Here is a 70659-nt window from a genome sequence, read left to right as displayed (position 1 = left end):
TGTGGCTTTGCACTGCAAGACTTTCAGATCCAAAGCCAGAAGATCAAATGTTCAATGATCAAAAGTCAAATGTTTCCAAGTCACATGATGACTGAGCTGATAAGAAGTATTGAATTTCTGGAATGCAGGCATTTTGGAGGAAAATGTATCACTTTTCAGTGGCTATTGGAGCAGATGAACTTCTCTATACAAGTCATACATATTCAACCTGACAAAGGTAAGCTTAGCAGCTTCTGGCTAATCATCTGTAGGAAAAACAATACACAAGCAGGGCTTCTGATGCATCAATAATGAATCTCTGTAAAAAAATCCTCATTCCCTAACTACACCAAAGAGAAAACCTAAAAGGTTTGATTACACCCCAGAAGCTCCAGCTGGTCCTGTTCCTCTGAGCCAGGTCACTCAGGGCCCAGCACCACAGAGCAGATGCTGCCCATAGCAATTTTGGCTGCAGCTCTCTAAAGCCAGGAGCACATTCCAAACAGCAGCACCAGTACAGACAAGTGAGCCAAGACATTTGTAGTGCATTTTTGAAGACCAATGAGGAGCAAACCAGGGACCTCCAAATCACTGCCAAAGATTGTATGTAAACAGCATGGAGGTGTTTTTTTTTTTCTTTTTAATGCTAAAACCAAGGACTGAATTTATTTTTATACAGTATCTATTTTTACTTTCATACCATTGTTTCCTCTTGCTAGAGGTCATGCTCCTTCCTTCCTTCCTTCCTTCCTTCCTTCCTTCCTTCCTTCCTTCCTTCCTTCCTTCCTTCCTTCCTTCCTTCCTTCCTTCCTTCCTTCCTTCCTTCCTTCCTTCCTTCCTTCCTTCCTTCCTTCCTTCCTTCCTTCCTTCCTTCCTTCCTTCCTTCCTTCCTTCCTTCCTTCCTTCCTTCCTTCCTTCCTTCCTTCCTTCCTTCCTTCCTTCCTTCCTTCCTTCCTTCCTTCCTTCCTTCCTTCCTTCCTTCCTTCCTTCCTTCCTTCCTTCCCTAGAAAGCAAGTCAGCCCCTCATCCTGCTGCATCAAGTGGTTGTACCTGCTATGGCAAAACTGTCAAACAAAACTGTAGCTTAGAAATACTAAAGAAATATTTTTACCTTAATTTGACCTTTTAATTCAGAAAATAAAGCAATGGTATATTTAATATTTCAGTGGGATATATTACTGGATTTAATCTGCTCCTCTCTCACCATCAGGGGAACATGGAGTTACTAAATAACAAGTTCCCTAAGTAGATTGGAACGAAATCTTGTCTAAGTACAGCATGTTCCCTGTTACAGAAATTAAAACAGCTACATGATCCATGTGAGACCATTATTCTGGCAATAGATGCATCCTCCCTTCCTGTATTTTCTCCTCCTTTGGGTTTATATGAGAAGAATTCCACATTCCCTCATAAACATCGTGTCTATTGATGCTTCCCTCGCCCTCATAAACTCTGCACTGGTATTTGCTTAGCAATTCCCTGGCACTACTACCAGTTTCCATAGCAAAGGATGTTAAATGAGACTGTAATCACAAACTCAAGGAACTGCTGAGGACTGAAAGTCAACCAAACCACACATGAAACAGCACAAAAATGCAAAATATCCTTGGAATACCCCTACTGGGAACTCCCTGAGAGATAGTGGGAAAACATTCCCTTTAGAAATCCTGTCCTTAGTAGAGCATCCAGAGCTAAAAATGCCAGATCTGATGTCCAAAACTGAATTGTCACGGGTAGGACAGGGAACAGATCACAGCCAAATCTGCCCCTTCTGCCCTAAAATGGCTGGGGATGGAGCAGCACAGACAAGGCCAAAGAAGGCCAAGCTGCTCCTGCACAGGGCTGGCAGTGGTGTCTGCTCCAGAGGCCACCTAGGCAGCTGCCCTGTGCCAACAAGTGAGCAAAGGATGGACTTCCACAGCCCAAAAACTGCTGCCAGCGACCCCCTTGCACTGAAGGCTGTCCATTGATGCCCCTAGCAGCCCAAATTTGCCCTTCTCGCCTAGGGTACAATCAGGGGGACAGAAATTCACCCTGCAAAGATTGCTCCTTGTTCCTGTTGTCTGTCACTATCTCTGAGCAGGAAAAGCATTACCTCATTCAGGATAAGCATGGATACTGATTCATTAATTTGACTCTTTTTAGTGCTAATGGTACATTTAGGTGCCTGAATCAAGCCAAGTGCTGTGGATTTTTACATTAGACTCTTAATTTGACTCTTTTTAGTGCTAATAGTACATTTAGGTGCCCCTGAATCATGTCAAGTGCAGTGGATTTTTACATTAGCACCAATAACAATTACCCATCCAGTTGCCAAGGTGAAGGATTAATCTGAATTTTCCCCTTGAAAACACTTTTTTTTTGTGTTCTGTGAGCCTTTACAATTACAGATAAGGTTCAATCTGACCAAACCATGACTAGAATACAGCTGCCATCTTGTAACATAGGCAGCCTCTGTAGTGCTCCAATTTCCTCCTCAAAGGCCTAGTGTGCTTTACACTAAATTATTCCACTTCCCCTGCTCCCCACCACCCCACAAAATAATTGAGATATTGTTTACATGTTCTCTTGCTCATTTAGCTTTTAGGTTGTACGTGCTGTTTTCTTTCAATATTTCTCAAGACAGTAATTTGTACTTCCCTGCCAAGAAATAACTGATCACTGATTCATCATAACTAATGCCAGAGGCTAACAATCTGAATATTTTTAAAAACACATTTGAATACATTTTTTGAGTAGTCCTTAAATACTGTTCTACATGCCTCTAGAGATGGCATTCCATTTCTGGAGGTAATACAGCTTCTCAGTTACTGCAGCCTTGAGCAGCTGTAGTACTTACTGTCACACCTCTGCACAAGCTTAAAGCAAGTACATCTGCATAAGTTCTGGGCAGAATTAGGTAAAGACAGAGAGAATATGGGTTTTAATCAACACTTGGGCTTTCACAATGATTTTTAACTAGCACAGAAAATCAGGCTCCCTAGCCACAAGGTTCTTCAGGTCCATCCTCCCCCTGCCCCCCATGACAACATTAGAAGTGGGCAAATGTCTGTCTGCTTGTATCTTTAGTGGATCCCCTGCTTCAAGAAGTGCTTTCACACCACAGAACTGTCCTTGCAGCTGCCCTGTGTCTGGAGAAAGGCCAGAGGGGTCACTTAGTGGTGGAACAGCATGAGAGCTGCCCGGGAGCCAGCTGGTCACCTGCTGCCATTTGGAGTTTCCTTCCTCCCACTGCATGGTCAGACCTGCAGTTACAAAGCCACAGGCTCTGCCCTGAATCTTCCCACAGAAAATGCCAACAGGGAGATTGTCATCCCATGAGCATTTGGCTGCAAGGGACCTTTGGAAGTCACTCTGGATCCCATCCTCCTGGGTGACTGCCAATGCTAAATCAGGTCTGCTGTGGCTTTGGCCAGCAGAAATTTGAACCCCCTTCAAAGGTGGAGGTTCTCCCAATCCCTCTGGTGATCTGCTCCAGGGCTGCACAGTTTCCCCATGATGAAGTTTTTCCCAAGCCACAATTTATAGATTTTTGCCTCTTGTTACACCATCTCCCACCACCAAGGAGAGTTTGACTCTGCCATCTTTTCAGCTGCCCTTCAAGAGACTGGTGGCTACTGTCACATATACCTCCTGGTCATGCCAGTACTTTATTGCTGACACTAAAGATGTGACACTTCACAAAGGAGTCACCAAGAGGATCCTGCTGGAGGGTTGTGAGCACTCTTGGCACCTCTCAGCCAAAGTCGCCAGTATTTGCAAACAAGCCACGTAACATCCACACCAGTGGGTGTGTTACACAATCATGTGCCTTGAGTCAGAGTGCCAAGGGCAAGATTCTGTGCCAGGAATCTCTAAGCAGCTGCTCCTTCAGTCCCCCTGCATCCCTCGTGGAGGGGAGGGATAGGAAATGCATTGCCTTGAGCTCAGAGGTTCATCAAGCACCACCATGTAAACAAAAAATACAAAATGCATAACAAAGACAAGAAGACTCGCTGAAGGATGTTTATTTCCAGGACAAGGCCCAGCCATATTCATAGAAAACTTGTGCAAGGACATGCCAAAGGAGATTGCTGTGGAGCTAAGTCCAAACAAGCATCACAGCCAGTGTTCAGGAGGTGCCCATGTGGGCATAATCACTCAGTGCTGTCCAATTTTAGTGACAGAGCTCCATTCAAGTACATTCTACGTTCAGTACAGAGGAGGAAAGGGAACCTCAGCTATATTTAAAATAAGAACAAAATAGATCACTGAAGGTGGGCAGCCCAGCTTCCCAACAAGCCAGCACCTAAGTCCTTTAGGCTCTTGTTTGAAAGCCATTGGTCCCTTATTTAGAACAAAATCACAGCAGCAAGAAGCTAAAGCTTCCCCCAGGCCAAAGCTGCACATGAACACTGATCAATTCCTAGTGACAGCTGTACCTGGCTCTCCCTTCTCTTGTATGTACAAACTGCCTCCCCAACCCAAATCAGACACTGGAGGCAGGGCACAGTTCATTAATCCTTTCCAGCCCTGATCTTCCTTGAATGCCTTATTTACTTGTTCCTGCAGAAAAATGGGAGAATAGGTATTTGGTGAGTCCTTGACAAAAAGAGGTTTTAATAGGATTCAGAAAGGTTTAAAGATATTCCCCATGCAGGACTGGATTGCATTTTATGGAGAAGTCAGATCCCAAGGGTGTGCATTTGTCTCAGGCTTCCAACAAAACATTACATTGTGATTTGCAGAGGGTGAATTTTATGGCATTTTAGTGAATTGACCTAGAAAAGGCTGTGAGGCTCCACTTATCTCTGGATACCTAAACAGGGATGTAATGCTCAGCTGTCAGATAAGAGTTTGCTTCAGTGATTCATTGATTTGCAGTGACTTACACAGAGCTGCTTGCTTTGTGAATCAACATTTCACAATATTTGGGTGCAGAACCTAGCTCCCAACCACCCTGATGAAGTCATTTATGGATAGGAAGAGATCCTTACAAGACTGGAGTTTACTTGATACACTAATTTAAAAATAGTTTCTTTCTGTGACCTTCTATCTGCAGTAATCCTAATTGCACTTAGCCAGCTGAGAGGATGATGTCACAATGCTGACAAATGGGCAAAGGATGGATGGTTTGACTGCACTGCTGTGATCCTGGTAAATTAATTTCAAGTCCTTGTGCTTTGTATTCCTGCTTGTGAAAGTGGAAGGAACTAAAACCTCATTTCTTCCCCAATGTGGTTATGCTGGCTGTTCAGATGATAACTTTTCAAGAGAGGACAATGCAAAGCAAAGCCATGAAGAATACTAAAGCAATAATCAATGTCATGCATTTTTTGGCATCGGTTTGCAAAAGTGATTTGGTGGTTGTAAGTTGCTGTGGGCCCATGGCAAGAATTGCAGAGAACTCTGGTTTTCAGAAATGAGGCAAAATCTGCTTTTATAGGAAGAATTTACAGATGATCAGTAAGTGAAATCATCTTTTACTTCCCAAAGAAACTGAAAGATTAAATAAAATCCTGAAGTGCCTTATTTTCAGTTATGGGAAAATAAATCAAAATGAGATTTATTAATCTGAGACATTTAGGATTAAAACAAATTTGTGAAGACAAAAGGAAGAAACACAGAGATAGTTTTAGTTTGGTTAAAACAGCAGAGTTTGCGTTACCCATCACATGCCCTGAGCTGAGCTCAGCAATAAACCAGGGGCTTGGTTTGAGAAAGAGGGACCTTTTCCTTTTCCAACTCAGGTGTGTTAATAAAGAAGAATATGTGTTTGCCTTGGGAATTACTTATTTCTGCCACGCTCACTAAATTCATTTAGGTTGCCAGTTGAAGTCTGTGGATCACATGGGAAGACTCATTACTTGTCCAGTAAGAAGGATATGAAAAGATCCATAACTGATTGATGTCAGCTTCCTCCCAATTTCCACTTCAGCAACACTTTAAACTAGGTCAGAGCATTAATTAATTTTTGTATGAAATCTCTCCTCAGCCCACCCAGCCTCCCATTGGCTAGTTAATTAAAATCAGCACCATTATTTGGCTGCTACTTTGCAACAAGAAAAAGAAAAAGCTAGTAATTATCCACTGGGGCAATAATTAATTAGGTTACTATGTGTTAATGCTCAGCAGCTCTCTTGTAGCTGGAAGGCAGAGTCCTTTCTGTCCTGCCTGGGTTTCTGGAAGGTAACTGGGTCACAGGAACATGTGCCTTGGCTTCAGCCTTCGCTGTACTTCCTTTTGACAAATCTTTGTTGAAGATAATCTCCTTAAAATAGAGGCTGTTTCTTCCTGCCTTCTTGTTGGAAAGCAGCTCCCTGAGCACCTTACAAGGACCTTGGAAAAGTTGGACTTCATGCTGGCAATGAGCTGGGCTTTCCATTCCTGAAGCAGCCTCCAGAGAGCCAGGCAGGGTTTCTCATGAGGCTTTGCTGGCCACCCACTGCAGGTTCCTGCACAGGTGTGCCCCAGATGCTGATTGCTCCCAGGAATTTTCACATCCAGGTAACACCCACAATCACACCTGGTCTGTGTGGAGTGGTAAACAACTGTGCAACAATGTTTAGGCAAGGATCTGATTCCTGTTTTGGGATAGGTCTGTGCTGCTCAACTGGCAAAGAAGTCCTGATGCTCACCAGCTCTTTAAAAGAGAATCCAACGCCAATAAAACGTCACTTATATCCCGACTGGTGAATTTATACTATAAAAATGCAATTTCATGCTTTGGATGTATGAGGAAGAGGTGAAGAGATCAAACAAGATAATTGCCAAGGTAGTAAAATCAGAAAGACCATGGCAAACAGACAGACTGAACTAGGGATTAAAAGGATAGAGGTTCTCCCCTAGTTGGCCAGCAGAACAATTTCCCTGCAACAGAAGGAACTTGCCTGTGTTGCACCAGAAAACTCCTGGTGTTTGAAGCTGTGCATTTTGTGCTGACAATACAGTTTTTAAAATGACAATACAGGTTTTAGTCCTAAAGCCAAGCACCATTTTCTCAGTTATTCACATTACACCAGCAGTATCCATAGGGATATGCCATCGTGCAGCACCTCTGGGACCAAGTGCCACAAACTTGCAAGCAAATCCTTTATTTTTTGTCTTTGCAAAACCTTTCCCCTCTCATAACTGAATCCCTAATGCCAACATTCTTTCTCCCTTCTCTGGAGGGAAAATTGTTGGCAGATTTTTTCAAGCCAGCCTTCATACCCCATGGCTCCTTTGCTATCTCTAAGATACTGCTGTTGTTAGAAGTGCCAGACACGGTGCAGTATTTTGTCTGGGAAAATAATAGAGTCATGCTATTCTTTGCAATCTGAGTATGATAAAAGTTAAATTAGCCTTCTTCCAAACCCTCAGCTTTCATGAACTCTTCATCTGTCTTCCAATTTTGTCTTCCAGATTTTATCTGTATCTATCTAAAGTTTATGTGCAGTTTGTGCAAGATGCAATCACACCATGAGATAAAGAAGACACAATGATTACATACTTCAGAAGGGAAAAGCACAGCTGTAAAACACTGATTTATCCTAGAATTTGTTCTCTTAACTCAACAGTTGAAAGGTAATGTCTGATGTAAACAATGACAATTACTTCCTCTTGCCTTTTGAATTCTGGCAATTGCAGTAAAAGAGGCTTTTTACTGCTCATAAAGTAGTAGTAGTTTACTGTTTATAAGGCAGCTGTGCACACTGAGATATAAAGCAGCCAAACATCAGAAAATAGAGTTAAGGTCTCAAACATTCTGAATTTGAAGGGTTACACACTCATACTGGCCCTGTAGGCTTTGCTGACCTGCAATGAGGACTGGCTCCGTTCCTTCCCTCACACCAGTCTCTACAATGCTCCCAGCCCTTGCCCTCCTTTAGAGAGGCATTCAGTGGAGAAGTCACCGAGTCATTGATGGATACACATGCTGGATCAGGCCTTTAGCAAATAAAAAATCACTTCTTGGACTGGGGACAACTGAGTGGAGTGTAGGGGACTTATGGACATGCTTTCCAGCTAATACTTTATTCCCATGGATAATCTTCCATTGTGCAAACAGTCCCACTGAACACAGGGATTACAGTTAAGGACAGCAGGATGAAATGCTCAGATGCAGAGTAAACAAAGTATGACATTAAAGCTATTAATGTGTGCTAATAGGCAGCTAATGAAGTCAGGATGGCCATGAGTCCTTCCTGAGCTTATCAGCAAAACTGTTCTCAGTGCAAAGCCAGAGTGCCATTTTTAAATATAGCTACTGTCCATACGCTGAGGCTGTGACCTCTCTGTGACTGGGCAGCTAGAGGTGACAATGTCACCCTGGGCCTGAAGTTTCAACAGGAGCTCGGTGTTTTCTGTTAAAGTCACTCTCCCTATCCTCTCAGCTAGCAATAATTTTGCTTTATGTCTTTATCACATTTAATTTCTTTTGCCCTGTACCCTGAGAAAAGTCAAGGTTTACTTATCTAGGCAGTGTGTTTATGTTGTCCTATTTTCCAATACTTTCTGAATCCATACACTGATTTTGGACTATATTGACAAAGGGGCAAGGCCATGGGAAAATACATCATGAGGCCATCCCATGGCCTTTGCAAGCCAGACTCCCAGCACCTGAAAGGATGCAGGACCTGCTGTCTATCTTTATTCCTATTTTCATTCTACTGTGTTACAATATCTGTTTTATTATGCCACTTGTTCTTAGGGTTTTCTTACTGAGATCTGGAAAAACCATGCACCATCTTGCCCACTTACCTTCCCAGGGGTGCAGAGCAGGATCTTGGTCACGTTGGACAGAGGGTGCACAGGCAGGACAGGAGAGGCAGAGCTCATGTGCCACTTCTGAGAGAAAACCTGCTGAACAAAATTAGTATTTAAAACACAGAAGTGGGAAGGAGATGCTGACAAAATGTTTTCTACTCCAGAATCTCTAATATTTAATTTTAAAACATTTTGTGAAAGGTGCTGCAACTCAGTTGATAAATATAAAAACCATCTCTGAGTGGTGAAGGAGTTTTATGCATCAGTTGGAAAAACAAGATATCTTTGTTTTATTTCTACAGTAGTTTGAAAAACACTTTTCTTGTTGAAACAAAAAGGATTTTCCGAATACTTATTTTTGTAGAAACATCTGCTGTGGGGGAAGTTATTTGAGCAAAAAAACATACCTCTTTATTTATACTAGAAAGTTCTAAAAGTCTGGAGCATGTTGCAAAACAAAGTAAAGAGAAATAAACAGGAAATAAGGGACAGAGTAGTCACAACATTTTAAGGTCAGTTCCCATTGCTTTGGATTTAAGTTGTACTCTTTCCCAATGTGTATTTTTTTCAAGGAATTTTCTCTCTGTTTGCCTTTTTATTTTTTTTTTTACTCCTTTTCCTTTCCTGCTGTAATTGATTTATTCCCTTTGGTCCTCTAGAGGGTTTGAAAACAAATAAACTTCATTTCTACTTCACAGTGGGTGTGACAATGCCTATGCACAAGTCACAAACTGCTTCACAATATGTCAAACCCTGGTTCCTTCACTGCCTTTTCAATCACTTTGATTTGATTCAGCCTGATCTTTGGTGTGCTTCAGGATCCTTTGCAGAAGATCCATTGGATAAAGGAATTGGAAAGATCACCAAACAGTTTGTTGAGACCAGGCAATCTCCTGCCTCAGAATCAGCCTGCTCCATTCAAAATCCTCCCAGTAATTCCATCCCTGGGATTTTGCAGGGATGGAAACCTCTTACACCCATTCTCTAGAAGAGTCCTCATTTCAGGCAGCATCTAAGAATTTCCACAGATTTTGACTGCATGCACACAGTCCTGAGATCTGCTAAAAAAGAGGTTTCTGCTCTTGGATGCTCAGTATTCATTAATCTGAAAGACATTATTGTGGCCTTTCAGTACTTGAAGGAGGCTTGTAAGAAACATGGAGAGAGATCTTTTACCAGGGCCTGAAATAACAGGGCACAGGGTGATGGTTTTCAGCTGAAGGAGGGTGGGCTTAGATTGGACATCAAGAATTAGTGAGGCACTGGAGCAAGCTGCCCAGAAAAACTGTAGGTGCCCTGTCCCTGGAAGGGCTCAAGGCCAAATTGGATGCAGCTCTGAGAACCCTGATCTAGTGCAAGGTGCCCCTGCCTGTGGCAGGATGACATGGTCTTCAAAGGCCCTTTCTAACACAAACCATTCTGTGTTCTTTAAAGCTTCCTTTCAACCCAAATAATTCTGTGATTCTAGTTCCAGTGAACAAGGGTGAATATTCAGTCTCCAAAAAACATCCTTTGAGTTTCTTATCCTTTTACACCTGTTCTGATCCCACAGGATACTGGAAATCTGGTTTAATAATGTTAAAAACTGGTTCAGTTCTTGGGGGCTGTAACTATCTGTGGATCAATACTTTGAAGGAAAACAGCAGAAATAATTACAGCTGCATCTTGTTCTAGAGGAGAGCAAGAAAACATCACAGGCATGCCATTAACACAGACAATTTCAGTGCTCATTTTACTCCTCAATGCTACCCATTCATTTGTACTTTAGAAATGTGGAAGTTCCATATAGTGCCTAACTGGTCATAGTTCAATACTATCAGAATTTAAAGACAGATATTATTTCACCTTGGGAGTAGGTGGGTGCTGTTTCTGGGGCAGCCTCTCCCTGTAACACAGTCTGAGCCCAAGGCAATTGCTAACAAAATTAGTGAGTGCCTCAGACCATCTCCCTGCAAACCAGAGAAGTTTATTTGACAGCCTAGAGAACTGCAAGGTGTAACAAAAAGATACTTTCTGCCACCTCAAAACTGTGCCCCCTTTCCTGCCAGTAGCACCCCAGGGAGCCTGCTGTGTTCCGTGCTGCTCTGGGTTCAGGATGACCCTGAACAGCCTGGGACTGCAGCACTGCTCCTCCTCTCCTCTCCAGCAGCCTTCCCCAGGGACTCTTTTAATCATTATTTCACCCCACTCCTCAGCAGGGTCAGGTCCCTGGAGGAAGAGCTGCAATACAGCACGGAGGTTTTGCTCATCTGCAGTTTTTCCAGCAAAAAGCAGTTTCCCTGGATTGTGAGCAGCAGCTGAGCTCTGCAGCTGCAATCTCACTGGCAGAGCTGCCAGCAGCACCAGGACAGAGGCTCACACACTTCAGTTAATCAGTCATTTATCTGTCTGGGGCATGTCTGTGCTTTATCTGTGCTGCCCATGCACACAGGCTTGGGACCAGGCCAGTACTCCAGCACACTTGGATGCCTTTTGCTCCCATGGCTGAGAGCAGCTGGGCAGGATTTTCAGTGCTTTTCTGTGGGGCTTTCTTTTTCCACATAAAAGAGTGTTCACATCAACCAACAGGATGGCTTTGAGTTCTCACTACCTCACACCAGCTACAGCCTAGACTTTGCAGCTCTTACAGCTCTTATTTTGCTGCCTTTGGTCCTGATACTCTTTTTTTTTTTTTAAGTGAGAATGTCCATTGAACACTCCAATAGATTTTGCAGTGCTCCAAGAGTTTATCTATACTTGTCTGCAGTGAACCTGATAAACCAGCTTTTGCTGTCACACAAATGCAATGCATTGTTCAGCTGCACAATGTGTCTTTTATCACTGATCTTGCATTTTAAGGCTTTGACTAAAAGGTAAATGGCAAACCTGTGAACAGCTTCACATGGAGAACTATCAGACTCAGCAAAGGATGCTGACATCTTTAAAGTTACATATACCTGTATCTATCCTCAGAAGCTTGAAAATGAGAGTTCTTTCTTCTTCCCAGCAAGGAGAATCAGAGTCAGAATTACTTGAAAAGTTGTCTTAGCTTGTTTCTTATTAACCCTATTAATTTTTTTAAAAAAATTAGTTTTTTGGTATTTCCAAAGCTGTGGGCAGAATAGGAATGCTTTGTTTACAAGAGTTACTGGCTAAGCACAACAGAAAGAGCTAAGAATACAGAGTTAGTGTAAAGTAAGTGACATGTTCTCACATTTCCCCTCACAAGTCCACTTTGAGGTGGCTCACCCTCTGTTTTAAACATAAATTGTTAAATCTGCTTGAGCTGCTCTTTGTCACAATGAGCAGTTCCCTAAAAGCTAAGGACAGCTCAGCTTCTGCCTGCTGGTGTCCCCACTTAAACCAAGACAGCTCCAACATTCATCCAGCCTGAATTGGAATTCAGCCCACTGACTCAACATAGAACTAACCTCACTAAAAACCAACCAAATAACAACAAAACAAAACAGAACCCTAAGCAAAACCCCCACTTTCTGACTGAGAACTGTCCTAGTTCAGTGAAAGGTTTCACAAGGGCCAGAGAGAGGACAAAGGGCAGGTAGGGGTGCAGGAGGAGGGGTAGCAGAGCCAAAATGCTGCAGCCAGATGTTAGGCTGGCTTAAAGCAGGGAGAGCCTCAACTTCTCCTCAGGCTGACCTTTGCTCCCAGGAAAGAAACAAACTCTCTCTGATGTGTCTGCAGTCCCAGGCACAACAGCACAGTAAACTTTGGGTGCTGCAGTAAACATGGGAATTGTTACTATTTAATAACCATAAAAAGGAAGATGATATTTCATTCCACTTTTAAGGACTTTCATGTCTGACTGAAACTTAAACCACATTTCTCTGTCATTAGGAGTATGTGTGGCAGATGGAAGAGAACTGCAAGTGATGGAGGACAGGAAAAGCTAACATTTCCCCCCAGTTAGATTTGTCCCATTTACTTTCTCCATATTGGTATATTCAGTAGAGGCACACTTCAAGAAATGTTGAGTCTGAAAGTACAACAGACAATAAATAGCAAATTTCAGGCTCCTTTGGGCCCTTTGGTGTTCACACAGGTCACTGAGAACACGATTTTCCTTCTCCCCTGCAAAACAAGCACCACCACACCACAAACCCCACACTGCAGCGACTCCTTACCTGCAGAATTCAAAGGAAGCACTTATATCACTACCACTGTTATCTGGCAGAGCATAAAGGTCAGCCTCACATTTCATTTAAAACACAAACATGACCTTTGGAATGGGATTTTAAATGACAGCAGAGTCAAGCCTTCCTGCTGTCATAGGAAGCTCTGTCTCTCCTTATCTTAAAGTGTTCCTCCCTGTTTGAGAGATAAAAAAAAAGGAATAAACAAAGCAGTATCTGTGTCATGTTCCATAACTGCTCTTCATTTTCTGACCATTTTCATTGTTTCTTACACAGTGAAATGGGAAAACCAGCACAGAGCACAAATCCAGAGATAACAAGATGGAGAAAGTAACACAAGAAGATTTTGTGCAAGAACACAAGAGAATGGCTTGGCACATAGAGCTAGGAGTTCACAGAAACCACATATACATTCATTTCAAAGGAATGTAAATATTTGTACTAGTATTAAGTTATGGATATAACCTCAGTTTTATGCTGATATACAAAAAACCTGAGTATAAAACTTATTCTAGTTGTATTAAAACCTAAAAGGTTTCCCATTTGCAATTGACTTTGTCAGTTTAAATGTGGTTCTGTGACTGAGTGGTACTTGAATCTTTCAGGTGTTTCACAAACAAACCTACCACCACAAAACCAAACAAAAACAAACTCACCACCACCAAAACCAAACAAAACCAAGCCCAAAAAAAAATCCAACATCAAATAAAAAAATTCACAAAACCAACCCCCCCAAATTATATATGTTTCATTTCAGAAACTATAAACCAGCTCAGATCAAGAAGCAAATCATGCTGGAACTCTCAAAACTAAACCATAGCATGTCTCATTTCAACTCAAAATTTAATGCCTGCAATATTCTATTGGCACTTGGGGTTTTGTGGGTTTTTTTTTTGTTTTTTTTTTTTTTTTTTAATTTTAACTTTTTGTTGTAACATTGTCTATCACCAATGCCAAATTATACATAATAATTAACAGTGTTTGAAAGTGACTGAATTTTTGATAAAAGAAAGTGAAACTCTTTTTTTCTTGTTATAAATTTATTTATTGTTAATAATAGACATAAGAGGATTTCATTTTATAACTATGATACTTTATACTTGATACTTTGTTACTTGATATTTAGTGATTCTCTCATAGCCCACCTTGCAAAGCTCTAGAGAACATGACAAAAGCATTCATTCTCACTGAAGGATGTCTTAGCCTTCCTTTCCACAAAAAAATTGGGACTGGGAGGATGAGAGGAAGGGTAGAGAAGAATCAAAATTGGGGGAAAAACCCCTAAGCAATCCAAAAATCAATGTCCCAGTCATAGAATGGTTTTGGCCATGAGGGACAAGGCATCCACAGCTTCCTCCAGCATCCAGTGTCTTGCTAACCTCCAGGTAAAGAATTCCTTCCTAACATTTGTCTGAATCTCCTCTCTTTCAGTTTCAAACCATTCCACCATCACAAAATGCTCTTGTGAAAATCCCTCTCCAGCCACCTTTGTAGCCTCTTTTGAGGCTCTGAAGTCCATAAAGGGCTGAATGGGACTCCTTGGAACCTTCTTTTCTCCAGGCTGAGAAACTCCATCTCCCTTACCCTGTCTCCATCCTAGCAGAGAAGGTGCTCCAGCCTTGTGAGCACCTTCAGAGCCTGCTCTGGACTTGTTCCAGGGGAGCCCAGAGCTGGCCACAGCACTGCAGGTGGGGTCACCAGAGCAGAGCCACCTCCCTCAGCCTGCTGGCCTCCCTGCTTTTGATGACAAACTGCAGACTTGTCCACAGAGAAAAACACATTATTCTGTACTACAGTAAACATTACAGAAAAAAAGCCATTGTGCAATGGGAAATTTTTCTTACAATCCTTTCTCATCATTCTCCATGAGACTGAGAAGCTTTTGCCATGCTGACAGCATGGCTCTTTCTTGCTATTATTTCATATCCCTTAGCATCACTTTTCTTTAATGCCCACAAACTGTCCAGATTTCCCATTAGGCAGTGATACAGCAATATTCTCAGTGCCAGAGAAAAGGTCAGAAGTGTATTTTCAGCCATAAGTGGTTCTACAAAAGATCAAAGAACATTAATTTGACACTGCATGCCTAATGCTGTGCCTTCATTTGCACAGTTTTAGCAGCTATTTTTATTCCCAATTACCCACCAGACCCAGAACAAGTGCAGAAAGATCAAGTGCAGTAAAATGAGGAGTGAATTCATCTGTACATGCAGCTTTCATCAGCTGTGAGCACTGGTGTCAGTAAAACCAGACCACTGGAACTCACTGCAGGCTGTGACAGAGGAAGCACAGCTGTAATTTGATGTTCACAATCTTTACAGCTACTCGTAGCACCAATGAAGCTTGATTATAGGCTGAATCCATAATTCTGGCAGCTGAAGGAAATATTCCATTGGCTACAGAAAAGGACATAAACCTTTGAAGGCCTTCCCTAGTGCCTTTTTAGTGTGGGTTTGCCAGTGTATTGTAAACCTATTTCCTGCACTTGGGCAAGTATTATTGTTGTTATTTACAAAAATCATTGCAGTCCTACTGGGCTCCACATCCCAGCCAGTGCAGCCTCAAGGCTGCTTTGATTTTCTACCTACAGCACACAACACCTCCAAGCAACTTCATTCCACATTGTCATGGCAGGGAACGAGACACAGCGAGAGGGCAGAGTCCCCATGGAGCTTCAGCATCTTCCTTTGGCTCTTCCACTTCTGCTCAGGGACTTCAGCACTACACTGACACTGCCAGAACAAAGACAGAATATTTTACCCTCTGGTTAAGTATTAGCAATTCTCATTCACCTTGTTTAATTTTTATCCAATAAGAAAATATGTTTTCCAACAGGTGCACATATAGCTTAAATAGAGTTGGTGCTTGGGCACTGGAAACACATCTTGTAACTTTGTCTTTTTTGGAGCTCTTTTGCAAACAGCACCTCAATTCAATTTATATTCAACTCAATTTATATTTTATAATATAAAACCCTATTTCTCTTGTTTTGTTTCCTTTTTTTTTTTCCTGTATAAAAAAGGAAAGCAGATCATCAACCTTAACTTTTTTTAACAGACACTTAAGGAGAGCTCTATAAATTGACCCACATGCTCTAATTCCTGCACAGTTTTATTTTCTCTTAAAGGCTAGCTGAGACTTGTCTGCTGCAGCATGGCCAAGTAGGAGTTTATCTGACTCAACCATATTGAAGCAACTCCTTAGGGTGGGAAAAAAAAAGTGTGCTGGCAAGTTTAATTAAATGTAGACTTTTCTTAAGTCAACATAAACCAGTATTTTCCATTCCACCCTTTTCCTACTTGCTCCACACTGATGCACATCTTTAATAAAATGAACACATGAGTATTTCTTGAATCTATTAAGGGTCTAAATTATAATTTTTAGCTACAGTGAATTATGGAATGAAATGCAATATTAGTTTGACAAAATAAAGTCCTTTTTTTAAAGTTGACACTAAGGCTGAATGAAACAAAGTGTTACATTTCTAACGAAATTGTTTTTTAACAAAAAATTAATGGTACAATTTTATAATATTTCTGGCATGACATCAAATTTTTGAAAAGTTTAACACACCAAACCATGCTTGAAAGTGTTCAACTCTATCCCTGCTTTATAGCAAATTCATTGAATTAATAAATCTTAAAAACAGGGAAGAGAAAACAAGTAGACAACTGTTTTTCTAAATACTGTTTTCTCTAAAGTTTCTTTATCCTCTTTCTTCCCTCAGTAGTGAATACACCTGGAGAAGTGATGGCTCCTAACGTTCTCTTAAATACCGAGGGTTTGTAATTAGAGTAGCTCACATCTGTGTTTAACAAGGAAATCCTTTCCACCAACCTTCACTCCTCCTTTCCCAGAGGAATTCCTCTTATCTTTTTCACTTAAGAATGAGCTGCTTTCAGCTATAATTTCTTTTTGTTGCATGCTTCCCCCTACCTTTCTTTCCATGAAGCTTGAAACACTAGCAGAGACCTCAGCAGTTTAAATGCATTACACACTTTTCTGATATTAACATTAGTTTTGCCTACAACACCCAGTGGAACATCACAAATTTCTTATAAACACAGCTAGATCTGCAGGGCAGGAACAAATGGAAAATAGCCCTCTATTTAAATGGCAGATTGAGGGATGGCATTGAGTAGTTGTCCCATTCCTGTAACAGCACTAACTCCCAACAGAGGATAATTGGCTTCTCTGCCTACAAAAGCAGCTCTCCAAAATGCAGTTTATTCCATGCAAGAGGTTCCAGCAGTCCAGGGTGGTGGGTGACAGAGCTGCGCCTACAGCTGTCAGCTCCAGCTGCAGGCAGGCCTGGAGACCCTTGGTTTTGGTTACAATGCATTGTATACTTTTCTTTGCCAAGCATCTTAATACAGTAGAGACAATCTATACCTTAACATTATCTATAGCCTATCACAGCTACTATAATTACCATATTCATGTTACTATTCTCCAATCACTAAAAGCTAGTACATTACAGTTTAAGCTAGAAGTTGTTATTCAGTTTTCTTGCAGTGGAAAATTCTGAGACCTTTTTTTCTACTTGCCACATTGGCAGGCTTGTTTGCCTGTGCTCTTTCTGCTTGGTAAAAACATCTTCTTGTTTGAGGTAAGCTTATTCTTTCCTCTAAGCCATAAAACCCACTTCTAACATACCCTTTGCCTCCTTGGTTATCCAGTAAGACTGGCTCAACAATTCTTTTCTTCTATATCAAAACTTGCTTCCATCTCTATTCCTTCATCAAACTCTACATTTAAAAATCTTTTTGCTAAGCATACATATCTGTGAGACTTTTTTGTCAAATTTTCATCCTTCCCAACACATGTCCTTGGTACCATAGGCTTACAGCCAGCTTCAACCATGGTAAACCTTTAGGAAGCAGAACTCCCTATACTTAGGGCAACGCTTACCCAGGCTGGGTACAGAGGATACAGACTGAGGTGGGGGTGACCACAGAGGGAGTGTGGGTGGCAGCAGAAGCCTGACTCGCCTCAGCAAAGGCACTCCCCTGCCATCACAGCCACTGTCCCAGGGCCACTCTCCTGCCCTCACCTCCACTGTCCCCCAGGGCCACTGTCCTGCCCTCAGCCCCACTGTTCCCCAGGGCCACTGTCCCGCCCTCACGGCCCCCCGCGCTCCCTCAGCGCCGAGGCTTTCAAGGGAAAGGCGCGCGCCCCTCCCGCCCCGCCCGCCCGGCCCTGATTGGCTGCGGCGGCGGGAGGGGCGGGGCCACACCGCAGAGCGACGCGTCAGCCGGGCGGGTCACGTGGCCGAGCCCTCCCGGTGCGCTCGGGGGCCGCAGGATCCGGCTGCCGGCCCCGCCGCCCCCTGCCCTGCCCTGCCATCCCATCCCTTCCCTGCGCTGTCAGCGGCCCCGCCAGCACTAACAGGAGTCCGGCCAGCGCTGTTCGCAGCCCCGCACGGAGGGGTGGGCAGCCGGCTGCCGCGCTCGGCCAGGTCAGTGCATGCCGCCGGCCGAGGGGGCGCGGGGCCAGCGGGAGTGCTGTACGGGGGTGTGGTGGCGACGGCGGCGAAGGGCGGTCGGTGCGCCCTCCTTGGTAGGTCTTGGTGGCTGGAGGAGGTCGGGTCCCGCTGCGGTGTTGGGAGAGCGCTGGGACAGCGGCGCCGCGCTCTCAGAGGAAGGTACCGGGGGAATGGCGCGGGGAAGCGGCGGTGCTTGGCCCTCGGAAGAGGCGGGTAGGGCAGAGCTTCCCCGCCGTGCGCAGGCGGCCACAAGCCGCCCCCGAACCCCCCGTGCCTCTCGGAGCCCCCCTGCGCCTGCCCCCGCTCCGCGCACTCCCCACGCCTCCCTCGGCCCCGCCCCGGGCCCGCGGCTGTCGAGGAACGGGCCCGCCCCCGGCGCTTCCCGCGCTCCCATTGGCGGCGGTGGGGCGGGCGGGGCCGCGGTCACGTGTTGGCGGGGGGCAGCTGGAACCGGTTGGGGCCGCGCCGCCCCCTCCCCACCCCCGTCAGCGGCCCCGGGCGGCGGCCCCGGTAGGAGGGGCGGGGAGCCCGGGCTTTGCTGTCTGCAGCCCCGCACAAAGCGAGCGGGGACTGGGAACGCCGCGCCGCTCCACCAGGTTAGTCGGCGCTGCCGGCCGCGTGTAGCGGTGGGACCGCGCGGTGGCGGAGGGGGCGGTCGGCGCGGCTGAGCGGGGTCTGTGAGAGCCTGTGCGGAGAGGGCGCTGAGGGAGCGCTGTGTTACCTAAGAGGACGTGCGGGAGGAGCGCCTCGTCCGGTACCGGGACGTCTCCTCGGGTTCCTGAGAGGCGGGAAGAGCGCGGCTCCGTGTGCCCGGGGGCGGCCGCGGCGCTGCCCGGCCCGGGGCTGCGTGCCGTGCCGGGAGGGCTGCGGGCGCATGGCGCTGATCCGCCGGGCCCTGGCTGACACCCGATGGGCGGCGGGCCGGGCAGCGCGGGGCCTGCGGCTCTGTTTGTTTACGTCGCCGCCTAAAGCCCTGGCCTGGGGCGGTCCCGCCGCTGCCGCATTATGCAAGCGGCCGGGCCGGGGACGTGGCGCGCCGCCTCCCGGCCGGGCTGGCCCCGCGGGCGGTGCCGTGCGGGGCGCCCGGAGCCCGCGGTCCGTGTCCGGGCTGGGCTCGCTGCGGCGCCGCTGGGCTCTGCCGGGAGTGGGGTGTGCGCTGCGCTGCTCTTTGTCTCGCTCTGCGCTAGAGGAACACAGCGGTGCTGCTGCCGGCTCCAGGTTTGATGTTATTGATCGCTGGTGAGGCAGCTCTAGATGAAGCTTAATTTTAAAAATTAATCTGTTATCTGCACCCTAACCAAGCACGGATTCTTTTTTCCATTTTTCTCTTTTTGCTTTTTCCTTTAAGTTAATAGCTTGTCTTGTTAGTATTAGTGTTTTAATTTGTCAGAGCACGCAGTGTTAGATGGAGGTTAACCTCCAACATACTTTAAATGTTAATGGTAGGGTGAAATGGTGTATAAGTGGAATTATTTTTATTATATATGTTTTCATTCTAGCACTGCTTCCTGTAAAATAACTGTATAAGATGTTAAAAAAATAGGAGATTACCATTGATTTTGAATAGACACTGGTAGCCTAAGCTGTCATGTAATTAGTCTTTCAGTAAAGCATGTAGCCTCTCAACAGAATGGATCCAGGCTTTGGAAACCTGTTAAAAAAGTGGTTTGTTGAGAGCTCTGGGGAGCATTATACATGTTATTTGTCCAAGTCATTCCTAAGTGAGGAATGTTAGTGTGATCACAGGAAGCTAAATTGCTCCCTGCCTAAGATCTTGTCAGCCCTGTGTTAATAATAAGCAGCAGTTCACAAAAGAGGAATCAGACTGATGCTGTTCTGTCTCGCTTACAAACGTGCCCCAGCTGTTTCCTGTGTGCTTCAAGAACTTCACCAAACTGCTGTGGCATAGCTGAGGCCGAAGGGTCTGTCACATGGACAGGTATTTGCCAAATGCTGAAACAATTAACTTGTTGTTACTTAAAACAAAGCAGATACCTTGTGGGTGGGCAGAGGGAACCACGGCTGATGTGGTTCCCTCACATGGGGAGCTAAATTGATACTGAAAATACAATCCTCAAAATATTTTTCTCACTTGCTGTGTATTCGTGTGATGCAATTTCAGAGGTTCACTTGGGCTTTCTAAATGTCAGCATTTGGCTGTTGGTAAAATTTCAGCCTTTGCATCAGAGCAGCATGTCCGAATCCTCTGTGCAAGTTTGTTTGCTGTCCAGTGTTAGCGCTGCAATGCAGAAGGAGAGACCTGCTGAGTTTGTCCTTGCTCCTGCAGTCAAGGTGCAGTGGGGGGAGAGGAGGGGGCAGAAGAACCCTCTTGTTTGGTTGAACATGAAGGGGTTGATGCTGTAATGCTGTTTCTAAAAATTCTCTCCCAGTTGTTAAAGGGAAGGCCCTGACAAATATATCCTCTGACGCTGTTCTAAAACCCAGGTGTCGTCAGCTACTGTTACATAATTTTCTTGCATGTCTAATTTGTTGCTTTAGATGGATTCTGTAATATCTGATACCTCATTAGGACCAACCACAGGCAACAAAATCTGTTCATCATAGTACAAGGTTACCCAGATACCACTTGGTATCTTTGGAATATCACAGTGTGTGTCTTAGGCTCGTGTCCCTTTGTTCAGCACGGCAGTAGATCTGATGGGTGGCGGATTTTTTATTGCTGTGTGTAGCACATCTTTTGGGAAGGTAAAATCTGAGCGCAGTACGTTCTCCCACAGGGCTGGGCTGTGTTCAGGCTCATGGTTCATGAGGGAGGCTGTAATGGGTGCTCTGTGTCAGCCCCAGTGCTGCCTGTGTGTTCTCCCAGCTGTCAGATGACTTGGCTGGGGCTGTGGAACCTTTCCCCTGCTTCATTGTGGAGTTGGACTCTCCTGGGTGTTGATACAGCTCATGAGTCTCTTCCCTTAAGGTGGAAAGTGTCAGCTCAAAATGACAAAAATAAAACGAAAAATACTCCAGCCTTCTAGTCCTTGCTGATTTTATCTTTATGTGCAATAAATGGAGAGATATTTTGAAATGATTGAGCCTGTTTACATTTAGGATTGTGCACTTGCAGGCCTGTGCAGCAGGATGTGTGATGAAATGTGTGCTAGCATTATGAAAGAGCCTGTTTGTGCACAGGAGGTGCTCGTGGGTTGGCCTTGGCTGCGTGCCAGTTGCCCACCTGGCAGCTCTGTCACCCCTCTCCTCAGGGGAAAAAAGGTGGGAAAAGCCTCAGGGGTCAAGGTAGAGGCAATTTAATGCAGCAAAAATAATTTCTGCAGAAGCAAGGGGAAACAGAACACTTAATTCTCTGTTTCACCATTAGGGAAGCAGGGCTTCTATATGGATAGGAGCTGCTCTGGAACACAAAGGTCTTAAATGACAAACATCCTCCTTTCTTATAGCTTTTTTTTTTTTTTTTTCCTTCTTTTTTTTTCTTAATGTATCAATCTCTGAGTCGATGTCATGTGACCAGGAATGTCCCTTTGGCCAGTTTGGTCACCTGTCCTGGCTGTGTCTCCTCCCAGGACGTTCCCCACCGCAGCCTCCTGTGATAGTGGGGAATGTTGGAGAGGCAGCGCTGATGCTGTGTGAGCTCAGCTGAAACTCTGGGTGTTATCCACACCTTTCTAGCTGCCAGAACAAAGCACAGCTCTGTCAGGGCTGTTGTAGGGAAAATGAACTCCCTCTCAGCCAGACCAGTTCAATGGGCTTTGGTTTTCTGCAGCTAAATAAGCAAATTTGGTAATAGAGCAGGCAGAAGTAATCTGACACTAAATATCAGATGTTTGAAAGTGCATTCCAGGAATTTTGTGGCACCTGTGTTCTTAGTTGTCTTATTACCTGTGAAAAATCCCATTAAGTATCTATAAAATTTATTAGTTTAAAAAAAAAAACCCAGCCATTAAAATGATACTTTGTGAGCTGTATTTTTTCATCTCATTGGAAAAATCTGTGCTGCATATTATCCAGTCAGTTTAAATATAATGTTACCCAAGAGAGTTTTGGGTTGATACCTTTCCATCAGAATTTTTTACTTTTAGCTTATTGGAATGAGATTGGTGGCTTTTTGTGGGGAGAGAAGGGTTGAAATGTGACACTGGTGTGAGTCTGATACTTTTTTGCTTTCTTACCAGCGTGTTGCCAAAGTCTGATTATCCATAATGGATGTGCTAAGTGTAACCAGCCATTCTGCAGTCCTTACAGTCGGTTTAGAGTTGATAAAATCAGCTTTTCATTCAGGTCTGTCAGGGTAGTTGCTTGAAGCGTTCCCTGCCTAATTTTGAAAGCTCTTTGTCCATGCACCAAAGTTCAAGGCCTTCAGGCTAGTTAGTCTCCACAGTTTAAAAAAATATCCCATTGTACTTCAAGCCTGCCCTTGGACCACCAGAATCAAAGCCTCAATACCTGTTCAAGTTGCTATTAAAAATATTGGTTGTAATGAGTAGAGAGCAGCTAACCTGGCTGCATGTCTGCTGTGAATTTTGATGACTCTGGAATTTGTTCAGTGTTTGTCAGATAGACTGTTATATTCCAGGATTGCCCCAGATTACCTGGTGTGTATTTAGCTAATCCTGAAAAAACATATAAGATGTGGTACAGCAAGCAGCCAGCACCTTTTCAATCATATTGGAAAGGTTAGGGAAGTTAAGGGTGAGGCAGAATAATCCACTAAAGCTGAAGGCTTGTGAAGGGTTTTATTATATCACCAGACCTGTAAGCTGGAAGGTTCAAATTAACTTCAAGATTTGAATTAATAAATCAAGTCCCTGTCCTGGTATATTTCTAACTAGAACCAAAAAATATTTTGGTCTTCCCCATCCAGGATGACATTTATTACCTTGTTTTAGAGGAAATCTATGATACTTTGTGACACTTTAACAGTTGATTGTATTATGTTATCTTTTATTTCTTACCTGCATTTTCTAGAAGTTCTCTTTTAGAATCAGGAAGAGGAGAGTTTGGATTTCTTATTCTTTTCTTCCTATTAATGTTTCCTGTTGGGCTTGTTTTGTTTGTTTGGTTTTGTTTATTTGTTTTTTTAGTGAGGTGCTGATAAGTCTCTGCCAGTGTGATTTGTCTTTCCCATGAGGAGAACTGAGATTCAGGTGTTCACTGCTTTCTTGCACGTGGTTGTAGTCTGTAAAGGCTGACCAAAGGAAGAGGAGCAATTGTTTGCACCCAGGTTAGCATCTGAATGCCTGTAGCTGCAGCAAATGTGAATTCAGCTTTATTCCTTTTGGACTCAGAGGTTGTTTAAAAAGGGTTGTTGCACAAGGATTTCTAGTTTATAAATCAGCTCAATTGGTTTTATAATATTTGCTGATTAGGAAATACTTACCATTTTTAATGTAGCTCTTCTAATTTGCTTCAGTTCCCCTAAGCAGTTATGATGTGACCCCTCTGAGCTGAAAATTCTTTGCATTCACCTAAAAGCCCATCATGACAGGAGTGGGGAGCAAAAGAGGATTTTGTTAATTCTTTGCCAGCTTCTTTGGTTAAGCAGTGCTGAAAATCTGAAGGAAGGAACATCCTGTTTCAAGGATGCCTGACGCTTAGAGGTCAAAAGATTTGATTGTTAAAGCTTTTCATTCCACTTTGGGAATTAAATTATTATCTCTTTTCAGGAACCATCAGTAACTAGACAGCTAAACTTAGCTTATTTGGCTTTTTCCCTCCCCCTGCAGTAAAATGTTTTTGTATCATGTCTTGAAAGCACAGACTCCTTTTATAAGTGCATTATAATATACCTCAGAGGTTTGATTCCTTAGCAAAAAGCAGAGCTTGTTTTTTCCTTGCTGTGTGTTTGCATTCAGTGCAAGAAAAGATGTTTTTTTCAGAATGAGAGATGGTACTTTGACCCTAAATCTAAGAGCAATACCTGTACCTGCAGTTCTGCTAGAAAAAAAACATGCTCTTGCTTGGAGAAGTGGAATTTTTCTTTTCTTCATATGCATCCCTTGGGTAGGCTGAGTAGGTTTTTGAGATAAAATGCATTTTGGGTAGAATTTTGGCAATTTTACAAAGTCAGTTTATCAAAACCTCCTCACAACTGGCTACTCCTATATAGAAAAATAAAGTTATTTTACTAGGCAGTTTACAAAAGCCCACACTTGTCTGGAAAGTAGGTACATAGAATTTTGGCAAGATTGGCTATAAAAGCTTTATAGACTTAGGAGGATTTTGGATGATTCTCTAGGAACAGTCAGGTAGTTAGTTAATTTGCAGTAGGACACATGCTGGGTTTTGTGAAGTTTAAATTGCAGTCGTTGCATTGGCTCTGGAAACAGCTTTTTTGGGTTTTGTTTTGCTTTGTCCAAAAACACATTCTTACTTTGGGGAACTGGGTGCACATATCCACTTTCACTTTCCTGCTTGACTTTTGCAAGGCATTTTTGCCTCCTCCATTTCCCCTTTGGCTCCTCTGCCCTTTGAGTTAAAGGCTGTCCAAACAGGCATTTGGGGAGCACAGCCAAGCCCCTGGCTACTTGGTGTCATCATAAATGCACACAAGTAATTTATATTCTCTGCATTACACTGAGGTTTTTTTGTCACATTAGACCAGCTTTGTGAGTCCAGTCTTAGTTTCAGCACTGAAGCGTGCTGTGCTTCTCTGTCTATAAATAACTGCTAAAAACAAGTGCTAGAATGTGTCACTTAACATACACAGGTGAGAAAGTTCCTAAGGGGCATGCCCTTCATGGAATTCCTGTTTATCAGCTGTGCTTATTTCCAGCTTCAGGAGTCTGGGATTTTATCATTTGAGAAAGATAAAGTTTGTGAAAGGCAGATGCAGAATTGACCAGAAACCTTTATATGTCTACTGTTTTTTTTTTGCTCTCATTGTATTACTGAAAAGTCATCTTCCTTGACATGGAGAGGGAAAATAAAGGAGGAGAAAAAGGAATGTAAAGGCAGCTGTAGTTATAGTAGGAATAGAGGAGAAGGAGGAGAAAATCCAGAAGAAACAGTTCTGAAGGCTCAATACCTGCAATAACATTCTAAATGCCCACAAAGAATGAGGTTTGATGATGAGCTTCTTTTTCCTGTTTGGTATCTGCCTTTTGCTTTCAAGGCATATTTAGCTGTCCTGTGCCCTTTGAAGGCAAGGGTTTCCCCTTGTAGTAGTAGAGCTAATGAAAGGCAAATTTTTGTTCAATGTTGTTAGTTCTTTCTGATGTTGTTATTAAAAGATTGCTGACCAAGATTGTACTGAAATAAAGTGCTATTTGTCCTGTTCAAAAATAGCAATAGTAACAATCTACTTCCTTAGTTAAAAAAAACCTCAACCAAACAAAACACATGCAGAACAAAAAGCCCTTCACTGTGATGTAGATAACTGGATTAATTGAAAGCATTGCAAAATTCATTCTGCACATAATAATTACAGTTATTTTGTAGCTCATGTCCAGATGGATATACTTGGGGGATGACAGTCTAGCAACATCCATATGTGGACTTTACTATGACTGCTGCTTTTGTAAATAATATAAAAGGATGTGATATATCAATATTGTTTCTGCTGTAATGGTGAAAATGGGCTTCTGCCAGTTCTTTTCCAGTCAAGGTGTTGTGCATTGGAGGAGAAAATTGAGGCAGAGTCAGTCTTCAGCTGCAGTCCTGGCTAAAGGCAGTCTCATCCTGCTGGGCTGCTTTGAAGGCTGCTTGGTGCTTCCAGTTGCTCCTGGTGCTTCCAGTGAAAGCCTGGAAGTGGGGGAACAGAGTCTGCAGGCATGCACAAGTGACAGCAGGGAGCTCTCATCTCTTATGGGTTGTTCCCCTTTCCCTTCAGGGTGGTTGTGCTTCTCTGTGCAAACTTCCTTGTGCTTTGTAGAGCATGCTGAAGAGTAGCACTGATGAGACAGAAGTTACTGTTTGCCAGGGGTCCTGATCTTAAATCCCTCAAAACCTTCCAGTGGCCTCCTTGGAAGCAAAATTAGAGAGTTTAGAAAAAATCTCTGCTGAAGACTGATAAATGCTGCAGCATACTGGTACTTGCATATGGTATTTGATTTAGTGGTCTTTTTCTTATGCCAGTGTTGCGGCTGGATGTTGTTTTCTGGGTCTGCAGCTGCTTTTAAAGAGCTTTCTACTTCTACTGCTCACTCAGGCAGTAATATCACAAGCGGCTTGCTTCCCTGTAGGTGGTGGGATTTCTGTTTCCTCTTACTTAGAGCAGCACCAAATGAAGTGATTGTTCCTCAAATTAGTTCTCTTTCTTCCCACTCTAGGAGATTTCAACGATCCCAAGACAAAAGTTCTGCAGAAATGAGCTCTTGTCAAGTCACTTTTGAAATAAGGGGACCATCAGCACCAGGTACTCAAATCATACTTTCTCCTTTCTGTATGGTTGGTGTAGGAGACAACTTAAAAGAGGAGTGTTCAAAGGCTGCCTTGTCTGTTTTCCTCAGAGATAAAAGAACACATTAGATCAAATATCAAGATGATAAATCATTGTAAAATATATTAAGACATTTTACCAATGAATTTGAAAATGAGAGTTGGGAAATAAATTTTACCTCTTTCTCCAAACAAAAATTTCATATTGTGCTGGGGATTTTGATGCTAACTGAGATGGTTATGATTGGTTTAAAATATTTTCTCTTTAGTACCTTTTTATTCCATGGAAACAAGCATTTGTATTCTGACTTATGATACTTAGGCATGCACTGATGTGTTTGTTCTGTTTTTTTATTCTCTCTGCATCCCTGTTGAAAGTTCTCACAAGATGTGACCTCTATCAGAAGTTACAGACAGAAAGAATATGCAGCTTAATTCAGTATTCTGTCTATGCAAAGAAAAAAAAGTGTAAAATAACTTCTGTTACCCAAATGAGGAACACAAGGTATCACATCAGGTAGAACATAACAATCTGGTATTGGTTAATTGTGCATATTATATTGACCTTCATCTTCAGGAACTTGGAAGGAAGGAAGGTTTAACCACAGTTTTTAACTGAGGTCCACAAAACTGCTCCCAGCCATGTTCCTTCCCAGCTTCTTTCCCAGCCCCCTCTCTGGTGTGGAGAGAACAGAAGAGGCCTTGATGCTGTGAGCACTGCCCAGAAGTAACTGAAATATCCCTCTATTATCAGCACTGCTTCCAGGACAAATTCAAAACACAGCCCCTGCTAGCTGTTGTGAAGAAAATTAACTCTACCCCAGCCAAAACCAGCACAGAAGTTCACCAAAAAAGTAATGGATTGCTGCCTTACAGAAGCAGATGAATGTGGGAGCAGATTGGCAAAATTCCTGTGCCAGGCCAATACCAGATGGCAGAAGTGTCTCCTGTAGTTGTAGGGGAAGAAAATGATAAAACATTGTACAGGTTTTGATATCTGCCCTGTGTTAGATCTCTCCTGTGTTTCTCCCTCATGATTTGGCGTTTGGGAACTGAAAACTGCTACTCAGTGTCAACATAAAGCTGTTAGTGAGGAGTAGAGTTTTCTGTAGTATTCTGGAGAAAATTTTAGAACTTGAGAGTAAATTGACCTTAGCTCAAGACCTGTGTGGCTGTACCATGGAGTATTGCAAGCTGTGCTCTCTTTGTCCTGCTCACACTGTTGCTTCCACAGCTGTGGTGGCACTGTCACTAGCAAAGCTGACTTTGGATGTGTAACTTCTTCCTGTGCTAATAATATCTGCAATGAAAAGTAGGATTAGTGAGAACCAGGTCCTGCCTCAATGGCTGCTCACAAAGAATTATCTGAAAATACAGCATAAAGAGATGGCACAAAAGGGTGCTTCTGCTTATGACAACATTGATATTGTTGGGGTTTTTGTTATTATTGTTGGATGAGCGAGGCTGTTAGTAAGCTTTGAGTTGGGACACAAAGCGTAGATTAACCTTCTTTGCTGAAGGAGCTCTGCCAGGAGCAGCCTTGAATTCCATGACAAGGAGAGGGGAGAAGCTGAGAGCCCCTGAGCTTGAATTGCAAACCCAACCCAAACCCCCTGAGTTCAGAATTGCCTATGGGGAGGCAGTTTGCCCTGCATTTCACTTTGGCTTTACTGGGATAATTAAGGCAGTGTTTTACAAATCCTAATTCGGCCTCAGTGCAGTTCCTGAAGGGAGTTTAGGGTGGCTGCACATCCTATTCAAGCATTGCCTTTCGTGTGTGGTGCCTTACTGAGTGAGAGGTGGGCACTGGATGTTCACATTTTGTTTAAAATGGGAGCCCAGAGAACTCTCCCAGCTGGCACCTGTTAAGAGAATACAATTATATGGCACTTCAAGGTTGGCTGTGTGGACATGAAGGTGTGTTAAGTACCGCTGTTTTAAAGGGATGTTAAAAGAATTTTAGCTTCTTTTTAATATTTCTACCCAGAAACTACCTGTGTGATGTTCAGGTGGTCTTCCCTCCCCACTTTATCTCCTCCCTCACATGCCTCAGGATAGGGTGGAAAAGGGAAAGGTGACATAGGTAATTGCATACTAAATATACTCATAGTGTAGATTTTTACCTACATTTGTGTGCTTACAGTGAGCATCCAGAAAGCTCAGGCTTCTTTTTTTTTTTTAATTAATTGCAGCAAAAGATTTTAAAAAACGCAACTGTTGAAGTTCAAGGTGTTATGTAAAATTATTTCAGTAAGCTGCTTTCAGAGAAATGTTGTCCTGTAGATTTTTTCCAACCCCTGGGTCTGCAGAGGTTTCTTTCATAAGCAGGCCTGTGGTATCCCTTAGTAGTTTAACTGGAGAAAAGGGACACAATTTTAGAGACAAAAGGGCATCCTCAAAACTGTAACTGTGTACTTCGAAGTGTCAGCTGTGATTTGTGGCTTAGGAGGAGGTAATGTACACTTGCTGCACATAGCTGGTGTACTTTGTATCTTGGGATTATTGTGTCCCCCACACTGCTCATATTGAGAACAGGGAATAAGTCAGTGATGCTTGTATCATTCTTTTGTGGTGCCTAACTGTACTTTAAAACTCCATATTTTCTCATTCTGCAACAGCTTTTTATTATGTCTAAAAATCTTGTTGAAACCCTGTGAGAGCAAAATTCTAATTTGTTCTTTCCATTAGTATTTATCCTTGCTGTTCTTACAGTCAGATACATACAGGTTTTATATTAAAAACAAGGGTAAGTTGCAGTGGTCACTTGGGATATCCCAAAATTAAATATACTGTTGTGACCTTTTGGGTTCTGTATGTATGTATGCATTAAGAGAAGTGTGACAATTTCATGTGGATTTTTTGTCTAACAATGTTATGTTTTGATACCCAGTAAAAACTGAAAGCATAGCGGCAAAATTAACTTTATTACTTTTGGGAATCAAATTAATTTGGGATGTTGCCTTGGGAATAATGCTAGCAACCTCCTGTTTGTCTGTGCTTTCTAAGTTTTTGGTATGAATTTGAGGGAATATGGACATACATTAAAAAATACAGAATATTTAGGGAAATAACAGTGTTATCTTGAGATTAAACATTTTCCTGGGAAATTTGCCTGCTGCATTCCCAGAGATGTTTTGAACATTGTTCCTTAAGAATGGTTTGGAAGCCAACCCTTTTAAGGGCTGGAGTTGTCATTAGTCCCTCTCTCAGGTCTTTGGGATGGTGAAGGAAATGCTGTTGTAGTTTTGGGTGATTCCCAAGGATTCCTTTGAAGGATTCCTTTCTGGACAGGATGGATTTTAAATGAGTGATTCTGGTGTATATATTTAAAATACTTGAAAGTTTGACTGTGGCTGTACTTTCTAATGCCATCTAGCCTGAAGTAATGATGATTGTGGTTATTTTTCTGTTTGGATTTTTTAGGAGAGGTTTTTGCAATATGTGGGAGTTGCAGTGCTTTGGGAAATTGGAATCCCCAGCTTGCAGTGGTCCTCCAGATTACGGATGAGTAAGTTGGTCTTGATTTTTGGTTTTTCTGGGGGGATTTTTTTCTTCTGTTTTGAATTTTATTTACTTATTCCATTTGAAGTAGCTGGAGTTCTGGAGCAACAAATTTATTCTGTCTTTGAGTTTGTAAACTCCTGAGCTGCATATACTGGTAGTAGAACTTAAGAATTTCCTGTGTTGCCCCTGAACACTTTGGACACCTAGGAATTTAAGGAAATATAAAACTTGGGTGTGCTTTTCTAGTTACAGATGATGCTTCTGTTGTTGTGGTTGGCATTTCAGTAGTTTAGCTTTAGATACTTGGAGTATGAAACTGCTTTAGGGCAATTCTCAATCCCATGGCTGTGCAGCAAGTTGTAGGAGATCTATAGGATAAAAGGAAAGTAAAGACTATAAAAAAGTTATTATTGTGCTAGAAGGTGATAGGGAGGAGATTATTTAAACTGAGAGTTGCATTGAAATTCTTAAGGGGGAGGGGATGTATGAGTGTACACAAAAAAAGCTTAAATGCAGTAAAAAAATTCAGTATTTTTTTAAAATGGTGCCAGCTTATGGCAGCTTTGTGGTGAAGGAAAATAAGGTTTGCAGGCTGTGTCTGTAATTCTGTCAGTGACTGGCTGTGTGATCTTGGATGAGTCTGAATCACTTCACCATGTTTTCCCCATCTCTTCAATGGGGATGAGAATTCTTGCTCTCTTAGAGCATTTCAGATCTGTCAATCAAAAAGTTCAGTGTCATTTCTAAGTACATCTTGTGTTCTGTGCATGTTGGCTAAGCTACTTTGTAATAACTTTCCTTGCAACAATACACTAGACTTTATTTTAGGATATTACTTAGACATGTGTCTGAGGTGGCTGTTAGGCTGTATTTTGAAACTTATTTTTTTGGTTGGCTGTTTTCTTTTTTCTTCACAGTATGTTTGAGAGAAGATGGAGAACTACTGTAGAGCTTCCTAGAGGAGTTCCTGTTCAGTATCGGTATTTTAAAGGATACTTTCTAGAACCTAAGGTATGTACAACCTTGTCTACTTTAAGTTGGCTCATCCTTAGGAGAAATTCCCATACTTGAAATAAAAAGAGGATTTCCTGAGTTAAACATGAGATTTTTTTAGAAATAAGTCTTGAATTGCTACATGTGAAACACTAAAACATGTGTGGAAATACAGTTCACTTCTGGCAATACATGACCATATGCTCTTAACTGTAATTATATTCTCTTCTTTCTTTTATCAGTGTTAGTGTTCTAGAAATATCAGTGGTAAAGAAATCCTTGACATTGTTATAGAGCTTAAATAATATGGTGAAGTTCTCATAGTTAGAATATAGTTGCATATGGACTTCAGCAGGGCATGGATCTCAAGTGATCCATGGAAGGAATGTGATAGTCATATCTCATATCTATCCTGTATGATAGCATGGAAGGAAGTGATAATAGGAGAAAAATGATCAGTGTAGGAGGTGCATTAAAATTTTAAAAGTTTTTGATATCACTGCAATAATTAACATAAGTTAATCTCTTGAAGTGAAAAGGTGAAACAAGGGATGAGGCATCCCATTGTTTTCTGTATGTTTGTATGTAGGTATTTGCACGACTTGGAGGGGGAAAAAAGAGCCAAGAGACACAGACAGATGTGTTTTTACAGGTATTGATGTCAAAGTTGCATATGACTTAAAGTTATATAAATTAGAGTTTAATGTTTGTAAACATTGCAGTAGGGCAGGGGGAAGTTCTTCAGATGGGAAGAGGCTGCATCCAGGAAAAAGCTGGGCTAAGTTGGGAAAATAAGCAGCTACTCTTGTACTGTTTTTCAGAATAACAAGTAATAACCTTAAGAAATGTAATGCTGCCTTTGCTGTCTTTCTTATTCTATTAATATCCTGTAGCTATTCACCCTGGGCTTTAGTTCCTCATTGAAACTGGGATTATGAAGGCTGTAGCTAAATATGCAAAGGAGTTACAGAACCATCTCATCAATACCTTTTAAAAATTTCAAATTACTGTCAAGAGCATGTAAGTTTTTGTCAGCCTTTTTTTAACTAAAAAAATCACATTTGATGGAGGTATCATTTCAGTGAAGGGTACTAATTTCAAATGAAACACAGTCCTGGTTTTTTCATTAGAGCATGTGAAACAGTCTAGTCAGAAACTGGTATTTAAATTGCTACTTTGAGGCAAAAGAAGGGAAGGACAGTAATAGATTTTGCTGAGTTCAAGCTGAGGCCAAAAGTAGATTAATTCTTACAGCTCAGCAGCTCTGATAGGACTCTTGCATTTTGTTTTGTTTTTGCAAATGACCAGAAGTCTAAAAGTCCAGAAGTTTAAATGTAAGCAAATGTAACACACTCAAAAAGCAGAGTTAGTGAGCAGAGGCTGAGCCATGGTTGATACACAATACAATTTCTGTTTTACCATTTGCAAAAGTTTACCCTCTGTGTTGGTGAGTGTGTTTCTTTGAGTAGGTGCTCTGTATCTGCACCCTTATGCACCGTGTGATGCAGGGTCTGCCAAGGTAAGTATGAATTTAATGCAATACCAGCATAAAGAGCAGGAGAAAAGGAAACCACCCTACAAAACAAAGTGAATTCCTGGGGTGCAGGTTGTCACCTTAGTGGTGTCTGACTTGTACCTGTTAAATGCACAGGACTTCTTATAAAATAAAGTCTTTTGAAGGAAAGAAATCCAGTTACAATGTAGTTTTCTTCCTCTTTTTGTAAACCTATTGCAGAGCAATGAAAAAGTAACAGGAATATCATTTACAGTATAGTGCAAGTGAGACAGTACATGGAGAACTTTAGCATTAAGGAAATGCTGATAAAGAAAATATACTTTAAAGTTAAATTTTTCTGCCTATTTTTATTTCAGATTTTTTTTCATTAGGCATTGCATGTGATTAATCTCCTAAATTTGACAAGCTGGCAATATATGATCTCTGACATTTAATTTTTTTATATCAATTTTACGTGTAGTAAAACAACAGTGTAATCTTAACTATATGTTCAAGTCTGAGTATATGAATTTGACATCACATAGTTATTAAATCATGCTGAGGACAGATCCACCTGAAGTCAGCAACTTCTACAGCAACTGCATTTGTGAAGATGCTTGAATTGGACATGGTGGCAAAGATGGGGCTGATATGTGTTTACACAGAGAAATGGTAGTTCCTAGATTACCCACAGTAGTGCTACAGGCTAGATGTGAAAATAGATAGAATAATTGATATTTTATAAAAAAAAAGTGATGTCTTTTTCTCCCTTCCCTTTAAAAAGATCATAATTTGATCTTAAATTTTTTTTACTTGAAGGAAAGTATGATGTAATAGAAAGTCTTATTTGTAGTGAAGCATATTAACATAATTGTGGTTATGTAAATAGAGCAGTGTTTTTTAAAAATACTCAATATATTGAAATTCATAGAATTTTTGTATGAATACAAATATATATCCAAATAACATTTTCCTGTAAAATTGGTGTCAGGTCTTGGCTCCTGCATGTCAAGAGATTTTAAAAAGAAAAATAAATACACACAACTGGATGAAATGAGACAGTAACTTGAACAACCTCAACCAAAATAGTTTTTTTGTTGAACATAGTCTGGGACCAGTGAGCTCCCTGTGAGGATCTTCCTGGCTTTTATTCTACACTCACTTTCTGTTTGTGGCAGTGGGTTGTGAGGGGGTTTGTGTGAGGCACACCAAAACTCCCTTGGCTGGAATTGGTCTTCTATGTATCTTACATTTGTTTCCATGATGCATATTTGAAAACCTTGGTAAGGAACACACCTTAATCTGTTCAGCTGTGTTCTGTATGTGCTTTTAAAACTGTAAATAAGCATGCAAGTTCAGGGTTACTTCTTTCAAGGCAAGTGTGAAATAACTAAGCTGTCTGTGCACGTAGCAGGACTTTAAAAACTGGATTGGAGGACATTTTTCACACTTTCTGCTTAATTACAGAGGTTTCAAATGAGAGTTAGGTTTACTTTTTAAAATGCAATTAAATAAATCCATTTAGCACCTAGACTGTAGTAATAAAGATGAAACTGAGACCTAGACTCAGTAATTAATGTCTTAGAAAAGCTTTTTGTAGATTAAGAACCCGTGGTTGTCACGATAGTAAGAGAGACATTATTGTCTGCTGAGGTAGCAGATTATGTGAGAAACTGTTACTGGAAATACCAGAGCTGTAAAATCTGTACTGAGCTCAGCATTTCCTGCCAGGTGACTTTTATCTGCTGCTGCCTTGCAAGTTGAATGTGATGGCTGAATGGCTTTAATTATTCAGTTTAGTGCTTAATTATTGTCTTCTACATGGTACAGAAATCCAGAGAGATTTTGGTCAGAAATGCAGCTTTAGCAATTAAGTCTAATTTAGCTGTTTCATATTATTGAAGTAGATTATTTTTCTTGAAACATAGTTTTAATTAGTGAAGTGCACTTGGATAAATGTGTTTGTGTGGCATTTTTAAGATTTGGTTTGGGTTTTCCCCCCCTCTAATGCCTACTCTGTTGTATTGTCTTAAAGCAGGAAGCTTGGAACTGATCTCCTAAATTACCATTTAAGCATCCACAGAAGTGTTTTCATTATTTAATTGTACTGAGTACCCAGGCACTTCATGGAAATGGTGCATCTGCTTTGAACCTCAGAGCCATTATGCTAGATAGGCATTTTCCCCTTCATTTCAAAAGTGTCTAATGACTGCTGGGGAGGGAGGCCCCAGCTTCTCATAATGGAAGAAGACTTGATTTTTACAGAAAGTTCTTGAATGTTCTTTAAAAACTTGAAAATTGAATCAGATGTTCACCTAATCAGCATCAAGCAACATAATATTCGTGTTGGTTTTTATAAAAAATAAGGGTGTCTGTATTAGTAGAAAAAAGATCCACAGAGCCACTTATCTCATGGGCAGTACACTGAGATGCTTGATGTGACCATTTGATGGATGCCCTTTTAAGACTGTCCTCTAGAAACTCTCCTTTAAGGCAGTGTTTCCATACTGTTAATATTGATGACACCTCATTTAGTTCTGCTGCTCAGCTGGCTGCTTTTCAGATGTGGTCAGTATATGCCACAGAAATGACATTACTCTTTTGACCTCATTGTAACAATGGCTTCTGTTACATGTAATTGAAACGTTCTTTAAAAATGCCTGTAAACTCAGAGAGGGTCTGAGCAGGGATTGGGAGGGTTCTTAGTGATATCTCTGTCTGTTCTCTAATCAATTGCCCTTTTTTCCAGGTAGCTTTGCTTGGCTCTTCTTAGTATGGGAAGTGTTGAGGGTTCCTGGGATTAAATGCACAATCAGTCCATTGTATTCCTTTCATGAAAGGAAATTATGCTGAATGTATCTGGCATGGTGTCCTTATTGTTGGGATAATGTTATTCAAATTCATTCATCATTTTAGAACCTAACTTGAGAATGGACAGTTAGAGTAGTGTAAGAAATAAATTGATATTTTCATACAATACATTGGGGGTTTTACAAGGAAGAGCCTTGGCTTACCTTCTGAAGGAAGCAGCTTAGTCCATGTTAGGAAGATTTGCATTGCCCAGGTTCACAAACTAAAGCTGTACACGTGCTCATGGGAGCTGCTGTTGTAGATCTTGCATGCCTGCATGGTGGGAGTAAATGGCAGTCTCCCTGCTGACAAACAGGGTTTGCAGATTTAGAAACTGTCATTGTGACTGGCAAACGTCACTGTGCTGTCAAAGAAGGGGAAATTTACTTTTCTAGAAATCCTGAGTGTGGTCACTGTGGCACCAGTGAGAAGTTGTGAGCTAAAACTGCCCTATAACAAGAATAATCTGGAAGCAGTAATATAATTGTATTTGTATTTTACATGCATTCTGTCTTTAAAACATAACTAAGCATATGTGGTATATTTTGACATGACATTTAAGTGTGGATGCCTCTGAACTCATTAGGAGCATTGCTTTAGCTGAGACTCACAGAGCAAAGCCATGCTACTGAGCTCTTGTTGAATGTTTGGTGTTTGCTTGCTGTTAGCTCACCCAGAGGCTTGGGAGATTAAATGTGCTCAGTGTATGTCAAGAAATCCCATCTGCATGTGAAGAATTTGTTGGGTGAGGTGTAAAGGAACAAAGCATTTTGGTGCTGTGTAATTACACTGCTGAGTCTGAAGCTTGTCTGGATGTCCCTGTGGCTCTGAAATCTCTTTAAACAAGAACCTGAACTACTGGGATTAGCTGGCATGGAAGTTTCCATGTCTTTGGCAACAGTAGCAAATTTTTTTGGAAATAAGAGTTACTTAGGCCCCAAAACATCAAAATTACATATTGCAGCTATTTGACAGTGGTTTCTACATCTGATGGTAACAACTGTGCCATGCTAGGGGAACCTGCTCAGGGTGACTGAACTGGTAATCAGGCATGTTCTCTCTGTTAAGTTGTGGTTCCCTAAAAGCTTTTACCTAGAAAGCTATCTCAAAGTTAGGTTGTTCTGAAAGAAGAGTTTGTGCTACTGTTCTGGTTATCTGAGTCTTGGCTGTGTTTGTCAACAAATGTATTCTTTTGGTGGACAATATTTTCTTTTTAATGACAGTACCTAATTTATCCTGCTCCAGCTGGAATAGCCTGCAGGGTCTTCATTGCTGGCTGATTGGATCAATTATTTATGTTTTAATTAGATGATAAATAACTTGCTTTTCAGTACCACAACTAAAATAACTGTGTTTTATAGTCTTTGAATTTAGCAAGGCAAATTCTGAAGGAGAATTCACCCCTGCAACTGCTATGTGCATGAGTAGGTGCTGAATGCTGTTTGGAATTAGAGATGTGGGGTATGTTTGTCATAAACTGTTGCTGTAGCTTGAGAACAAAGTGAGCACTCTTAATGAATTTAGAGATTTTTTTTGTATAAGAAGGAGACTGAAGTAGTCCAGCAGAGCATCTGTTAGCAGTAAAGGTTTAATGATTCCATGTAACTTCTCTGCCATGTCAGACTGTCAAAAGTTTTGTCATATGTATTCACAACATATCAAACAGAGTCATCAGCAGTTGCAGGGGTAAGAAGCCTCATCTGTTTCTTTCTTTCTTTCTTTCTTTCTTTCTTTCTTTCTTTCTTCTTCCGTCTTTTTCTCTCTCTGTTCCTCTCCCTTTCTTCTTCTCCTCCTTCTTTTACTTCCTTAAATCTCTAAGTTTAGTTCACAACCATCCCAACCAGCTTCATGGGTACAAAGTCAGATCTAACAAAAGAAATTATTGCAGACATTTAACTTTTAAATTACAGACTATCGATGGTCCCTGCGAAGTCATAGTTCACACGTGGGAGACTCATCTACAACCACGATCAATTACCCCTTTAGGTATGGGCATCAACTGCATCTGTTTGAGGCATATGCATAAGATTGCTGATATGCTGCACACTGGTTTAGAGGGATTGATGGCTATAGTTTTTAAATACTTAAATTTATTAATGTGTGGGAGGTATAGACTTTTTCTTTGCACAACATGGGCCTTACTCTCAAAATATATATGTATATATAAGTAAGTGGCTTCAAAATGGAAGTGGATGTGAAATGCTTTGCTGTCATCCTTAAGATTATGTGGGTTGGTTTTTTACTAATTTGAAATTTTAATAATTTTCTGTAAGCTTAATTCTTTGAGACTAAGGATCCATATGATCTTTTTTAAATAAAATGAGGGGAGGGTGTGAAGTCACTGCTGTTTTTTATTTAAGTGCTATTTAATTAGTAAAATTTTAAACAAAAATGTTTAATTAGGCTTCTATAAGTAAATAGATTAATGCAAATAGAGAAATGAATGTACTTATTTACCCGTCAATTGAGCAGAAATGTATTTTGCTGAAAGAAAGGGTGGCATGCAGACTTGCATATGAGTTACTAATGCTTTTCTGAACAGGGAAAAATTTGGGTTTTAAGAGTGACTGAAATAACCTTTGAATGTAGCTTGTAGTTTAGATCTCTTATGCTGCTATGGCATGTTTTATGCACTGTCTTTTCTAGCACATAAAAAATACTATTTTCTCCACACTTAGTAGTTTACATTTGTTAAGAAACTTTCTAATTATTTGAAAAAATGTCTTTTTGAAAGAAGGTGGTATCAGAGAATCTGTTAGTCATTAATAGTACCATGATCATGTTCTGTTCTCCCTTTGCCTTTTATTTTTAATTTCAGGTGAATTTGTAGTGTTTCTTTTCCTGTAAGAAGGTTATTTCTGTATTTGTCAGTAACTGATAAGAGAAGCAGCCTATCCTGTGCTAGGGCCTAGACTTTAAATTTAGATTACCTCATTCCAAGTTGAGATTTTTTTTACCCCAGGTAATATTCAATTCTTCATAAGCAGTTTTTAAGAAAATGCAGCAATGCACAGTATGTTAGCACTGGGTCATTTTGATCCTAAATTGTTGCCTGTGGTCATTAAGAAATTAGGTTAGGAGCCAAATGATTCTTAGGGGAAAAAAAAGGGATTAACCACTGTAGAGGCAAAATTACGTGAAGTTTTATGTTTTGAGAAATAGATGGTTTGTTTAGACTATCTGTTCTGTTAATGCTGATGAGTTTACTTAGTGCCTTAGGATTTCAGTTCTTAAAGCTTTGGAAAGAGTAAGGATAAAAGTAAGTGTGAAGTGAGTGTTTTCAGTATTCATGCTAGGTTGGTTTCTGTCACGTGGGCAGAATAAGCATTTTAATTGTGACTGACTCAATTTAAAAGCTTTAAATGTGCAGCAGGACAACTTTGTTGTATATTTGCAAGAAAATTTAATGTCTTTGACACTACTTTGACAAGTAAAGCATCTTAGATACTAGTGGGATGTAGTCAGCAGCAAAATACTACAGCAAGCCAGAAAATTGTGCAAACTTTTTACTCTCAGTTCAGATTACTTGTAATGAAATGTGCTATTTTGTGTGTTGGTTGGGTTTTTCATGCAGAAACTGAGAAAAAACATAAATTGAGATCAGTCCTTATAGAAGGTTGCAAAAAACATGCTGCTTTGTCTGATTGTTTTCCTGCATTTTCAAGATACACTTTTTAGAAGTGAAGTGGAGAAGTAGAATTAATTTAACTTGGCAATGATTTTTAAATGTGAATACTAATTACTTTTTTCCGTTCTTTTCCGTTCCTTTTAATTCTAGAAAATAAAATTATTGTCGATGATGGAGACTTTGGAATCTGTAGTAAGTGAGATATATTAACCTTTATTCCTTACTATGAATTTAATTTAAACAAGGTTTAGTCTTGTATTTGAAAAATGTTTGAGATTATAGGTTTTGAAAAGAATTGCCTATGATAGTTTTCTCTGCTTTTATAGTTATTTTTGTATGTAGCATTTGTGAATTCACACTCAGGCTGTTATCCCTTCTAATGTTAATAAAAGAGTGCTAGGAAGAGTTGAAGTCTTGTCACTCTGATGGTGTTAAAGGTTGAAATTTGGAAACTATAAATCATGAGCATGCATTTTTTGAAAGCAGAGAATAGGCTTAGCTTTCTCTTAATACTGAACTTTAGAAAAACTCTTCATGCCTGGAAAAACACTGTATTTACCCACTCTGCCTCTTCAGTCAGAGATGCAGCTGCCAAAGGGTTCTTGTAAGCCCACACCTCATGTTCTTGTGTGCACAAATGTCTCACTTGTGACAGTTCTGACCCACCTCTCACTTAATGTTCAATCCTCTGACACTGAAAGTAACTCCTTACCATACCTCATAAATCTTGTCTTCAAGCTTTTCCATTTCCCCCTCACATCCTCATCAAATGATGGGTTTGGCTTTTTAGACCTCTTCAAAACTGTGGGGTTTGCTTCAGCACCTGGTTTGCAGCTTGTGCTTCTGGTCCTCCTCCTTGTTTTGGTGTTGAGGGTGAGGATTCTCCACGCTTTTCATCAGAACTGTTGCTGTACCCTGTCCTGCAGACTTGCACTGCTTTACTGGCACTGATTGTGATGGGCTAATGGATACACCTGTTTGATCCCATTAAAATCCTGTTGGCTGTTCTGGGTGGTTCAGAAAGACTGGGGAAAGGCTGCACCCCACTTCTTACATTACTGTAGATTAGGGCTGGTGACAAGGGGGATTATCTGGAAGGTGATGGCAAGAAGAACTACCTAGATCTCCCTAACATGAGTTACTAAAATGTCTTTTCCTTTCTGTTTTGCTTTTGATAGATGGTATTAAAACTGTGGATGCTGGTTGGCTGACATGTCAGACAGAAATCAGGCTACGTCTGCATTATTCTGAGAAACCCCCTGTACTGATTTCTAAGAAGAAATTTAAAACATCAAGGTTTAGGTAAGAGCCTGCTCATCTCAGTATGCAATTTACCTCATCTTAATTGTCAATACTAGGGGTATTTTTTTTACTTAATTGATGTAGCCTTTAAGTTCATTTTGGATTACTAGCCCAGTTTCCAAGTGTTAAAGCACAAATATTTACTCCATAATTGTCTTGGCATTTCTTGCTTTTTAGCTGTAACTGTAGATTTCTTAGATTCTTACTTAAATCAGTTTGGTGCTTTTCTCTGCAGAGGTGCCTCAAAAATGAGGCATTTTTATAAGGCTAAGTACATGGAGGTGTTCAAGTGAGTCCAGAGGAGACCATGGAGGTGCTCAGAGGGCTGGAACACTTCTTGCTGTGGACACAGGATTAGAAATTCTGTGTTCTTCAGCCTAGAGAGGAGAAGATTCTGGGGAGACCTTTGCAGCAGTCCCTAAAGACAGCTGAAGAGGGACTTTGGATAAGGGCCTGGAGTGATAGGACAAGAGAGAAGTGCTTTAAACTGAAAGAGGACAGAGTTAGATGAGATATGAGGAAGACATTCTTTAATGTGTGGGTGGTGAGGCACTGGCACAAGCTGTCCAGAGTTGTAGGTGCTGAAACCCAAGAAGTGTTCAAGGCAAAGTTGAATGGAGCTTGGAGGAACCTGGTAGAGTGGGCATCCCTACCTGTGGTAGGGGGGTTAGAACTAAATGATCTTAAAGATCCCTTCTAAACCAAACCATTCCATGGATCTGTTATACTTGATTTATTTCTTTTTTTCCAGTTTTGATTTGATTTCCCCTCCCATCAATTCCAAATTTGCTGATGAGGGGAAGATTTATTTAATATGATGCTCTTCAGTGAGATTTAATACTTACATTGTGTTCTGTACAGCTTTGCCTTTTTTCCTTGCATGTTATAGCAGGTACAGAGAGTAATTTATGAAGCCAGCTTCTTGTCTAAGTTAAATGGTTGAAATAAAACTTGATAAGCTAGATGCATTCACTAGACACTCTGTCCTAAAATGTTGGATCTGTCCAGTCATTTCTGTGACTGTCACTTGCTATGGCAGTGTCATTTTTCAAGTTTCTGGAGTACCTGTGTTGTAACTTCTTTTATTTTTTTTAATGAGGATATATTTCAATGTGGACTTGGTGTAATAGATTACCATGATTGTAATTATTTCTTTGAGATATGACATCAGTTTTACTGGTGACTTGGCATCTATAAATGATAATCCTGTGTCTCATCTGCTGTGTCTGTGATGCAGGAAGGGATTTGGTTTACTCATGTGTGCTTACTTCACTGACATAACTAATTTTGTCTGGAAGGTTTGCTCTGTATGATAAAGGACTCTGAGTCTTATAGAGAGGCTTATGCTTCTCAGTCCAGGATTTTTTTCAGAAATCCATTCAGTTTAAATGCTCATTCAGGATTTTTCAAGGGATTTAATTACTTCAGCCTACATTACTTATGTCTATGTTAGAGTATAGTTATCTGCCTTATCAGAGAGACACAGCAGCAGCCACCAATGTTCAAGGCTTGCCCTTGATGATGACTGCTGTTTTCAGTGCTTTTTGTTAGCTTGTTGGCATTATGGGTGTCAGCCTGTACAGGAAGGCTGTCTGTTTGGCAGCCCAAATAGTCTGGTGGGAGTGCTGCTTCTCAGACCCCTAGTAGAGTTCTCATATTTCCCCATGTTCAACTTCTAGCAGTGACTTTAGCACTGAAATCTGACTAAAATAGGATTTAGACAATGGCTGCAAACTCTTGCTCATGTGAGGAGCCTCTGTATGCAGTCCTGTCCTAAATCTTTATCATTTGTAAAGGTACTGCAGTGACTTGACCATTTGTTTTGTGTTTCTGGATGAGTAGAGTAAAATTGACCCTAGAAGGCCTAGAGAAGGATGATGATGAAGACAAGACCTCCCCTACTGTTCCCCAGAAAATGGCAAACACGGTGGAGTTCTCCTTGATCAGTAACGACGACTACAAGTGTCGTCACTCTCAGCCAGACTGTGGCTATGCCTTGCAGCCAGACCGATGGATAGAATACACAATACAAACCATGGAGCCTGATAACTTGGAGTTAATATTTGATTTTTTTGAGGTATGTCTCTTTACCCTTAAGAAGCAGCTCCAGTCTGCCTTTTGGAGCTCAGTTGTTGTGAAGATTTCACTGTTGAAACAGAGCTACTGCTTGATGTTCTTCATATTTTGGATTTATTTACACAAGTGTGAGATTACTGACTCCCAGCCCATTGTAGAAAGGTTTTGGTGAGCCTTCTTGATGTGGCACAGGAAGTTTTTCAGTTCTGTTAATTTAGAAGTCAGTACAAATTAAACTTGAATCTGCATGTGTGCAGTATTGCATGCTGTTAGGTTGGCTTGATATTAATCCTTTATCAGGATATTAATCCTTTATCAGCTACGTTATGCTTCCCCTGCTTCAGCCTGTAAAATGTGTATATAAACTGATTATATCACAACTATTGAATCTAAGTTTTTATATTTATAAGCAAAAGACATTTCTCTGAACTAACTCATGCAGATTAAAACTGGATTCTCACAATTGTGTCTGTTATTTTACACTGTTTTTTCCCCTGAAAAGTCTCAGTATTTGAAGTTCTTTTTAGAAGAAAGCAACTTATACAGAATAAGGTTTTTTAAGCATTCTCTTTTTGGTCTGAAAATGCCTTCAGGATCACTTACAGTCATAATTGTAAAGTGTCTGCATAGTTCCTGAACTTGACTATGGTCAAGTGCACATGCTGTATATTAATTCTTCCCTGCAAATGCATACCAAGTTTTCTAGCATTTTAAGCATAAATATTATTCCAGTAATTTTTGTCCTAAACAAGGCTTGGGCATTTTAGAATATAGATTATTCCATGCATGCTGTTTTGATGTGAAAAGTTTGAGATGTACGGGGTGTCAAAGAAAAATGTGAGTTTTGTAGATTTCTGTTAAAGTTTTCATTTTCCTGATAGTAATTCGTAACTTGCTGTTACATTAAACAATTTTAGCTGAAATTAGTGTTTTGTGTAACACACGAGAAACCTGTGTCATGTCAAGCCAGAAGAGTTTGTTTAGAATTCTCACTCACATCTAACAGTAGGAGTTTTGGGTTTTTGTTTTTGTTTTCAGGAAGATTTAGGTGAGAAGGTAGTACAAGATGATGTGCTCCCAGGTCACGTAGGCTCTGCCTGCCTCCTGTCATCCACAATTGCAGAACCTGGAAAGAGTGCTGGAGTTCTTTCACTTGCCATTATGAGCAGAAATCCAAGGAAGACAATTGGAAAAGTTAGAGGTACAGTTGATGCCAGCAACAGATGCAGATAACTTTCCTCAAAGCCATCTGCTGTTTACTGACATGGGAAGCATTGCTGTTTTTCTTGCAGTGGACTACATAATTATCAGACCTATCCAGGGATACACTTGTGATATGCAGGCTTCATATGCAAAGTACTGGAAACCAAGAACAGCTCTGGATGTTGGACACAGGGGAGCAGGGAATTCTACAACAACCACTAAGTAAGTTTGTTTGCATTTTAAACTGGGGAAATTGTTTTCTGTCACTGACATCAGTTGAGGAAGTGGACATTTTGAAAAGCTGCAACCCATAGTCATTTACTTCAGTATCAACTTGTGGGTAGTCTCTAAAACAAAAATTTCTGATTTGTGTTTCTGTTGGTTCAATTCTGTGCTATACTGCATCTAACAAACGCTTTATCTTGGCTGTTGTTTCAGGCTTGCTAAAGTTCAAGAGAACACCATTGCATCCCTGAGGAGTGCTGCTAGTCATGTATGTACACACATTTTCATCACACAGCACCTGTCTCATGCAAACTAGGTTGGCTTGTACGCTTAATTTGCATGATTCAATACAGTGAATGGTAATTGAACTGATGGAAATTAGATAAAATCACTGTGGAAATTGCTTGAGTTATGGGAAGTTAATAGTAGGTTAGACTCTTCTCAAGTCCCTTAAAAAAATAAAAATTTCCATTTAGTGTATTCTGCTGGTATTCTAATACAGGGAGAATTTTAGTCTCAACCCTCTATGGACAGTTTCAACAAGTGAATCAAATTTTGGCACTCTAGAGTCTGTCAGCATCCTCTCATGTGGCAAAGGTCTTGCTCAGGGACTGCTGTGTACTGAAACTTGCTCTCTGAAAATGTGACTTGGGAGCTGAGCTGGTAGAATAAACCAGTCCTTGTTTTGGTGCTTGCTGCAGTGAAGACTTGAAATCCTAAGACAGAAGTTCCAGTTTGGGAGATAATAGCTCCATGTGCCTAAATTCTGTGATGGAGATGGTCACTTTTATTCCTTCCAATAATCTTGATCACTGAACAAAGCTGTAGCTGCTAAATGACTGTTTTGAACAGTAGTCCTTAATCCCTGAGTGGACACTACAGGTTTATAGACAGGCTTTTAAAATGCTCATGAGATATATGCATTGAGGCAGAAATTTGCTGTGAAGTCATCAGCAGCATGACTAGAGAATTGCTTTCACCTATTTGCAGATTGAAAAGGCTGAAAGCCACCAATTTGAAAATATTTCTGCTGAGGAAAGGGCTGAAAAAACCCATGTCCTATTTTCTCTCTGTGCTGATTGAAAAAGTGGGTGTCAGGGTGATAATTTGATGAATGGTGTTCTTGGAGGCCTTCAAAGGAATGACTTGCAAGCAGTCAATATGTGTAAAAAACCCCAAACCTGTTACTGTCTTTTTCTTTCTGGGCCTCCCTCTTTTCTGGAAGACTGTACTTCCGGCTTTTGGATCTATTTTCCTTTTTTAACACCTAACAGGAAACATCTACAGCTGAAAAGGGCAGGAAAATGCTGAATGCAGCTATTTCTGCTCTTGCACGGATTATAACACACTGCTGCTGTGTTACTCACTAGTGACTCCAGAAGTTTGTTCCTATATGGAATATCTCCCTAAAGCCTTGGCAATATGGAGCCATCACTTGTCTGTTGGTGTGGTGATGGGGAGGAGGGAGGAAGATGCCTCAAAGTTATCTGTGTTTAAAACATTTGTGTCTAAAAATATTGTCTTGATCTTTCTCTGTAATCAGGTTCACAAGACTTGAACCTTATTAGAGGGCTTTATAAGATTAAGCAAGATATATATATATGTCTGTATAATGGTAATTAGGATAATTTGCCATATATTTCTTTCATCTTTAATAATCCATTGCTGAGCATGATTTAACTGGCAACAGCCAGTTGTATTCAACTTCTACTTGATATCCAGGACCATGAATATTTGACAGTACTTGCATGCAGTTCTGTTGTCCTTGTGCATAAGTAGTTAATGGGCTTTTGTTTTGTTCTGTGTGATTTTCAATTTTCTGCAGGGAGCAGCATTTGTGGAATTTGATGTACATCTTTCTAAAGATCATGTGCCTATAGTATACCACGATCTCACGTGTTGCATGGCCATGAAAAAGGTAAAGATAATAGCTGTATTTTATGTGTAGATATGCCCATTCTAGAAATGTAAAATATTAAGCTCTCACAGAAATAATTCTGGGCTCTCAAGGGATGGAATGGCAATAAATATGCAGCATTACTTACTGCCTAGATCAGGGAAGTTGAATTTTTTCCTTTTGATGTTGTAGCAACAGCATTTCAGATGCATGGTTTGGCACTCTTCAAGCTGACATTGTAGTTACTATTTAGCTTCTTTCTGACTCAAGATTTGGAAGAAAAAAAGCAGACAGCTGTGCTCTATTCTGTGGTGCCTATGGGGCTCTCTTATACTGAGGCCTGAATGTTTGCATTCTGTCCTGTTCTGCTTATCTTCCCTCCTAGTTCTGGCAGTGAATCCAAAGAGAGATTGCAGAGCACACTGCTTTGTGTTCTTGGCACTGGGTCTTGTGGCTCAAACTCCCACACTCACTGCAGTATTGCACTTTTTAAGAAGCTTGGTTTAGAACAGTGTGGAAATGGAATTTGACTGAGGAGAATGAATGTTCAGTGTATCTTCACTCACTATTGTCTTGCTCAGTAAAAATTTCTTAGTGAAGAGGGGAAGTGAGAAATGGACAGAATTTTTTTGACACCAGATCTTTATTTTGGGAGTGGTCTGTGTGTGTGAATTTTATCCCAGGACATTTATATATTTTATTAGTTTCTGAGACATTGGATAAACAGCAGTAAAGTGAACTGCCTTGGAATATTTTTACTGCATTTCTTTACTTGTAAACATCTTTCCTGAATCCATTAACCAATCAAGTTTTTACAGAATAATTATGCTACTGTTTTGGGGATGAAAGAACTTTAAAGACTCTGTCTTGCATGGAGGCAAAACACTGGGTTTCTTTCAGATTGTTTTATGCTTTTAAGTGCCTGTGTTGTCTTGTGAAAACTGATCATCTTATTCATAAGATATGACTTGTATCTTTATCAATAAAATAGGAAACATTAATTGCCTTTATGGCTACTTTATGAAGGGTGTGTAGGCTTTTTTGTTGCTTTCAGTGATGCTTAATTATGTGTTGTTTCTCTTCAAAGAAACTGGATACAGAGCCTTTGGAACTGTTTGAGATTGCAGTCAAAGAACTCACATTTGATCAGCTGCAGTTGTTAAAGGTATTGTTTCCTTGGCTACTACAATATGCTGTGTGTAGAATTTTATGAAGCTTGGAGGTTTTGGGAGTAACTACAGATAGTTCTGGAGAGTACAGTTTTAAAAATTGTGCAAACAGAACAATTAGGTAATTCCAAGAAAAATACTTTTGCAATGGTTTTATAACTTGGATAAATGTCATTACTTTTATGCTCTAGAAATATGGTATCTAATTTTAAAATGATAAAGGGACTGTGTTGAACTGCTCTACCTTCCAAACATAAGTGCCCTGTCTAGATAAAAAAAGGGATGAGTGGGCTACTGAAGACCCTGCTGAGCTACCTGCCCTCAGTCAAGGAAACCATCTGGCTAATCCAAGAACCATATGATTCTTTTTACTTAAAATTACTTGGTCTGCTCCTTTTTGTGAAGAGAGAATTTGAATGGAGCAAGGGAGTTGGCTGTGTCTGGCCTGATTCTAGCTCAGTGTGTGTGACTGTAATATAAAACAGGTCAGCAGGATTGAAACACAGAGGAGAGATAATGTTCAGACTACTTCACATCTTGATGTTGAATTATAATTTGTATGGGTTTACCCTTAACACGATTCCTGAATTTTCAGTGAGCATGTTTTCAATTTGGTTTTGAGCTTTTATTGAAATTGTGAAAACAAAGTTTGAAAGAAAATTGTGATGTGTACAATTTGTCTTTTTCTTTTACAAATTTTATCTGTAATAGATATTTAAATTGTAAAATTATTTAAAGAAATATTTAAAAATTATTTACTTTTAAATTGTAAAATTATTTACAAGCAAAATTAGTTACATTTTACATGTAGGAAGATGTGGGTAGAGTGTTAATGCTGCTCTTATGCTCTTCAGCTGGCTCACGTGACGGCCCTGAAAGTAAAAGATCACAATGGTATGTACTAGTTTGGAAGAGTGTTGGGATTGATTTATTGCCATGTAATGATATAAATTCTGTGGTTGCAGCTGCTTGTTGTAATCACATTTGTCCTGAACATTCCTAAATGCTTAAATAGTTAATTTTGTGCATGCTGTAGAGTTCTTTACTGGGAAGGAAATATCTGAACAGAAGTTACTCCCTTGGGAGGCAGGGACAGAAGGGTAGAAGGCAAATATATAGATCAATATATTTCTGAATAATCATAACAAAATTGCCACTGATGTTTCCATCTTATGCTTCTCCAGCTGTACCTTCAGCTCTTCAGACTTGCTGACAAGAACTTTGGTAACTGCTGTAGGATGTCTTATCAGTGCTGTAAATTTTTGGCTTTAATTATCCCTTTTGTAGGGACAGCAACTTCTCTCACACATCCTACCTGTATAAGAAAAGATAAAATTTAAAAAAATTCAACAAATAAGCCTTGATAGCCAAGGCTTATTGTGGATATAATTCACTGAGTGAAGTGGTGAGGGATGAGAGAAGCCATTCTGAGATATATATATATATATATATAGATATATATATAGATATAGATATATATATATCTCATATATATATGAGATATATGTGTATGTATGTATGTATTATGTCAAGGGTTTAAATTCCAAACCAGGAATTGCCAACACCAATGGGAGTATGTCAGTATTAGAGGAAAAGGCGTAGGTAATCAAAAGGGAGACCTGGTTTCATTGTTCACTCCTAAAGACCTTATGATTTTGAGCCAGTTTTTTCTTGCTGGCATTACTGGAGTTATGCTTCTGTTGTTTTAATTCAATATTTCATCTTTCTTTACAGCATCTTTTAGTGATGAAGAGAACTCTGCTTTTGAGATGCAGCCATTTCCTTCTCTGCAAAGAGTAAGTGGTGAATATGGAGCAAGATGATTGGGGAACATGAAAACCTGTGTTTTACTTTCAGCTTTGCACACATAGCAAAGGGGATATTGATTTTTGGGTTTAGGCCTCTGGTATCAATGCTGGAACTGAGAACAGGGGTTTTATTGTTGGGCACTGGAGGGTTTTCAGTGCTCACAAGTAACAGTCTGTGTGTATTTCAAGCTTCTGAGTTCATGAGCCCAAGCTGTGTAGCTCAGGGTGCACTCAGTTTTACAGCTGGTTAACATGTGGGCATTGCCTGTTAATGCATTGACAGTTTCTAATTTTGAAAGAAACCACACCTGCCCTTTGGCAGTTCCTCACAGTGTCTTGGCCATCTCTCAGAGCCAGACACTGAGAAATGTTGAGTGAATTTCCAGTGTGTTTCCATTTAGGACTAGTTTGTGTTAGCTCCACCTTTTGAAATCACCTTGCAAATAATTCTTTACAGGAATTTCACATGAAATAACTTTTGTTATCATGGTAATGGCAAGCTCCTGGATTTCATACTTAAGATGCGTTTTGCATTCAGAAGAACTTTCTGGAGAAAGAAAAAATATTTTTTCTTTAGGAGTACAAATGGGGCATTTCTTACATGTGTTAAGGTGAATTGACTCATACTTGTGCCTTGTCAAAATCTTGTCCTTAAGATTGTATCCACTTTTATGTATTCATTAAGTTTAAACTGGAGTAGAAAAGGTTGTATACGTGTGTTGTATAAAATGTTAAAAACCTAGGGTTTTAAATTCTACTGTTAGGACCATTAGCTTTAAAATCCAATGTATTCTCCCAACAATTACCTTCCCAGTGCTTTGTTGTCCTCCTTTGCTGTTGGGTCTCTTCATAGTAAAATTTTTTTCAGGTCCTGGAGTCTGTTCCTAACGATGTTGGGTTCGACATAGAAATAAAATGGATCTCCCAACAAAGGGTAAGTAAAGATACATGTGATTTACTTTGATTGTTTGACATTCTTATGGCTAAAGCTTGTAATTTGATGTGACAATTTATGAGCTGCAAAGGCATAATTTTTGTGGGGGTTTGGGCATTTAAAAAAAATACTGCATTATTTTTAAACTGGGGTATAGTAGCATCACTCCAACAAATTTTAAGTCTTATTCTTAAAATAATAAAATTCATAGGATTGAGTTTAGACTGCTTTTGGTATGAGATTCTTTTTAAAGTCAACAGATCACAACAGGGCAGACAGGAAAGTGCCAAGAAATTCAACCTCTCCTGGCCCTGTGCAGGAGCAGCTACAGCATGGTGCAGTGATGCAAGCAGCTGCTTCCTTCCAGTCAGCAGGGCTGCAGACTCAGCTGGATTGTGCAGCACTCAGTCCAGAGGGAAATGGGTAATAAAGGCTGGGATTGGAAGCCTGGAGTGGGGGAAGGAAGCTGAGGACAGTGGTAGGTGGAAGTCAGTATGCTAGTAATAACCACAGAGAGTAGCTGCTGTAATTACTGCTCTTCAGGGAATTCCTTTGTGTTTTTGTAGCTGTAATAGGCTTCCTAGGAATGTATTCCTTGGATGGGGAGACAGGGAATTTTTCAGTGAATTTTACTGCTGTGAGAATTCAGCTGCCCCTCTCAGGCTGTCAGTCCTGGAGAGCTGGAACCAGCACTGAGCAGACTGAAGGATTGATGCTGCATTCAGACTGGCCAGCTGAGTTCTCACTTTGCTCAGGTTGACTGAGAGACCATTGCTGGCTAAAATAATTTTAGTAAGCATTCATTTAAGTGACTCAAACTTGTGCTTTCTTTTTCCAGGATGGACAATGGGATGGCAACTTGTCAACTTACTTTGATATGAACCTTTTTCTAGATATTATTCTGAAAACTGTTTTGATGAATGCTGGACGAAGAAGAATTGTGTTTTCTTCTTTTCATGCAGATATTTGTACAATGTAAGTTTAGAAGAGAAATAATATACTTTGGTTTTGAAATTTATTTTTATTTGGTAAAATTTACTTTGTATTTTAAAATACACAACAGGAAATAAGTAACAGGCGTTTTCCTTAGACATAAAATTTGGGTGCCAAAATAGTTGGAAACTGAAATGAGACCACTTTGCTATCTGGAATGAGCCTGAAAAATAAAAATAGGTGAACAAAGTCACAGTGGATATTTTTGTCAAGTGCTTTTCTGGATGTTTCACTCTTTCTTAGCTCAACAAAAATGTCAGGGTTTCTTCTGGTATCCCAAAGTCTTTTGCAGTCATACTTGAGGGGTGTGCAAGCCTAACTTAGGAACAAATACTCTTGTTTCAGTATTCAGCTTGAAAAATGCATTAGTAAGGTTAGGGGCTGTGTATTAACCATATTTAGAAATTCCTGTCATGGATCTTCATGATCATCATGAATCTGTGCATTTAAGAAGAAAATTACAGAATTAAATGGCCTTAGGGGATTATATATAAACATATTGAGGATGTAAGGCTGAGTTCAACATCAAGCCTAGCTTCCCTTAACATGTGTTAATCTCCAGTAGTGGCAAAAGGACTCATTGGAGCAGTTTGTCAGCACAGTTTGATGCTAAACTGTGGGACCATCTCCTTGCACCAGCTAGGAACTAGAAGAATGTGCAGGAAAGAGAGGAATTCCCCTTGAAACAGTGAGATCAAATCTTTGTTCTTTCACTTGTATTTTTTTCATGTGCTACTTGTGGACTTTTGTCCTGACAGGATCCGACATAAGCAGAACAAGTATCCTGTGCTGTTTCTCACCCAAGGGGAATCGAAACTCTATCCAGAGCTCATGGATCTCAGATCTCGCACAACTTCAATTGCCATTAACTTTGCACAGTTTGAAAACTTGCTGGTAAGCTGACAAGTTAAAATCAAACGGAATTATTACTGCTTGTTTTAAATCTATCATTTTTGGCACTAATGCTTTAAATTATGGCTAACCTCACAAAAGAAGTACACTAATATTAGCAACTGCCAAAAAAAAGGTCCATTGTTTGAAATGTTTTTAATACAGTGTTTTAAAAATAGCACTCTAATTAAACTCTCTAATTGTGTTAAATATGTTTTATTATTATGGATGAAACAGTAAGGAGCTGCCAGTGTTAAAATATTAAAAAAGCTGATGTGTTTCAAAACCATGGATTTTTAATTGAAGTCTTTTGTATTTCAGGGAATTAGTGTGCATTCTGAAGACCTGCTGAGGAATCCATCATTTATTAAACGGGCCATATCCAAAGGCCTGGTTATTTTTACGTGGGGTGATGATACAAACGACCCGGATAACAGGAAGAAGCTGAGAGAATATGGTGTTCATGGGTTAATATATGACAGGTACTTAGTTGTGGCTTTTTAAAAGAATGATCATAATCACCACCATCATCAAGCTTAGAAACTATTGTAAATTGATTCTAGTGAAATTTCATGTTGCTTCTTGGTTGACTGGGTGCAGAAAGTACAAGGACCCCATAAACCTCGATCAAGAATAAGTCTAACACCAGTTCCCACTCTTTCAGCTGTATCTATGAAGCAAAATAACTTTCGTTTTTCCTGAGATCAACATAAATGTAGTTAGATCCTTTAAAGAACAAGTGTATGGCATACACGTTTAAGGTACTACTAATATTCATTATAGTAATTTTTAGGGTATGTAAACGTGTTACAGCGAGGAAAATGCCATTTAATTGTTTGACTGGAAGTTTCAGTATTCTACATTGAGCTGTGGAAATAGTTAACACAACATTCTCTTGTGTTTCAAAGCTGTGAATTCACATTTTTCCTATCAAAATTAGCTTGGAGCGACTCCAGGGCAAACTGCCAAATTAGTAATTTCAGAAAGTAGCTGTTACATTAAAAAATTCAGGTAGAAACATCAGAGTACTGTGTTAAATATTTTAACAAAAGCATTGTTGTGTTATTTGGTTGCTTACAACATCCCAAAGTTTTAGGTCTTTTGTCTTTGAAGATGAGAAATTCATCATTATGAGGTGAAGTTTAATTTGAAAAACTGGAATTTCCGATAGAAAGTAATTGGGAAAGCATTAAGTGTAACTGAAGTTTCAAATTACAGAAGGCTTTCAAACCTTCTGCTTTAGCAAGAGTATTGCTTTGTATATTGTTTTACCTACAAAAAAAAAAAAAAAAACCCAAAAAAAAAAGAAAGGAATCAATAATTGTCAAAGGCTCTGTTTTATAAAGTGAAAACTCAGAGTCAATTTAATCAACTCTAGGGGCAGGAAATCAAATATGTTTGCTCCTAGGGTTCTAGGCTCTCAGTATAAAAAAATTAGTTAGCTCTTTTCTATCTGTTGACTGCTGGGAGTCATTTGTCATTTCAAGGTCCATTGCTTCTCAGGTTTGCCAGAGGTGCCCCTTCTTGTGCTGTACAGAAAGTCTCCCATTCATTTGCAGTAAAAAAAGGAATAACTAGGTTTTTACACTAGGGATCAGCTTCAGACTGTGACACAAGTCCTCTTTCCTGCTACAGCAGTGCTGTGTGTTGCACCTCTCCTGCAGCTCAGGATTGGGGCCTCTTTAGTCAATGAAAAATACCTCTGGACTAGAATGCAGGTGAAAGAATCATCTAACTACTTAGTGTGCAGTCATAGGGTAATGAAATTTTATTCTGTGGTATGCATAAGTTAAATTGATATATTATTGGTGGGGTGTTTATAAACTCCACTGCATAAAGTGTTTGTGGAATGTCTCTTCATCTCATGTCTACTAATCCAGTCTTCCAGAGTTGTTAATTACTCCCTGTGCAATAGATACTCACTACTGTGGTAAAACAGTAAAGCAGGGGCCAGCCTAACTTCTGACTTCGTGTTGCTTTTATTGCTTTAGATACTCCATGCTACTTAAATATTGTGGCATTTATGTTGAGGCTGCTACTTGTCATCTTATGTGTCCTATTTGGTGTATTTTAAGTTGTAGTAGGTCAGTAGAACACCTTTCATCTCACTTTCTGATAACCAGCCAGTTCGTTGGAAGGCTTAATTCCCTTGTGGATTTAACTGAACAAATATTTCTTTACCTTCCTTCACTGTTTAGATAATCTGGATTCTTAATAATGTTTATCTCTCCTCTCACTGCCTGCCTCCTCTGTCACTCCCACTTCAATATCTTCCCATTTTTTGGAGAGGAACCCCAAAATTAGTATTAACTCCAAAGTTGTTATTGCAGGCTTGTTAAGTGTAATTTCTAAATGTAATTTCCCTTTTTTTTTCTGTAGGCCAAAACAAACAATGGGATGTCCCTTTGCAATTCTTAATTACTTTTCAAGTTTTACTAATTGTGTGAGTAAAATTAAATTCACTCTTAATGCAGGTTAGGGATATTACAGTTTCTGAAAGTTGCATCAGATGTCTCAAGGTGGACATTTTGAGATGCAGGTGGTACCTGCAAGTCCTGGAATGTAGGGATGTAAAACCTGGCAGCAAACATTTCCACTCACAGCTGGAGCTGCTGGGTAAAGAGTCAGTCTTTCAGATCACTTGAGACTTGAAGTTGATATTTAGAGTTTAAATAGGTATGGTGTCAGCATCCATATCCTATGCTGTTTGGAGTTTAGAAATAAATAAATGTAAAACTAAATTTAAAAAGCAGAACTCAAGAGAGAGAGATGTACACGATTGTTCCAAGGCCTAAGTAATAAGTAGGGACTGCAGTAATCTGTTTTAGTGTCAAGCCAGTTCAGGCTGTTGTTGTGTCTTCAAATTCCAGAATATTTCCTGGGCTGAATTAAGATGGTGCTTCTTCCATGGTTTCTGTATTTTTGTTCCCTGGATTTATGGCCAAGTCCAGATATCTATCAATTATGGTATTTTGTGTTGCTGTTTACTAGGCCTTTTCTTACACCATGTTAAGTGCTAATTATCTGAATAATCTAGGAAGTGAATAGAGGAATTGTAGTGAATTTTAGGTTGCTTGTGTGTGGCCCTGAGTTACTGTGTGCAGTAGTTATTTCTGAGATTATGAACTGTGTGCATAGAGATTATTTCTGTAAGCGTTTTTTTTCCAAACTTTAATCATCCATGTAGAATTGACCAAAACACTGTAGCCAGTTGTGAAGATGGCAGAAAAACTGTGTCCTGAATACCAAAAGTTGATGATACCAAGCTCTGGGGAAAAAAAAATGCAGGTAGGGGGTCTGGCTTTGCTTTGCATGGAGAACAACTGCAAGACTAAATCTGGGAAGTTTACAAATGCCAAAAATATTAAAAGGCTGAGCTCACTGGGGCAGAGGAAAGAACACAAATGCACTCCCTCCCCTCATCCAGGCCTTTCTCCACTTGGGCTGCAAATTATTACATACACCCAAAGTCAGTAATCCAAGCAGATGTTCTGGGATGATAATTTCCTATGTTCCTACATTCAACTACCATTCGTCTCAGTGTTTAACCAAATTATTTGAATTAAAAGGGCAGCCTCTACAGAAAGGTGCCATTTCTGCCTTCAGGCTTTTATTTGGGCTCTTAAACAAGAAGGTACTTTATGTGCATGACTGGGTGTCTTCTGTCTGCACATAAATCACATCCTTAAAATGCTTTATTAAAGAAGAAATTTCAACCTATTGTGAAATTACTCTGGCTTGATTAAAATGCTCATTTGTAAAGCATGATTTCTGAGGTGATTGATCTGGTGCTTTTTTCCTGGATAGGCTTTGGAAATAGTCCAGAAAATATATCTGTATTTGAAGATACTTAACTCAGTAAGAACAATGCAGCCTTGTATTTTTACACCTGCTGGCTGTATATTGAATACCAATGTGGAGAGGGAGTGGGTGCTAGCTTACACTTGCATCATCTTTTCTCATTCACTTTACATGATCTGAATTTTGTTTGTTGAATAATACACAGAACTGCATAAAAATACGAAATCACTATTTCCCAAACATGGATGCTGAGAGCTTTTCCATGAGAGCTTTGTCCAAACACTGCAGTTCCTTAGGCTGCATGTTGCATTTGCAGGCAAAAGCTGTGCTTGACTGGTATTAGTAACTTCCCAACATTTACACAAATTTAGCTGGCAATCAAATCAAAAGTGTTTTAAATACTTCTCAAAAGCACAAGACTGCTGAAATCTGGGCTGCCCTGTTTGCCTGAAACTGCATGTTACTTAAATAACAGCATGGAGATGTGGAGGAAGTGTAGTACAAGTTGATTTATAACCTACTCAGTAACTGAATTAATATGTTATGATGGGTTGTTAAGACAGTTTAACTCTTCCCCATTTTGTGAATTGCAAAGTAAACTCGAAGTTTTTCCTCTATATCTAAAGAAAAGTGAAAAGCTTTAATCAAAAGCTTCAGAAAATCTTTTGAGCATGGAACCAGTATTTCAGTGCTGCTGCCTTCTTGTCTTGTATGTGTTTTCAAAGGTTGCAAAACACCTTTCAGGAGCCAAGCACATCAGTTTTACACTCACTGCAGAGCCCTGCAATGTCTTTTGTAGAAGGTGCTTACTTAAGAGTATTGTTTAAAGAACTTCCCAGTCTTCTGCAGGGTTTGCTTCTTAACAGGAGTTTGGATGGAGAAACTTTGGTGCATAGTTGCTTACAAATTATTGTCCTGTTGAAGAAAGGAGGAGAGGGAGATGGAAGTTGATTCCTTGTCTTTACAGTGATGCTGGAAATAATTAGAGAAGTACTGGAGCTCTGTTGCTGCAAACTGATGGTGTACTTTTGTGGACCCAAACAAAAAGTAGGGTCAAGAAATTCTGAAGTTTTGCTTTGAGTTGTCTTCTCTGCCTTTGGTTTAAAAGAAACCAGATACCCACATTGGAGTGGACTGGCTCTAGGGGACAGCTTGAAAGGAGCCTGGAGGGTTGAATTCATCCAGAATCTCAATTGAAAATAATTTAGAATGGAGCAGGAATTAAAGAGTTTATCCTTGTTGTAGTAAAGAACTAATATTAAAATACTTGCCAGAAGCTGCTTGGAAACATGCTTAGCCATGTTCTAGGAACAAGGGGCTTAGAAGAATCATTCTGTTGCTGTTCTAGTGTCTAACTGACGGGAAAGAGTTCCTTCTTAGCTTCTTAGTTCCTAACACGTGTTTTATATAGAATAGTATCCTCAAGTTTCAGTGTTTTGTGTGGAATTTGCAGAGAAATTCATAAGGTGCCAGCTGACTCAGCTGAAGAAAGCGCAGGAAGGAAGGTGGAGCTGTTATTTTGCAGAAAGCTTCCATTGGGCAAATTTGGGTCATATCTTAGGCCTGTATTGGATTACAAGTGGTGTGCAAGTAATTCAAATGCTGTGCCTTCTGTTTGAATTTCATCAAACTGGACATCTATCCTCACTCCTAGGAGTTTCTTCACAAAAATTGTTCTTGACCTTACTGTGATCTGTATCAGTATTTCCTGTGGAAGTGTTTCCTCACCTGAATCCCATTATTGTACCCATCTTTGAGCTGCATGTTGGTTTTGGTGTCTTGGAGTTGCCAGCAGTTCACAAGTTGTCTTGTCAGGGTGAAAGGGCACCTTGCACTCTCTCACTTGAGCACTACATTGTTTTGTTAGTGGCATTGGTTCCTTTTGGGCTTAACTTGAAAATGTGTGAGAGACAAAGGAGGATGAAATAAAAGCAAACTGCTTTCTTGAAGGAATCATAAGTGAAGTATGATCATTCTTAAAGACTAAGGGAGAAGCCATGGTAATTTCTTGAAGAAGTTTTCATTTCAAGGAGAAAAACTTGAAGACCTGCAATACCTGGAACTGTGTATGTGCAACAACTAAAAGTGAGAGCAAATGGGTTCCAGGATTAAAATTTTGAATATAAACATGCTGATATTAAAAATGAATGTTGGGAAATCAAGGTATATCCTTGTTATAATAGGTGTTGTACCAATGTTAGGTTACAGGAGCACTAATGCTTTTTCTTTGTAATGAATTACACCAGAATGGTGCTTGAGTTGTGCTCAGTGCTTGCTGAAAATTTGTTTTGATTTTTTGATTTTGCTGTCACTCAAAATGTGGTTTGGATTTGGACAATCTGGGATGATGCTGACATTTCCAATCTGCAGCTTTTTTTACATATGTGAAAACAAGAAAGTGAGAAGAGGATAGACTGATGAAAGTAGTGCAGATGGTTAATCTGCATTAGGTGTGCAGAGAGGTCAGGTTTTCTATTTTTCACTCTTCACATCGTATTGTGGTAATGGTGGTAATTTAAAAAAGAAAAAATTCTGAATTGGGTGAGGTGAAATACTTCTTGAAACAGTAAGTACACACTCAATGCAGTATTATGTGTAAACAGTATAATACAGTCTGTTCAAATAATCTCTGAAATTTCTTATGCTTTGAACTGTGAAGCCTGGAACACTGCTCTTGTTTCACTGCTTTGTGCCACCTGTAAAATCACATTTGTCAGGAGATTAAGTGAGTATATGCCAGTAGGTTTTTAGTATATCCAATGAAACACTAACCAGTCTGTGTAAAGGGAATACCTTTTTATATTGTGAGATAAGCAGCAAAACTCAGGGTACTAACCCCAAATAAACTGACTTTGGCCCTCAGTTTTGCTCTGTTAAGGAAAAAAACCCAGGTGCTTCATCTGGTACATTTCTGTGGACTGCTAGTTTATACTGATTAGTGTTTTTTCTTTTCTCATTTATTCAGGATATACGACCAAAATCCTGAACAACCAAACATATTTCAGGTGGAGCAGCTGGAACGTCTCAAGAGAGAGCTGCCAGAGTTGAAAAGCTGTGTGACCCCCACAGTTAGCCACTTCAAAGCCATAACTCCATGTAAATGCCATCATTGTTGCAAGGAAGAGAAACCTGTAGATAACTTGAAGTGTTTTCAGATGAAGAAGGACTAATTTTAGGCAGAATGCTGTTTTGTATCTATAGAATTTTCACCATTGGAATAGTTCTGTCTATGCTTTCAGGTTGGTTTGGTTTAATTTTAAGTCTTCAAATAGCAATAACTGTGTTCCTCCTTCCTAACAGTACTTAGTAAAATTTCAAGCAATGTTAAAATATTCAACCAGTTACAGTTATTGTTCCAAATTACATACACAGTTTTAACTTTTTCCTCACATCATATCAAGTCTTGAAAAAGAAAATTATTATGATATTATTTTGCTTTTAAAAAAACCAAAAATTAAGTAGTCTCAGTAGTGAAAGCTCGGAAACGAAATTGTAGAGAAATGACAATAATCTGATATTGAATATGCTGAAAATTTGTTTTAATTTTGATTTTACTTACAGGCTGACAAGCTGTAGCATTTATCTAACAGCAGGAAATTGAGTGATTTTAAGATACATATAAATAGATCTGGCCTATACATGATCTGAACAAATTGGTACCTCATGTATATGTATTTGCACTGGTAGATCCACCTGTACAAAGCTTTGTGCCATTTTAAAATATTTTATTTTTTAGCAAACTGCAGCTCGTTTTCCCCCACTTGATTGGAATTGAGGCTGCTGCCTTTGTTTCCTCAGCCCCCAGTTGAGTGGTGCAGCAATCAGGGGGGAACCACGAGTAATGTTGTTCATTAATCACACACAGGCCTGCTAAAGTTTAAAAATGTTGCTAATAATTGTAACAGAATTACAGAAAACATCTTCAGTGGTCAAGAATCTTTTTTGCACAGTAACCTTAATGAACAGAGTGTGTACCATGCACAAACTCTACAAAATGCATGCTTTATCTACTAAGCATTAATTTTAGGTGTTTGCTGAGGTCCTTGCATCTTTATGGTGCTAGTTATGTGTGAAGGGTGCAAGGACCAACTCAACAACTTAATCTCCTTTGCCTGAGAAACCACAAGCCTGTTATTCACAAACATTTGGAGAAGAGGCTCTACCATACTTGGTATGTATGTGTACCCTACATGGTTTGTCTGTCTTACTTATAATGCAAGCTACTGGCTTTTGTATTTTGCAAGATTTTTTGGCTTTTACCATGGAGCAAGAATCACAAATGTACTGGATTCAGATAATCAGTATTCTGTTGGCTGGTATCTATCCTCTGTAATTTATTACAAAGTCATAGTTTAGAGTTTTAATAGATAAGTATGCATGTCCCTTCTCCTCCTGATGTTGCAGGTCATGCCAACACAACAGCTGTAACTTTCTACTGAAATGTTAATGTATAATAAGAATGGAAAATATTTATTTTTTTTTCTCTTGTAAATTGACAATGAAAACAATAGTATGTACTATATTCTTTATATACAGTCATTGCTACATATAGAACTGATTGTACAAAGAGTAAAGCCATTGCAAATAAGTGTTTGAGCCTGCACTGCTGAGCAGTTCAAAACAGCTTGTTTTGACTTGTGCATTTTAGTATTTAAAGTTTGTCCTGCACAAACAGCACAATAGTATTAGTATCTGGAAGCCTTCTTTTATTAAAAAAAAAAAACAACAAAAAACAAACAAAACCACAAAACATTCCTAAACCAAAACTGGAAGTGTGTGAGCTGTTTTTGAGAAGGGGAGGGGGCACTGAACCAGAATCTTGGCATCAGGAACCTGTGGCTGTTACTTGATACATTCCTCATTATGTGATGAATTCACAAATTTCTTTTTTAAATTTTTTTCCTCCTTTGTGTACCCTGTGGGATCCTCTTGGCCGGTCTTGAGGGCTTTGCCAGCTGTTACTCAGCTCCTGGCAGAGTTTGTGTCACTGATTGTGAGAGGTGGGCAGCACATCCTCAGAGATGCTGAGACACCTGTTCTGTGGGGGTTTAAAAGCTGTGCTGTGTGAAGCACCTCTCAGACCCATCCCACTGGGATGCTCAGGCACCCTTGAAATCTTCTTTCCCAGCCTTCAGTGATCAGGGAATTGCACTTGTCAGTTCTGTTTGAGGGTACTGGGGGTGGAAATAAATCCACCTCTCAGGTTTCTGTGGTTGAAATGACCCCTGAGGTATCAGAAAGTCTTTTTTCCCAGCCTGGCAACTGAAGAAGGAGTTGAGATTCCTCAGTTCTGCTTTTCAAGGTTGTTTATTTTCTCTTATCTATTACACTCCTTCTCTGACCTGCTGCGATCTGTCCAGCAGGTTGGGTTGTGGCATAGCCCCTGCCCTTTGGGTGATGTTAACTTTTTATAATAAGAACTACATGTACTTTATTTACAATAATTTTCCAATACCTGTCACCTATGTTAGACAGTCTGTCTCTAAAGCAATCCAAAAGTGCCACCATCACAGCAGAAGATGGAGGACAAGAAGAAGGACAGGACACAGATTCCTCCATCTTGCTTCTTGAACCCCCATTCTAAACCTCCAAAATTCTACTTTTTCACCCTGTGATAAATTGACCATCATTCTACTCAAACTCTTTTGGTTTGTAAATCTTCACACAAGGCTGGTAGTTTTTTCCATGGACTAAAATTGAAGGCACAGGTGTTTTTGACTCTGTGCCAAGGTCTCTGAGCCCCTTGCCAGGGTCTCGAGTCCTCCAGGGCAGCCAGAGGAATGTCCTGGGTTCCAACATCCACCCACTGTGATGGTTTTACAGGGCAGTTCTGAGCAGTGTTGGTGTTTTCTTGCTGACTCCTTTTTTTTCTGAGTAAGTTGTGTCAGCAGCTTCCTCCAAACCTGAGGAGCTTCCACAGCTCTGCTGCTGTGCCAGTTCTTGGAGCTGAGCTCGCAGCTTGGGCGTGCTGAGCAGCTGTCACTCAGCCACTGGCAGTGCAGGGGGGATAGAAGGAACCAAAGAATTTGGGATCTGACAGGGGAAAGTGCCCCCTCCTGCTCTGGAGTGCTTGTTGGAAACCAGTGTGGTCCAGGGCAGAGATGGCTTTGCTCCAGCCAAGAGACTGCTACAGAATTTTAATCCAGAGATGTGAGAGCTGTAGTAGAGGAGACAGAATTTCTCTCTTGATTTTGGAACATTTCCTTCTGGCCCACCCAAAGACTGGGCTCTGCATCTGTACTATTGGTTGCTGAATGACACTCCCACACAATGCCTGTACTTGGGTGTGTGCATATGTATACTTATATGTGGATGTTGTATATATATTTATATATGTAGCTGGATGGTGTGGGAGCTGCGCATGACAGAGCTGCTGTGTTATGATACACAGTTGGATGCTCCCTCCAAAATTTCTCCAAATAACTGGGCCTTCATGTATTTTCGGTCACACAGATCTTGTAAACTGTAAACTTGTAAACTCTAAACCTGCAGCAAAGTCTTGGTCACAGCAGCTGCCAGCTGAGCTAACACTTGCTGACTCCACATTTGTCCCACACCCCTGGAATTACACCCCACAGCCTGGAGTTTGCACTTTGCTTCTTAGCTGCATCCATCATATCAGTCTCCCAGAGTCCAGCTTTGAACCGCCCGTGGCTGCTTCTGTGCAGTTCTTGGGGAAAAAAGCCAGTCCTGGCCTTCCCCTTCCTCTTGCAGCCTGTAAACTGCACCACATGCAGGACTTTGCTCTTTCTGTGTGCCCTCAGATTCTCTCACAGAATCTATGTCCAAAATTGAGAAAAGTCCAGCAGCTGCTTCCTCAGAGAAGGTCCTGGGAGAAAGAGCCAGTGCTGGACTGTACCTTTCTTTTGTAACCTCTAAACTGCACTGAGGTGATTCACTTTCCCTTCTTCAGGATCCAAACCTGAAGCCCTCCCCTACTTGCTCGCACTAAAGGTGCCAGGACAAAAAAGATGTTGGCTTTCAGCTTCCCACTGTCACCATTCAGAACTCCACCCTGTATCCCTCTGTACTTCCTAGACAATTAAATGTCCTGTGGTGGTCCTTTCTGTCTCAGAAACCCAGAGGGCAGATCTGAAACCAAAAGTGTCAGGACCCTACTGGCAAAATGTGCCAGGACAAAAAGAAATACATTTATTTTGAAGGCAAGCAGCTCTCCCTGGTGTTCCTGGTGCACATAAGAGGCTCCCCAGGGGAGGTAAAGGCCAGCACCTGCTTTCTTTCATGGCATTTCCAGTGTGGGAGCAATCCCCTCCCAGGAGCCCTGCACCGAAATTTGAGTGCTGCCTCCAGTGTTGTAAAACATCCACCAGGGACTGCTCTAACACAGAAGTTCTCTCCAAGGAGCTGCTGCTGCTGCTGCTTTGTGCCTCCCCGGGGCAGCACCTCCTGCACCACCGGCGATGGGGTGAGGTGCTGTCCTCAGCAGGTAAAGGCATCCTCATGCTCTTTCTGGAGCTCACCTCCCGTATTTGGATACCAGCTCCAAAACTGTGTGTGTCCAGGGATCTCTTTCAGAGAAGCCTTTCCAGAACAGAAAGCTCAGGGGTTTATACCTCCCTAGGGAACCCTGTAATGTCATCCTTTTCTTTCAGGTGGCCAGCAGCTGACAAGGACAAGGATGGATTAATTACCACTTTATTTAAATTGACAATGATTAGACGAAAATGCAAAAAGAGAAAAATGCACAATGGCAAAACTCCAATCTGGTCAGAGTTATTTACTACACAGTTAAGCTGGTGATAGAGTGCTCTATTTATTGCACCAATAACATAGCCAATTTAATAACTATTAAATAGAGATTGATGTTACACATGTCACTGACCATGGGCAAGCCTCTCACCCAGCCTCCAGAGCTGTCCCTGGGGTCTGTTCCCACCCAAGGGAAGCATCTTCTTGCATCTCAAGGAGATATGCTGGGGAAACTGGGACTGATCCTTTGTAGTGTGAAGAGGTTGATTGTCCTGCAACTTCTAGATTCTGTGTTGTCCTCAGCAGAATGTGTTTGAGTCAGGTGTTACCAGCTCTTTGGTTTCTGCTCAAAGCTTCCATCTCTCACTTCCCTACCAGGCTCTTCCATGTCCCTGTTGATGCCCACCTCAGTCAGGAGGGGCCTAATTTAAGAGAGTTTGATCAAGCTGGTCTCAGCATTCTTCACCACTGACCCCAGTGTTCTACTAAACCCCCTGGTTTTTAATCCATCACCAAAAATTTGTAAATAGGATAAAGAAGGGGTTCTTTAAAGATGTCCCAGCCCTTCCAAATGGAATAGCTCCAGTGCCCCTGCCCCTCATAATGCACTTGCTTGTTCCTCATAGCAGTCCTGTGGTCCCAGGAACAGGGCAGCTTTATCTCCATCCCTTACAGAGACAGTGAGACCCCTCTGGAGCTCTGTGTCTCCAGCTCCAATGCCTACATTCCCACTGCTTCCAGCTCTCTCTCTTTGCTGACTGGTTTCTAGGTCTGCCTCATATCCAAGCTTTCATCCATTATGTGTAGTTCTGTCACCTTAGGGCAAATGAAATCTCTCTGGAGAAGTGGGAAATCAGGTGGATGCAGCAAAAACACTCTCCCACCTTTGAAGAAGTTACGAAGATCAGCATGGACTCTGCATTTAAGTGAGAAAAGGCCTCCAGAAGAAAAAGAAGGATGGCATTATCTACTTAGATGTTTTTGCTTCAATTGACTGGAAATAATAGAGCTCAAGGTCTGGGTAAGAGGCATCCATCCCACCCCTTCACTGTCCCACCAGCTCTGCCATGTAACCTTGCCCCTCACTTAATCTGCTTATTAAAAGCATTTCCCCAGTTTTTCTGACATTGCAGGCTCCTCCACTCATCTGCCTCACTGCTTTCTCCAAGGGACAGGTTTTACCCTGCCTTCCTTTCTCAAAGTCCTTTCTCTGCACTTTTTGGCCTCAGCTTCTGGAGTTCTTTGGTTTTTGCTATGTCCCCAAGTGTGTTTAAGAGGAGTAAATAAATATTCCTTATGAAGAAGAAGGGGAATGACTTGCTCCCATGGACTACAGACAAAAAGGTAAAATTTAAAAAGTGAAACTGCCTGGGAAGTCTCATCATTTTAGGTCATTTGTGTTACCTTGGCATTTCCAATCTCCTTCAGAGATGGTGGAGGTGGTTTGGCCTGCAGTTTGATTGCCCTCATCCCTGGATGTCTGTGGGACATTTCTAGGCCCACTGTTTGTCCCCTGTCACATCCTGGCCTGCCTTGACCACCAGCCGCCCTCGTGTCCTCTGCTGTGACCACCTCAGGTGTGGGTCACTGTGGCTGGCTCACTGTGCAAATCCAAGGGGACTCGAGGCTGTGCAGGTGGATGGGCACAGGTGTCCCCTGCTGCCCTCAGCTGTCACCCAGTGCCACGGGGCCCTGCCCAGGAACCTGCCTGGCAGCTCGGGTGTGGGGACAGCCGAACTCTGCTGCCAGTGCCCCAGGGCTGCCCCTGCATCTCCCGAACAGCTCCCATGTGACTCCAGGTCACAGGGTTTGGCCACACCTGTGCCACTCACAGCTGTCTTCATCTGTCAGCAGGAAGGAAAGGAACCAGGGCAGGAAGGGGAGGAAAGAGGAAGAAACGAGAGCAGGAAGGGCAGGAAAGGAGGGAGAGAGAGAGGGAGAGGTGAGGAGGCTGCATTCAGCAGTGAGGAGCAGAGTGGCCGATAAGCACCGTGCCAGAGGCTTCCGATGTCTTCCTCAACTTCCACCAGCACTTTGCCCAGCGGCCTGGCCGTCCTGACGACCTTCCCAGATGTGCTCTTCATCCCTGAAATCGTGAGTGCTGCCTTGTCCCTGGGGGAGGGCTGTGGCTGCTGCTTGGGCACTCAGCACAGGTTGTGCTGCAGGTGTCCGAGGGGTGACACTTGTCCCACGCCAGGTCCCTGAGCCACAGGGGGCTGGAGGGCATCTCATCCTCGGGGAAAACCACGGGCTCTGAAGCTCTCCTTTAGTCTGCAGTGGGATTTTTCTGGAGTCCTTGAAAAACGTTTTAATTTCCTGCCTGAAACACAGCAGGGGCTGCCGGTGGGTTTAAGCAGGTGCCAAATGGAGCTGGTTAATGACCCGGGGTGATTTTAGCGGAGAGCACAGGCAGAGGATGAGCTGCTGGCTTGGAGCAGGGGGTTAGGGAGCGAGGGAATTGCTGGCAGCAGCCGAGGCTGTGCTTCCATCGCGGCATTCCTGAGCCGCAGGTGCGGAGCTGCGGGACCCTGGGCGTGTGGGAGAGCGAAAGGTGAGCAAAGGGTGAGCAAACACCTTGAAACCTCTTTCCACACTGTAGCTTCATTGAGCAGGAGGAGATCATAATCTTAATGGACTTGGCGCTGGTGGTTGAAAGGAATTGCTCTGAGCATAGGTTATTGGATACAAAGTCTCAGCCTGAACTTTTCCCCTGTCCTCTGCCCCACTCATGAAATGTGCTCTTCGCACAAGAGCTTGGGAGGCTTTTTTCCAAATTCCCAGCGCCTTGAAAGCTCTGGTTGAGTATTGTAGAATGGCATTCAGATTATTTCATGCTAAAAACTTCAGTTTTGCCATCTGGCACCAAATCCTTTCCGGTCACCCAGCCTGCTCCCCGCTCCTGGGATATACAAAGTTTCCTTCATTCCCCTGGTGATAACAATGTAGCAAAGAGGATGTAGACCTGATCTGTGCCCAAGAGCAATGCCCAGGTTTCCTGGAGCTACAGGAGGGAGGATGTTGAGTGCCTGTGGAGATTTTGGCTGGGCTGACACTTGCCCGCCACCCCTGCCCCTGAGTTATGTTGGTCCTGCTGGCCTCAGAGAGCTCATTCCCCTTGAACTGTTTGTTTGTAATCCCTGTCTCCAGGGGATTTGCCAGGGCAGCTTGCTGAAGTGAGCACACTATCCTTGGTTTGGGTAAGATCTGGAAATGTGCATCCTGAAGGCCCAGGAACCAGGAACCACCCAGGAAGGAGGAATGCTGCATGACTGGATTTCTCCATCTCCAGGCAGATTCTGGGCTGTGCAACTGTGTGACCTCTGCTGTGTACAAAGGAGGTGGCTGCCTTGAATCAGAGGGATAAAGAGTTTCTCATTCCTTAGTGGAATCTCAGGTTCCCTGCCATGGGCCGAGATGGTAACATAACAAAACAAAATTGGCATTTTAAATGCTAAGATAGTTGTGAAAGTTTCAGAAGATCCTACCTGCAGCTCAGATGATTGCCACATTTGCATGGGCTGATCAAAAGTTACCATTTTTAATCTGTGAGGCTCAGTTTAATTCTTGTAATCTATTTAATCTGAAGAATTTTCTGCACATATGGATACCCAGACCTATGTGGAAAACCTGAAACAAGCTGAAAGCAGATATGTTTGCTTTGTAAAAGGTATTTAAAGGATGAATTATTTCCAGACTGCTGTATGCATCCTGCTGTGAGTTCTTGAAAGCCTCTCAATCCTTCCTTCCTTTTTATGAATCTTCACTATAAAACCAAAGTCAATAATCAAACCAGGTCAAACAGACATTTCTGAGTGGTAAGCACAGCCTGCAGGAAGGAGAGATGGTGAGTGGTAGGGAGTGAGCTGTGGTGCTTCTTTCCCCAACCTTGTATCTCACCATAATTTGTGCTTGATTTTAATGGAGCAGCCATAATGCTTTTCCCCAGGATTTTTAGCTGCAACACACTCATTGTGTCAGCCCATGAGTGATTAAAAGGACTGGATCAGTGTTCAAGGCTCAGCCTTTGGTTGTTACAGGAGGGACCACGAGAGCAGCACTTTGGAAGACCCATTTTCACTCAGGTCTTTGCCACATCTCAACCACATAATTGATGTCATGTGTCAATTTGCATAATGGCACCAACAAACTTTCCTACAACTGTGGGGTGACACAAATGATGTAACATTTTCTGAGTTAACATAAATCAGAGACTTTCTTTCCACTTGCAAAATTATTGGAAGGAAATGGAAATGAGTATGAGCTGGCACTTGGATGCTGGCTGGGATACACTGGCCATACAAGGATCAGAATGACCTTAAAGTCAGCAAGGCTCTCCTGCCTCTGGACATCTGCCTGAATCCCAGACTGGCTGGTGGTGAGGGATAGATCCCCACAACAGCACAGATCCACAGAGTGTGGGCTCAGCTGTGGAGCTCCTCATCACAGGATGCTGCACAGACTGAACTCTGCACAGGACCAAGGAATAACTGGGCTGATTTGTGGCACAGAAAAGCTACTGAGGGCATTTCAGTGCAAAGGCACCACTTGCACTCCAGACATTCCACAACACTGAACATAATGCTCCCATCCTCTTGTGCAGGAGTCTGCTGGTGAAGGGATGGAGCCCAGACATAGCTGTCCCTGTGTACCACCCATGGCAAACTCCCAAGGCTGGCTGAGAAGGTCCTACCTGCTCTCACAGCAGCAGCTGGGACCAGGCACAGCTCTGATGTAGGCAGTGAAGGATGACCCAAAGGACTGGAGCAGAAATATGAGCTTCCTTTCCCAAGCAGAAGCTGGGAGCCTCAGGCTCTTTTTCTCTACCCAGAGAGTCAAACCTCTCTCAGAGTGATATTTGCATGTGACCCTTGTGAGGGCAGGTGTCTGTGCTTCTTGTGCAGGTGAGCTGGGTTTGACATGCTGGGTGTGAAGCAAAGATACCTCTCCTAAGTCAGCCTCCCTGTTCATTAAAGCCAGCCCTCAGAAGGGTCTGAGCCAGCCTCCTAAGCACACTGGTGTAGGGAGGGTGTGAGTGGTAGTGGCACCAGTGAGGAATTTTTTTGGTCAGGATCAGTGGCAGATACTCCCAGCTGAATGCCCATTTTTGAGTGGAAGAACTCATGGGCTGCTGCCATGTGCAGTGCCAGAGGCGTGAGTGGCTTTTGGCTCTGCTCTGGACAAGTCACTTTAACCCACACTCACCCTGTCCCCCACTTTGACTTGCAGATCTTTGGGGGCCTTGTGTGGATCCTGGTGGCATCCTCGAAGGTCCTAGTCCCCATGCTGCAGGGCTGGGTGATGTTTGTCTCCGTGTTCTGCTTCGTCATGTCCTTCTCCCTCCTGTGCCTCTACTTCTGCGGCGTTCACGGCGGCGGCGGCAGCTGCTGGGTCACCTTGGTACGTGCCTGTGACAAACCCTAGGGGTGGCTTTGTCACCAGCAGGGTGCTGCTGCTGCTCTCCAGCCTGCAGCCTGGTTGTAGGGGCAGTGTGACTCCCTTGGAGGTGACGGTGTGCTCCTTGTTCCTTAGGATGCCATCTGCCACAGCACGGCAGCGCTGTTCTACCTCAGTGCCGCGGTGCTGGAAGCCTACACCACCTATTCGCTTGGCTTCACATTGCTGGCTCAGGAGTACAGGGAGAACATTGCTGCTGTGGTGAGTGCCTGGCAGGAGGGCAGGGAATGGCAGCAGGTGGCTCTGGAGTGGCCTCAAGTGCAAATCTGTATTTGCACCAACAGTTTGGGGAGGGGGGAGAGAAACCAGTCACCGTCTCATCATGCACGGGTGTCCCCAGACATGTGGCACGTCACGAGGCGTGGGCTCAGTGCTGGGGTGGCACCGTGTCCCAGGACACTGACGGGCTGCTGTGTTTTTCCATCCCAGGTATTTGCATTCGTGGCCACCCTGCTGTATGTGATCCACAAGGTGTTCTCGCTCCTGCGGTGGAAATCGTCCTGAGGGCCTGAACAGCCCCAGCAACAACAGCTGTCCTCTCCAGGCTGGGTTTGGGGTTTGTTTTCTAATGCATAGCCTAGAAACAAGTAGCTTTTTATGTGGGATCATGGTGATGAAGACAAGGAGCTTGCCAGAGAAAGGAATATCTTGGCACAATCTGTTTCCCTTCAATATCTTCCAGGCTGGGTACAGTTTGATGCTGGGGCCAAAATAAAAAAAAAAAAGCCATCCAGTTTTAAAAAAACAGTATAGTTGGGTTCAAAGGGCTAAAATATCCCTGGACTTCACCTTTATGTATCCAGAGTTGTTACTGGTATCAGGGGAAAAGGGAACAACAAACACCAAGGAGTACAAGTGTGAAACTGTGTCATTTTAATTGCTGTGTGCCCATTTAAGTGTGTTTCCCCCCCTAGAACCACTGTGCAAATTAATATTTTCAAGCAGTTTCTGAAAATGCCTTCTCTGACTTGCAATGAACAATGGGGACAATATTTAACTCAGCTCAGGAGCAATGTGGATCACTGTAGCTCCTGAAGGGTGCTGCTGAATTCTGAGGTACGACTGTAAGGCCAGGAATTACCACTGCCCTTGATCCCAGCCCTACAAAGCACAACCTGGAAGGGGCCCAGTGGGCTGTAGGAGACTTCTCTGGGTGGTCAGAATCAAATCCTCAGTAAGCAGAGGCAATCAACTCCTGCCTTTGGTGAATGCTACTCTCTCACACTGCCATGGTGTCACTAATAAAGATGGGTTTGCTGTGATTTTGAGAACGGGTGAGTCCTTGCTGCTCTTTTTCCCTTTGCTGCACCCAGCCCCAGGAGCTTTGCACCCTGACAGGCACCACGGGGCTGAGTGACTGGCTGGGTGGAGCTCAATTGCCAGCTGGGGTTAAACTTTGACAGTGAATGAATTCAAATGGGGTTTAGACCCAGGAAGGGATGTTTTCAACATCTTAAAGGTGCCTAAGAAACAGTGGTACTAAATTATCTCTTTCAGCTTATGGGGCAAAGAATGCTTCCATTTTAAGTCTGAAGTTCCTGGATAACACTGAGGACTAGAGGATAAGAAGGAAATAAAAGTTGACTTGGAGGCTCCTCTGTTGATTCATATCTGGGCAAACTTTTGACCTGTGACCATGGGTTTGGTTTGAAGCTTTTTAATTGCAAACTAAGGAAAACATTTGTGGAGATTTTTTGTCTTTGCTGAAAACCAGCCTGACTTGTTTTGCTTGTGTTACTGTGACAACAGGGAACTGCTTGCAACAGAGGTGGAAAGAGAAATCCCTTTTCAGGGCAGGGAGGGAACTCAAAGCCACTTTGGACAATGGCACATGGCTCTGAAGTTCCACATCCACCTGTTGAAACTGGTTTCACCATCCCATCATCATGGGGTGTGTGTGGGGGTGTTGGTGCCCAGGTTCTATGAACGCCCCTGAATGTGACAAGGGCACACAAAGATGCCTTTCTGCTTGGATGTGTTTACAAAGGCAGGGATCTGCAGCCCTACCCTGGGCGTTGGGATGAGCTGTCTCTGTTCCACCTGTGCCCAGCACCCATGCACC

At 41.5% G+C, this 70659-nt stretch overlaps 2 protein-coding genes across 7 annotated transcripts; both read left to right on the top strand.

Annotated features, from left to right (window-relative positions):
• The first annotated feature begins 18106 nt into the window (after positions 1-18106).
• On the top strand, positions 18107-60021 carry GPCPD1 (glycerophosphocholine phosphodiesterase 1). 5 transcript variants are annotated; one of them, XM_058021321.1, is made up of 21 exons: positions 18777-18917; positions 26556-26641; positions 30088-30172; positions 31086-31179; positions 37417-37492; positions 39285-39326; positions 40313-40436; positions 42279-42513; positions 43551-43713; positions 43805-43937; positions 44154-44208; positions 45766-45858; positions 46925-47002; positions 47861-47900; positions 48741-48802; positions 49683-49748; positions 50587-50723; positions 51500-51635; positions 51954-52114; positions 54820-54920; positions 58399-58471. In XM_058021321.1, the coding sequence occupies exons 2-20, from the start codon at positions 26593-26595 to the stop codon at positions 54872-54874; spliced, it is 1884 nt and encodes a 627-aa protein (XP_057877304.1). In that variant the 5' UTR covers positions 18777-18917; positions 26556-26592; the 3' UTR covers positions 54875-54920; positions 58399-58471. The 5 variants fall into 5 exon arrangements, with proteins under 5 accessions (XP_057877301.1, XP_057877304.1, XP_057877299.1 ...); XM_058021318.1 differs by lacking the exons at positions 18777-18917; positions 54820-54920 and adding an exon at positions 18107-18294 and having other exon boundaries at positions 58399-60021; XM_058021316.1 differs by lacking the exon at positions 54820-54920 and having other exon boundaries at positions 18780-18917; positions 58399-60021.
• A 2055-nt stretch (positions 60022-62076) lies between these two features.
• On the top strand, positions 62077-69859 carry MAL (mal, T cell differentiation protein). 2 transcript variants are annotated; one of them, XM_058021323.1, is made up of 4 exons: positions 62077-65237; positions 68370-68540; positions 68673-68798; positions 69027-69859. In XM_058021323.1, the coding sequence occupies exons 1-4, from the start codon at positions 65151-65153 to the stop codon at positions 69099-69101; spliced, it is 459 nt and encodes a 152-aa protein (XP_057877306.1). In that variant the 5' UTR covers positions 62077-65150; the 3' UTR covers positions 69102-69859. The 2 variants fall into 2 exon arrangements, with proteins under 2 accessions (XP_057877306.1, XP_057877305.1); XM_058021322.1 differs by having other exon boundaries at positions 65147-68540.
• The last annotated feature ends 800 nt before the right edge of the window (positions 69860-70659 follow it).

This window comes from Melospiza georgiana, chromosome 3 (assembly GCF_028018845.1).
Source record: "Melospiza georgiana isolate bMelGeo1 chromosome 3, bMelGeo1.pri, whole genome shotgun sequence".
Taxonomy (NCBI): domain Eukaryota; kingdom Metazoa; phylum Chordata; class Aves; order Passeriformes; family Passerellidae; genus Melospiza; species Melospiza georgiana.
Note: the sequence above shows the minus strand (reverse complement) of the source record. Positions and strands in the feature narration are given on the sequence as shown.

Excerpts from the sequence above, each read along its gene's own strand:
- GPCPD1 (XM_058021318.1), top strand. The coding sequence starts at position 26,593 with ATGAGCTCTTGTCAAGTCACTTTTGAAATAAGGGGACCATCAGCACCA. Across the intron at positions 26,642-30,087 it reads AAGGGGACCATCAGCACCAG|GAGAGGTTTTTGCAATATGT; the intron begins GTACTCAAATCA and ends TGGATTTTTTAG. Across the intron at positions 52,115-58,398 it reads CATGGGTTAATATATGACAG|GATATACGACCAAAATCCTG; the intron begins GTACTTAGTTGT and ends TCATTTATTCAG.
- MAL (XM_058021322.1), top strand. The coding sequence starts at position 68,238 with ATGCCCATTTTTGAGTGGAAGAACTCATGGGCTGCTGCCATGTGCAGT. Across the intron at positions 68,541-68,672 it reads GCAGCTGCTGGGTCACCTTG|GATGCCATCTGCCACAGCAC; the intron begins GTACGTGCCTGT and ends CTTGTTCCTTAG. Across the intron at positions 68,799-69,026 it reads GGGAGAACATTGCTGCTGTG|GTATTTGCATTCGTGGCCAC; the intron begins GTGAGTGCCTGG and ends TTTCCATCCCAG.